General features: G+C 43.2%; 1 protein-coding gene across 1 annotated transcript; it reads right to left on the reverse strand.

Annotated features, from left to right (window-relative positions):
• Positions 1–1,349: 1,349 nt before the first annotated feature.
• Positions 1,350–44,162, reverse strand: STAT1 (signal transducer and activator of transcription 1). The gene is made up of 25 exons (XM_045480549.1): positions 43,946–44,162; positions 43,490–43,642; positions 38,832–38,960; positions 37,411–37,555; positions 36,049–36,147; positions 29,923–30,012; positions 28,835–28,913; positions 27,654–27,745; positions 27,093–27,244; positions 24,731–24,889; positions 23,000–23,092; positions 20,433–20,492; positions 18,204–18,233; positions 18,020–18,113; positions 16,869–16,910; positions 15,556–15,639; positions 15,039–15,137; positions 13,329–13,464; positions 11,882–11,931; positions 11,075–11,169; positions 10,129–10,274; positions 8,127–8,312; positions 7,003–7,078; positions 6,006–6,108; positions 1,350–2,500 (listed from the first exon to the last, which is right to left on the reverse strand). Exons 3-25 carry the CDS (start codon positions 38,957–38,959, stop codon positions 2,486–2,488), a joined length of 2,253 nt encoding a protein of 750 aa, XP_045336505.1. The 5' UTR covers position 38,960; positions 43,490–43,642; positions 43,946–44,162; the 3' UTR covers positions 1,350–2,485.
• Positions 44,163–51,657: the final 7,495 nt, after the last annotated feature.

Genomic DNA, 51,657 nt, shown 5'->3' on the forward strand with positions numbered 1-51,657 from the left:
GCCTTATCTACTGTAGAAATACAGTTCTCTATGTTTATTACGAAGAAACTTTATATTTCCTAGATGTAAATACTGCAGATGCAGAGATGAGAACGGTCCTATTTGTTATGATGCCAGAATTCAAGTCTCCACCACTCTTCCCTGACGACTCTTCAGATAATAGTTAAGTTTAACCTGCCACATTTATGTCTAAGTGGCGATTATGTCTTTCATCACACTATTTTTTTTCCGGCACGCGGTGCCTTTTACTTTGAGAAGGTCATGGCTTTCTAGTTTCCAACATCTTTGGAGAAAAATGGCCCCTTTTGGCGTGGGCGCAGTGACTCCTCAGGAAGAGCTAGCTCCTCCAATCCTGGGATGTGGGGCTGAGATGCGGCTTTGGAGACAAGCCAGAGTCCCACTTTACATGTATTTTTAAGTTAAAAACTTGTATCAGCAGTACCAAAATTCGTTTCAAAATAACTGCCAAATGATTCGTGCGTTTGGAGGCAGCTGTGGTCAGCAAGACTGGAGCACTTTTTTTTGTTTGCTTTTTATGGTACATGCTGCAGCTTATTCCAATAATGCCTCCTGCCTGCTGTCTTCCCCTGTCCCTTCCGCCACCGCGGTTCTGACTGTGAGCAGGCTGGGCAGGGGCAGCGCTCAGGAACGAGCTGTTATTAACCTTGCTTAAAAATAAGAACTCACACATTTTTACGTTTAATCATAAGTAGGAAACTATGAGAAAAACATCAAACCTGTACTTAATGCCAGTAACTTTTAAAATCTTTACACCGAATGCCGTTCATAAGAGACTAACAATCGAATTTCAATACTTGTTAAGAGTAAACAAAACCTCTGGGCTGGCGCAGTAAAATGAAACCGTGCCAGGTTGTTCTCCAAGGGCAAAAATATACCAAATAGTTAAATGCCAACAATTAGAAACAATACCTTTGTTAATGTGCTCTTCTGTGTTCCTTCCTCATTTCAATTTAAAAAGTCCATGCAAAGCCAGCCAGACTCATGTGGGTCTTATGTAAAAACCGAGAGGAGGAAAGCGCCATGTGCATATTGTATTAAACGCAATACGTGAACTTTGGTTTTAATTTTAAAAATAGACTTCAAGAAACTTCGTCCCCCCCCCAGAACAATATGGCATTTTCACACAACAGTGTAACTGTGGTGGTGACAGCAGGGGAAATGAGGGCCCGGCTACAAAGCCAGCAGTGTGTGAGAGTTATCTGGAGGAGCCTGTCAGACCCGCCCTGCTCAACCACTGACCTGTGTCAGTGCAGGTGAAGGAAGACGGTAAATGACAAAACACACTTCACAAAACATCAGAAAGCAGTCTAGAAAAAGCACAGGAGAGATAATGGAACCATTTGCAAATGTATTTGTCAGAGACACACATTTATCAGTGAAAAACATGCAATTCTCAATGCAGTTATACAGGACGAGTTTTCAAATGATTTGATTCTCATATTATCTCTGGTTAATTGTCAATTACTATTTTTTCTTCCAGATTTGAAAAGTTTATGCCCAAGACTAAATACCAACTAATAACAATAAAGACAAATTAACCCATTTAAGAAACATGAATTAAATTTCTGAGTTGGTCTTAACTTCAACTTTTTGCATAAAAACAGGATTTTGCCTTGAGAGAGCTGTTGTTAACAGCCTGGCTCCCTTGAATAGAAGTGGGAAGACAATTTCATTTACTAGGGACCATGATAAAGGCAGGAGACAGGCAGCTCTGGATATCAAGGTTTAAACAGAAAAAAACTACTTATGAATTTGGAAAATATATTTCCTTGTACTGATACTAGCCAGTAACATCATGCCATAACACACAGAAAAGCAAATTCTCCCAAGAGAGAGAATTTGCTTTTAGCTTTAAATGGCTAGTGTGGAAGAACACAGCTTGTATCCCTGCCTCTAGATACAGGATGGCTACCTTTGGTAAACAGTTTATGTACTTCTATTCAACTTAGCTTTGAACTATTCCATAGGTAAACCAATGGAAAGCGTCCAGCCATATTTAAAGCAGAGGGAACAAATAAGAGTTCTCCAGAATAGGAGTGTGCCAATCCTACATCAAGAAGTTCCCTATATGACCATGTGATCTATCCAACAACCTGTAACAGCTGGGCATGGACTTTGTGCACAGCATTTACTAAGTGCTACTAAGCCACCCCCCCACCTTTCCCAAAAGATTCTCATTCTAGCCCTCATGTTTTCAGTGTTATCTGGATATTTTTCATTTCTAAAACCCACTCTATGGGGAGGGCCTTTCAATTTTACCTTTCATAAGATGCATGAAGCCCTTCAGAGTAACAGACGTTTGTGAATTAGGGAAAAATCCACTTGCTATCAACAGGTTGCAGCAAATTTGTTCACCTTTGTTTCATTTCCCTAGAAACACAGGATGTGAAGGAACAGAGTAGCAGGAGGGAATCACAGATGGGAAGGAAAAATGTCGCCAGAGAAGATGAGAAAAATTCATGGTCTATACTGCATTCATCTGTGAAAAGATAAAATGTGGTTAAGTTTATTACACTGCTCTCATGAAATGCAGATTCATTTATTTAACACCCCTTGTCTGTTCTACAGTGGGGTAGCAAGCAGGAAGACACTTTAACAGCAAATAACCACCATGGAATTAGAGGGCCTTCAGCATGTGCTATCCACCCTTTTTCCTGGACTAATCGAGACCTTTTTTATCTAAGCTGATGGATTATTCCTCTGCAGCCTGCCGGCTTAATTCTGTCAGTTCGTCCAGGCCACATAAAGCTTTCTGCTGTTGTGCAAGTCTGGGGGCAGAGCAACGTGGCAAATCTGCTCGTGTAAAAACGGGTGAGGCAACACTGCGCGCTATGCCAGAGGGAGGACGGGATGTGGGGGAGGTGGTGAATCTCCTTAAAGGCCACGCAGTAGGAATGATAAATGAATGTCTTTCAGGCACACACTAGAGAAGCAGAATTATTAGGAGTCCCTTCGCCTCTTCTGGCAGTGCCGCCTGGCCAGCTGCACTGAATGGGGCCCCTGTAGGCAGTATGCTGCTCGCCCAAAGAACACCAGCCTGCCACTGACTTCCATCTCAGCTCCATGCTGGGCTCTCCCCTTAGACCAGGCGCTCTCCGCTGGGGATGACTCTGTCCTCTGGCAATGTCTGAAGACATTCATGATGGTCATGACTGGGTGTGTCACGACCCACAATTAGTGGGTAGAGGCCAGGGATGCTGCTGAACGTTCTACAACAGCCACGCCACCCAACACCAGGAAATCGTGTGGGGCCCAGAATACCGACAGAAACACAGGACTAGGGGCGCCTGGGTGGCTCAGCCGGTTAAGCATCTGACTTCGGCTCAGGTCATGATCTCATGGTTCAAGCCCCATATGGGACTCTGTGCTGACAGCTCAGAGCCCAGAGCCTGCTTTGGATTCTGTGTCTCCCTCTCTCTCCGCCCCTCCCCGACTCTTTCTCTCTCCCTCTCTCTATTCTCTCAAAAATAAACAAACGTTAAAAAAAACCCCACAAGACTAAACTGTTAAGCATAAAGGTACGCTGGGAGGAATAAATCAGGTAACATGTGCAATACCTAGTGTGGTAGATGGGAAATAGCAGATGATTAACCAATGTTCCTGTTGTACTTGTCAGCTTTGACCAGAGGCCTCTAGGAGAGTAGACTGTTTCTCATGTAGTCCCAGAGGAAAAAGTTTATTGTACAGGAAATCCAGACTAAACAAATAAGTCATCCTGCAGAAAACACTGGTGCTCTGTCTCTCTTGGACAATTTCCTCCGGAGCCTGCACCGCTCCTGTTCCTGACCATAGTCCAGAGCTGCCGCCTCCAGACGTGGCGGAAAGAGCCAGCTCTCAGAGAGGGAGCTCCATTTCGGAGCATCTGCCCTCACGCTAGGAGACGCTGAATGGAAATCGTGGCCACGGTTGAGGACAGATGATGTGAGACAAAATTTGGAGAGTAATCCAATTCTTATTTTGTCTAGCCAGTGCCATGCCCATATTATAGCTTCTTCTAGTTCTTTTGGTCTTCTAAAGATTTAGGCTGGAGGTGTGTGTGTGTGTGTGTGTGTGTGTCTGTGTGCGCGCATGTGCACGCGCATAAAATAGGTTTATTTCCCCCTACAAATGGAATGAAGGAAATCATCTGGAATGGCATGGAATGGCCATGGGGGGTCATCCAGAGACCATAAAACCATTTCCTGGCATTTATTGAGAGTATTTAAATTGCTCTGACAGTATCATTCCAAGAGCAGAGAGAAAGCAGTCACACTGCTGGCACAGAGTGGGGCAACTAATCCATCTTATTTTCTCAAGGTCAAGGGGAATAATGGTGATGACAGAGTTGGAGCTCTGACTTCCAAATCCCAAACACAGGCCTCTCACCCAAAACCTACTCAGTCCTGTGCAAACAGCTTCTCTATGGTGGATGTTTTGAATGAAACAAAGCTCTGTTTTTTCTGGGAGGCATTCCAGGAGAGTGGACAAGAGCATGCACGCTAGAGACACATCAGGTGGATTCAAATATTCATGCCATCATTCACTAGCTGTTTGATCTTAGTCAAGTTATACAGTTTTGGGGAGTGGGGTGGCTCTTTACCACACTGTAAAAGTGAGAATAACAATAACACCTAACTCGGAAGGTGGTTGTGAAGACTGAATAAGTTCCTACCTGTGGAGTGCCCGGTACACAGTAAGTGCTTAGTAAGTGTCACCTATTAATGATGGTCACGATGATAATGTAACTTGCATAGGAACAACAAAGAAGGTGCAAAAGAAGATCTGCCATTTTGTGGTGCCACCAACAGATGGTACATCCTTGGAACAGGGCTTTATACATATTGTTCCATTTCTGTGTCAGGCTCATAAGGCACTTTTTAGCAGAGTCGGGGGATACCTTCCAACAGAGGGTGCATCCTCGCACATATAAAAGGTTCATTTTACATATGCCAACAGGAACAGAAGTGACTTTTTGTCATTCTCAACAATCAGGAAGGTGTAAGAAATTACAATCCCTGAAGATTTTATCCCGTGCTTCAGGTGAGAAAAAAGGACCAAGAAAAAAGTTACATTCCAGAAACTTGACTCCAAATAGGTGCTACGGTCACACACACGCATTCCCTGAACACGTGGCTGAATGACCCTGGGCATCTGAACAGCGGCCCCTCTGCCCCGCTCTCCTTTGCCTTCCCTGACCCCCTCCCTCGTTACTGAGCACACGGTCTATGCAGGCCCCAGGTATGCAGTGATGAAGAAATGATAGCAATAACTCAGAGAGGAGTTTTTTAAAGGATTAAACACATGTTTAAAAACACACTGGAATCGCTTCATGTGGGAAAGAGCTTAAAATTAAACACCATCAGCAAAATTCCAGCCAACCGAAAAAAGGCTTTAGGAGGAAGGATTTCAGTCTGACAGGCAAACAATACTATTTGATTTACTGAAACACTCTCCCAGAGGGAGATCCTCTCTATTGTGGACAGCCCTGTTCCTATTGTGGTCATGGCACTCATAACTCTGTCACTCCTGGAACCGTCTACTCCTGGCAGGGGCGAGCCGTACAGATTAGCTCTCAAGTGTGAAGCAGGTGAAGCCGTTTCATCGCTGCTGGTGAGGCGTCTGTCATTATCATAGCCACCAAGGGCCAGTCCTCTCCCTTAAGAAAAACGGCACTTCTTACGGTTTCTTACCAGAGAAGTCATAGCTCCTTAATATATGAAGAACTTTACAAGGACAACTTGGAAGGGCAGAAGGGGAACTTTTAAATATCTGAGATGCCATTTGGTTCTCGGAAGGGCAGAGAGCACCGGGAACAAGGCTCCCGGGGACCACGTGGCCCGTGTAAGCACACCAGGCTCCGACGCGTCACGCGGATCTAGAAAGCGCCCTGGCTGGCAGAGGCTCCTTCCAGCATGCAGCGGACAAGCCGGGGGTCTGCGGGCGCCCTCCCAGCCTCACAGAGCACGCGGTCCGCGAGCGCGGAGAACACCCTCGCGGGTACTCACCATAGTGTCGAATTCTACAGGACCCACTATCCGAGACACCTCGTCAAACTCCTCAGGAGACATGGGGAGAAGATTGTCTGTGGTCTGAAGTCGAGAAGGATGACTAAAACGGGGAGAAAGGAGAAGGAGATGTTAACGTCTAGAGGCACACTGGGACACCTCGTCCTCGGCCTGCGACGGAATCATCACTGGACACTTTCAGTTCAGCTGAGTGCATACACTCGGACGGTACGTCGGGAAAAGCACGGATCACGGGAGGTTCGCGTCCCCAGCCCAGCCCCTTGGGAAACGTACGGGACTCTAGAGATGTGAGTGGGAAATAGCCAGACTGGACCCTGTGCCGCTTCTGCCTGGTTGGACCTGTGTGGGAGCGTGTGCGGGGTGTCACCCTGAGAGGATGATGCCTCGGGGCGGCCAGTGGCCCCAGAGGCACCAGAGAAATGTCTGGGGAGTCCCTCATCCCTACCTTGAGGTTTGTATGCAGATAAAGCTGCTCCAGAGTGTTTTTACATGAAGGCTACATCCATTCACCCCAAGACAGTGCTGCAGGCCAAATAACTGACAATGACTTTTCCAAATTTTTTTCTACCTTTTACAAAATGAAACAACAAAATAAAAGCAAGCGGAAAAAGTGTATCTCAATCATCACTTTGGCCTTTCCTCAATTGAAAAAAACTACTTTCCCACTCTGATCAATTTTTGTTCATTTTATTTATACTTTTTCAAAGTATCAGTTTGGAGGGAATTTATAAACCTTAAAAACAACCTTGGGTGGTTTTCTTTTCTTTTCTTTTTTTGTTTGTTTATAAAGGCAGTTTAATTCTGATAGGCAGTGACACCGGGATCTCTATTTAGGATCTTTCCAACAAGTCCGACCGTGGCGGCAGCAGCAGCAATTACAACGAAAAAGCAAAGTACAAGCATCTTCACCAGGCCCCAGCCAGGAGCAGGGCTGGATTGAGGTGTTTAAACATGGTACTCTTCTGTGTTCACTTACACTTCAGACACAGAAATCAATTCAGTCTTGATGTATCCAGTTCCTTTAGGGCCATCAAGTTCCATTGGTTCTGGAGCTGGAAGCAAACACATCGGGTACAGCTTTCCGTTAGCAGACCTCACACAACAACAGATGGTCAACATTCTTTCATGAAAGTTTTACCATTTTTCTTGACAGTCAGGTTAGAGTGCCGTAACTTTAAGGGGTTGTGACTTCCCTGCCTGAGTCACCTGAAATCCTGGGGGGAATCTAGGAGCAAGTCAAAGGGAAGGGAGGGGAGCTCGGTACAGAAGTCAAGCTGAGAGGTTTCTCCTTCCCAGGCTTGACATCCCGCAGGAGTTGGGATGTCAGACGTGTGAAGTTCTGTCTGGTGTTCTGGTCCTGGCCTGGCTGGTGTGATACACACAGCTGTCAAGGTGAAGCTGGGGGCGTCTTCTTCCCAAAGCAATTGCGCTAATATTGAGATGCCGGCTTCTAAAATGTAATAAAATTTGTTGGCGTGTTCCAAACCAGATCAGTCTAACTTGAACGTTCTGAAATGCAATTCAGTGAAGATGGAGAAGCAGGTGACCTGTGTTCTAAGCCTAGGTGTGCTCTTAACAATAATCACTAGAAATAATACGATCTAATAGATTAACTGGATTACCTTGAATGAACTGTTTTCCCTCTCCTGGGCCTTAGTTCCCTAATTTTACAGGAACAGGCTGGTAATAAACGAGTTGGCCATGGTGTTCCTGCCATTCACCTCTTTCCATGTAGAAAAGGTAACAGTGTAACAAATACACAAGACCAAAATGGACTTTTTCGACACCTCTTAAAATAAGACGTTATTTGTTCATTTCTTACTATCCGTATCAGACCAAATAACATGTTTCAACTATGCTGGGTTTATACCATCTTTGGAAAGCCTGCTTGCAGCGATTCAAGTTCTGGGTTAATGACAGGGCGTGGGTGAAGTCTATACAGGCACCGTGTACTTACAGGAAGGTAAGAGCAGTGTGTGTTATTAAACCCTGTCTCTAGCAAACCTTTGGATTAACAATAAAATGAGAACATAGGCACCAGGAATGACTGAACTGTGCTATTGCTCATCAGGGCAATGATTACACGCTTTCCCCACATACCTTCCTTTGGCCTGGAGTAGTATTTCCCAAAGGCATGGTCCTTATCAATATTTGGATACAGATACTTCAGGGGATTCTCTGGAATATTTTCAGCAGCCATGACTTTGTAATTGCGAATAATATCAGGGAAAGTAACAGCAGAAAGTTCTTTCTTCGTGTAGGGTTCCACTGCATGGAAGTAAGGTTCTGAAAAGAAGAGCTCAGTGAGTCCCACGGACTATCCCAAAACACTAGAGGAGAGAAACAACACATTGCAGAGTTTGTGGATGTGAGTGAACCTGGTTAGAACTAAGCACAGTAGAGGATTTACAATACAGTACGCCCCTCTACTTCTAAATTATAATCCTTTCTTAGAAACAGGAAAAATAAAGGCAGCCATTTACTTGCTAGTAATGCAACAACACTGCATTTGTCATCATTTGCTGCAACTTGTAAACCTGGCAAGGAGAGGATTATTAAACATCTTTAGCAGCCTGAATCTTTCATGATGCATCCAACCACAGGCAGAAAAATAAATACTAATTTGGCCACCTTGGCTCAAGTCACAGAGTAAGTTAATAAAAAACAATTTCACTTTCTGGTTTTTTTTCTTTTCAGACTGGAAAATGAAATTTTTTATTGAAATAAATGATGCCAATACGTGGAAAACAATTTTTTAAACAAATAAAAAAAAGACCCTATTTACTACTTTTTCTTCTAATCCTTACTGTAATAAACCAGTTTAATTCACTCGTGGACTTATTCGCAGACTTCGTTTGAATCCTGCTTCCTAACTGATCCAGAAGCTCGCTTCTGGGTGCACACATTCCAGGGGCTGCTGGTCAGGTGCTATGGGGACTCTGTTCTACAACTTCAGACTACGCAGGCACCCTAAAGCTCGCTAGCTGGTGCTGGCCTGCTTAGGCTTTCTGGTTGCCAAGGATGTCCTCCTCCATGCCTGCTTTGCTAGTTCCATCCCTCAGTCAGCTGAGGAAAGGCACTACCTGCAGACAAGGTGAAAAGGCAGCTTCTAACGTCTACTGCCTACACTGTGCCCTAACCCCAGCTTTCCTGTATTTTTATTTGGAGAAAAAAAAAAAAAAAAAAAACCAGAACAAGAAAAGTATCCCATCTTGTTGCATCCTTCCACCGAAAGCAGAAGAGTCATTGGAACAAATCAGTTTCTCCTCCAGTCCCTCAAATACAGCAAACTATAAGCAACTGAGAAAAGGAACCATTTTGTCTCTGTCATTCTCCATCTCTGGTGTTCAGCCTCCTCCCCAGAAACCTGTTCCATAATGCGAAGGTGTTCGGGGCCTTTTAGCCACAGAAACCCAAGGCAGAGCAAAGACGAACTTGCACTTGCTCTGTTTGAAGGCAGAGTGGAGGGCTGTACCCCAGTCCCCAGGACCCCTCACAGAGCTTGCCTGCAGGTGTGCTCCCACATGGGATCCCCCACAGCGAGTCTGGAAGCATGTGCCTGTACAAAGTGGGTTTCCTCCCAAAACTGGTTGCCAGCCATGCTGACTCACATCCTTCATCTACCGATAACAACTCTGACGAAAAGAGAAGAACCTGGCCCAGTCTTTTATTTATTATTTAAAAAAAAAATGTTTATTCATTTTTGACAGAGAGCAAGCAGGGGAGGGGCAGAGAGAGAGGGAGACACAGAATCCAAAGCAGGCTCCAGGCTGGGAGCTGTTAGCACAGAGCCCAATGCAGGACTCGAACTCACTAGCTACGAGATCATGACCTGAGCCGAAGTCGGACACTTAACCGACTGAGCCACCCAGGCACTCCTGGCCTTGTCTTTTAAAAACCATCATTTCCACAGTACGACCCAGGTAGTGAATCACAAATATTCAAGGCAATGTATTAAATCCTATCTGGGAGGCTCAGTTGGGGGTAAGTGTAGGATCTGTAATTTTATGTCAAAAGCTCATTATTTGTACAAGTTGATTTGCAGCGATGAGGAAGGACTTTCACGCGCATGGTGCTAATGGAGGCACAGGCCCTCACTTACCCCCTCCGTTCTGGGACCGCTCCACCCACGTGAACGTGATGGCCCCTTCCCGGCAGCTCTCACTGAACCGCAGCAGGAACGTCCCTGGCTGCTGATCCTTCAGCAGGGCACGCTCTCGCTCCTTGCTGATAAAGCCCACGATACACCTGGGTGTGCAAACAGATTGAGGAAGTACTCTGAAATTCAGCCAGGTTTTGAATTTTCATGCCAACTTACAAGTGAACTAGATTACTGAAACTTGACAAAAGAACATAGGATAAAAATGTGTATTTTAGATGTTTTAAACCCTATTTAATTGACACTTGGGGATGTATTTCACTTAGATACTTGTATGCTTAAGTCTAAAAAAATCATTAACAGTGCCAATAGGATACTACAGATGATCAATAAATATTTGCTGGATTAATGAGCCTTTTATGTTTATCTGATGACCTTTTTTTCACTTGATGATTTTTACAGGCCATGAAAATGTCTGAATTTCTGCATCTTATATACTGGAAAGAAAAATTCAAACAATATATTTCTATGTTCTAGCACTTCTGACCAAGTTAAAGCCTTTGTTGAAGCATCAACTGATCCTGGAATAAGTTAGATAAAAACAACTCACCAAGTTAAAAAAGTTTTTCTTCTTTCCTAAGGGCAATATAGTACATAGGTACTTAAGAAATTTTGTTAAATGAGTGAACGCATGAATGGCACTAAAACGTTTTTAATTAAATGTTAAAAATACATATGCATAATACTATGCACATGCAGAAGTTTAATCTGATGAGGTTCCACTATCATGAAGCCCTGAAGGGACGGCCTGGAAGCATCCATTTCTGTGAGATGCACACCAGTCTTGTCAAATAATGAGGTCTGTCCAGGTCAGGCCTGTCTCAGCCTTACAGTAAGGAAGTGTGTGCTAAAAATAGGTTTCAAAAATAAATCTATCCGTGGCCCTTACCCATCATTCCAGAGAGAGAGCAGGTGTTTTTTAATGAGTTCAAGGATGCTTTCAATCCAAAGCCAGAAAGGAAAATTTTTGTCATTTATATTTTCCTGCAAGTGTACAAACGCACACATTAGGAACAAGGAAATTCAAAATAGTGACTTACCAGGCCTCTTCCCACCATCAGATTGGATTTTAATTTGCAAAGCCTGCCCAGCTGCCAAAACGAACGCTGTCCCCTCCAGAGCCGCCCCTCCCCTTATCAGCTTGCAGACACCAGGCTATTTCCTGGGCCAGGCTCTGCTTCCCTCTCTAAACTGCAGCGAACCAGCCAGGGAATGACCTCCAGGGTGAACGCAGAACAAAAGCTGCCCTCGTACTAGTAAAATGCAGTAGCCTGAGCTTGTCAGCACCGTCTGGTGACCCCCATGGGGTCTGATTATTCCCTCCAACTGGTCCCTCTGCTTGAGCAGGGTTGGGGAAACTCATCTGGCCCATCAGGCTGTGCAATCCAGCACAGAGCACACATTTCTCATGAACGGGGCTAAAATGCTGCCAGGCAAGGTATCCGTGTGTGTAAACACAAGACTCATTTCAGATATGAAAGAATGTTATCACACACACAGGCCCTTCCTGTCCGACACACACTTGGAGACTGACCTTCTCCACTGAAGGAAAGTAAACAACTTGCCCAAGGGGTTCCATGGGCCAGAGACAAACATGCCAAAATAAGCACACAGTTAAATCACTACCACAGCAAAAACTACAAGAACCTCAACAGGGAGCGAGCACTCAGAGAGGGTACGACCCAAGGGCACCCACCTTACAGAACCTCGTCCACGGAATGAGACCATCGGGGCCAGCATTAGGACCTAGCCAAATAAAAATAAGCTGTTTCAGGAAACAAAACACTGATTCTGAAGCTTTGGTTACACTGATAGCTCTTATATTTCCTTTCAAAGAAAAGAGCCAACACCCCAAAGAGGAAGACTGTATGTACGTGGTTGATATTCTCAGACACATTAATGCTAATCAACTATGCTTTCTGGAGAAGCCTCAGTCATCCCTCTCAGTGCAGTATCCTCTCCCACTGCCTCCTCCTTCCTCAGCAGGCTCCTCTCCCAGTGGTCCTCCAGAGCTCGCTCAAATCTTGATCACCCCTAGGTGATCTATTTAACTGACACTTGGCTTTTCAAGCTTATCTTGGATATCATTTGGCACTTCTCTTGGCCCTCCTCCGGATGGGACATGGACTCGGGAGGGTGACGCAAATCAAAAGTCAAGGGAGAGAAATGAGGGGAAAGGAAGCCTAGAGGTTGCCAGCTACATGAATTAAAGCAGCCAAGGCTGTACAAGGTGGTGAACCCATCACCTCTCTTTGCAGAGAACCACAAATAAGCCTTTATAGGCAGAAATGATATGTCTTAATTCACACCAAATAAGGAAATGGAGCAATGTAATTTCTTACATCTTCTTAAATAGTGTAAGACCCCACTGTGACAGTTACATGGCCACGAGAAGGCACTGCTGAGACCTACGTAGTTAGGAAGTCTACTGGTATTTGCAATACACACAATTCTCCTGTACAGAAAGCAAATCTGGAAAAAAAGCTGCCTATGGATTTTTAAAGAAATAGTTCAGATAGTCCCATTCATCCAAGATTTGACCTTGAGACTAGCAGGTCTCGGATCGCCTTATGTGGAAGACTAATAAATTCATGATATTAGCTCCTGAAAGGGAATTTTCTATCATGGCTGGATCCTGCCAATCACGCAAAACTGCTGCTCAAGGATTTCATCCTGATGTGGACAGTGTCTCCATGTACCTGGGCCACCTGAGGCAAGAGTCTTGGGTGTATGCTATGCGGTGGGTGGCCCCAGGACCTTATTATTCTTACCATGCTGCGTACTTGGCTTTTTTTCTCCCCAAGGTTAATAAGACTTCATCTTTCTTATCAAGGAACTTCTTTTAGCCACAACTAATGTATTTTACGTAATTCAAAAATATTTCCCTTAGGAAACCTGCTCAGAAATGTTAATATTAGATAATCATGAAATGATTCATTTAAGTCTTTTATCAGATCTATACGTCCTTCCAAGGTGAGCTATAGTTCTCATTTAGCTATAATAAGCTGCAGCTGGAAAAGCCCACACATTTTTTTTTTTTTGACACTCTTCTATCTTGAACAAAATAGACAGCAAAGAGGGAAAAAGAACAAATTGAGATATTTTTATAAATTTCAATTTTTATATACATAAAGAGTTCATACCAAGTAGCTTCTCTCCCAGCATGTTCAGCTGGTCCACATTGAGACCTCTTTTGGTGACAGAAGAAAACTGCCAACTCAGCACCTCTGAAAGCTGAGACCATCGTGCACAGGGTGGGTTCAGGAAGAAGGACAGATTCTGGAGAGAAAACACCCAAAAGGTAAGGTCAGTGGTCATAAGCAAGGCACTAAAACATGGATCTGTCTCAAAGTTCAGTTCTGGTTTCTGTGACACACAGTTTTCACAGAAGAGAAACACAGTTGATTCTTGTTATTTGCAGATTCACATTTGTGAATTCAACCTACTCATTCAAAGTTACTTTAACCCCCAAATCATTACTCACGGCACTTCTGGGCTCATTTGTGAATGGGTGGACATATCAATGAGTAGAAAGATTTGAGTCCCCAACACGTATGTTTCCAGGAGAGGTCAGACAAAGCAACACTTATCAAACAGAGCAACTGCCTTCTTGTTTCAGCTCTTATACCATAAGCAAGTGTCCTTTTTGAGGTCTATTTAGTGCCATGTTTTTTGCCTTTTTGTGGGTTTTTTTGGTTTTTAAAAATTTCATTTTTAAAATGGTCCCAAGTATAGTGCTGAAGTGCTGTCTGCTGTTCTAACTGCAAGATGGCCACAATACACCTGTATGGAGAAAACACATGTGCTAGAGGAGCTTTGTTCAGGCATGAGTCAGAGTGCTGTTGGCCGTGAGTTCAATATTAATAAGCCAACAAATACATTAGGAAGGTGTCTTTCAACAGGAAACACACAGCAACAAGGCCATGCGTTGAGCAGCTCAGTAGCAATTGCTCAGTATTTGCTAATTCAGTGTTCACGGTGACTTTAAAGAATGTCAGCGCACACCATAAGAGACTCTTAAATATAGAGAACAGGGGCGCCTGGGTGGCGCAGTCGGTTAGGCGTCCGACTTCAGCCAGGTCACGATCTCGCGGTCCGTGAGTTCGAGCCCCGCATCGGGCTCTGGGCTGATGGCTCAGAGCCTGGAGCCTGTTTCCGATTCTGTGTCTCCCTCTCTCTCTGCCCCTCCCCCGTTCATGCTCTGTCTCTCTCTGTCCCAAAAATGAATAAACGTTGAAAAAAAAAAAATATAGAGAACAAACTGAGGGTTGATGGATCGGGGGAAGAGGGGAAAATGGGTGATGGGCATGGAAGAGGGCACTCTGGGAAGGAGCACTGGGTGTTGTATGTAAGTGATGAATCGTGGGAATCTATCCCCGAAGGCAAAAGCATACTGTATACACTGTATGTTAGCTAACTTGACAATAAATTATATTAAAAAAAAAAGAATGTAAGCGCAAGGAATAATAAGAATCAACCATAATTAATCAACAGTGACTATCCACTTTAGAATGGAGCATGCGTAAAAGAAAAAAAAAATGAATGAAGCATGCTTGTTTAGCAGATGTATACATTTTTAAAAAATAAAAGCAATAAATGAGCTCTTCCCCAGTAAAAGTTGTAAGAAATCTATTGCCTGAGCTTATTCACATAGAAGGAAAACCATAATTCTCATTTCTAATACATATACATGCTTCCCTAATCCAGAATTACTCAAGATCCCTAACGATGTCACTCCAGTTATGTCACTTTTCTCTCAACATCTGGTCTTCAGGGACTCTTTGAGATGCACAGAAGCTAGACCCTGGGGTCTTCGGTTAACATCTATACAAAAGCAGGCGTGTTTTCCATACCCTGGGTTCTGTCACCAACATGTTGTACCACAGGATGGAGGCCCAGCCACTCGGGAGCTGGCTGACATTGGAGATCACCACGATGGGCAGAGAGGTCGTCTAAAAGATGACAAAGACCTTGAAATCGTCAGAATCACAGAAATATCACCTTCAGACTGCTGCATAAGCTCAAAACCAACCAAGGGATTACTTGTAAATTTGCACGTATTTTATATTTGAAAACTAAAAATGTAAAGCTAAGTTCTTTTGTTCATAGTTTATTTTTGTTAGATCTTTCAGTTAAGAAACAAGTCTCCGTGCTTTGTATAAAAAAATCAACACAGGACATCTCAAGGTGAATTCAGCTCTCCAGCTTCCTGAACCATTCAATTAATGTCAAGGTAGTATTAGCTGAAAAAGACCATCTTTTTTTAGCAATTAAGTAAATGTGTCTAAAACAAAAATTGAGAACAAACACTGCATCTAACAGTTAAATGTAAAAATAAAGTTTTCCGTGTCTGAAGCACAGAAGTCTCACCTCGAGGTCAATGACCAAACCAGGCTGGCACAACTGGGTTTCAAAACTAAGGGAGTGAAGCTCTTCTGTAACGATGAGGGGGCCCTTAAAAGAGACAAGGAAGAAAAAAGGAATACAGTGATTCACACACACATCCTGCAGCTTCCAGGAGCCTAATACGCACTGCAACAGGCAGCAGGAAGCCTGAACCCAGCTGGCTGCAATTCAGAAAAAAATTCCCACGTTCAATAATGTATGCCCCAGTTCTAACGATCGTATATCAGTGTTCTCTCAAAGATAAGATTTCTGTAACCATGGCAAGGGTTATAGATTACCAGAAAGAAATGTGGATAGGGAAACAGCAACTTGTGATGGGTTTATTTGTGAGGTGAAGCTTCCTGGCTCTCAGCCCTGCTCTGCCTGCTGCCCTGCTGCAGCCTGAGGCAGACAGGGCTGGAAAGCGTGCGTTCCAGGTGTGATTATTTACTGCAAGGACTGATTTGCAAAAGCCTGGCAGGTCATGAGTCCTTGGTTTAGGTAGAAATACAACAGAATTCTTGAAGTGTTTTGCTACAAACGATCGCATGCAGGCATCATGACTTAGAACCAGAGGGGAGCAGCCGCTATCTGTGCTTGCAGGAGAAACTAAGCCCTCAGAAGGTCACAAAGAGCAGAGATCAAAACCAGGGCTAGATAGCACATCTCTGCGCTGCCCTGGCCGGGGCTTGTCCCACTCTGCCACACGAGCACCACTGGTCACGGCATGGAAGGGTGGCATGCTACGTGGGCATAAAGGCTGAAAACGTCTCAAACTTCTGTCCGTAGTTCATTTCTGAATGTTACATTACAAATATAATTCCTCGAGGATCCGGCTCTAAAAGGGAAACTGACAAAAAGACTATTCCGCCGGGCAGGGAATGCAATGGAGAGAAAACCCTCTCGCCACACTTCATTTTCAGCATGGGAGTCCCCAGACGAGCCTCTAATTCCAGCTCAGACAGTAATTCCCAGGTACCCTTAGCAAAATCTTACAAAGTTCCCATGATTCACTTTCTTCGCCTGTGAAATGTGAGTAGCACAGAAACCCATTATACCTGTTCCACTGTGCTGTGAGGGTCCAGGAGTGGTGTGCAAAATCTTTTGACAACCATAAAGCATGAAAGCAGTGTTTTTACTGCTACCATGGATATACCGTGTCCTAAAGCTCATTCACTGCTCTTCCCTGCTGGGTCTGAATCCCTTTTTGAGGTGACCCCCGGCCACCAGGGGTACTGAGCCAACCTCCCCGGACAGACCTGCTGGTTAGAGACCATTCACAACAGAGAAAGACTCACCTCATTAGTTCTGGTGCCAGCATTTTTCTGTTCTTTCAGTTGCTATAGAACAAGAAACCATCTTAGTAAACAGCATGATAACAGTCACAGTTGCTGTTTTCATCTACAAACAAACCAAAGTCAGGACTTAGAAAGAATAAAGGATGTGAAATTATTTTCAGGGTGCAGAACAAGATATGAAATGACCCTTGTGTGGGCCCAGGAGCCTAAGTGCCTTTTTCCAGCAGCCTGACATGACACTATGTGAACACCAGAGTTTGGAAGGATCCCAGGGAATCATATCCTGCTCCCCTCCCCCATACAAGCTTTTCCAAATGATGCCCCTTAACCTTCATCAGTTGTTTCATGGTCCTCAGGCTAAGGGCACAGCTAAGACTGCCCTCCCACGGACTTCAATCCCTGAGGTTTTAAGGAAGCATTTTGGAGCCCCGAGAGCAGCTCTGGGCATCCTCAGACTCCCGAATCTGGAGTGAGGCTCTCCTATGAGGTCCAGCTTCACTCACCATGGGTTTGCTGGCTTACAAAATGGTTGCCAACGAAAAGGCTGCAGCTTCCAGCCCAGGGAGCGCACAGGGCGCAGTGCCAACACATCTGCACAACAACCGGCAGCCCCTGCTCCCCACGGAAGCACGCAGACAGGCACCGCCTGCTTACAACCCCTGCTGGATCCCTACCCCCTGGAGGAATGCAGTGGAGGTAGTGGTTGTGGGCAAGACTACCAGGAAGAAGGGTGCAAATCCTGGGCCGATGAGAGACTCCTGGGGTCGGTCTCACCGGGAGCCGCCAGGATGTGGGAGCAGTACTAAATCCCGAGGAAACTGCAGGAGTCTTGAGTGAGCAAGGTTGTAGAGCACCGAGAACGGACAAGTTATGCGCACACTGATTTATACGGCGTGTGTTACCGAGAGTGCCACATCCCGAAGAAGTATCTCTGGGGGACAGACTGGCAGAACACAGTAACAGAACAGTCCTGGGGCAAGGAGGAGGAACAAAGGTTCCCCCACATGCTGGGGAAGTCACCAGCCGCAAACTCTAGGAAGCCTCCCAGGGGGTGCCGTCCGCCTCGCACCATGAACCGAGTGCCACTGCACCGGAAATAAAGTCCTAGCAAGCCAGACGCCGCATAAAACACGGAAAACTGGTCTCCCTACCAGGTGTCGAAATTCGGCGGCCAGACTTCCGTTGGTGGATTCCTCCATGTTCATCACTTTTGTATGTGTGCCCAGAATGTTGAATTTTCTAAATCTACAACAGAATATACAGAGTAGAGATACTTAAAAAGCTCAGAACTATTAAACAAAAGTAGTAAAATATAGTACAAAGTACTTGACATACCCTTTTACTGTATTTCTCTCGTTCACATCTCTGAAAAAAAAAAAAGAAACAGTCATATATGTATATTTAAATTTTGAACTGAGCTTTAACAAAAATATGAAAGTATACCTATAAGTAAAAGACCAACACGAAATCTACACCTGTGGGTTTTCTGCCATTTCATTCACTCGCTCTCTCCCTCAATCAACCACCACTAACTCTGCCCAGGGCGGCGGAGGGACTTGCAGCAGATAAACTCTCTGGGCCTCACGTTTATCATCCGTACCATGAGGTGCCAACAGCACCAACCTTACAGGATTTGGCAAGGGGTAAGAGACAACGGGTAAAAGAGCACAGAGCACACCCTCCATAAACGTAAGTCAGCTACAGTTAGGGCTACGTCCTGAGCAATCACATACCCGGTGTGAGGCCCCATGCTAAGCACTGGGGCAGCAGAGAGCAATCTCTGCTCTTAGAAAACTAAGGGAACTTCCAATGTGACAGCAGAAACCTTCTTTTTATTCTCTACTATCTTTAATGCTTTTATGAGAGTGCAAGAATAGTCAATTATTGGGGGGAAACTGCCTAGTTTAAGTTTTCAGTCTGAGGTTAAATCTTGAGCAACTTTGCCTCTTATATAAATTTAGTGGTTACTCAGTCACGTTCCAGACTACCCATGTTATCCGTGAGGAGTAGGCACAGATTACAAAACATCAGCACACTCACAGTTACATGGGTTAGCTTCCTTTCCTATCTCAACTAGAAATTCAACATTTCTGTGAATGACCAAGCTAAGAAGAAAACTCAGAGCTGGAACGAGAGAAAAGACAAAAGAGCTGTAACAAACCAAAAGAGAGACTGAGATAGAGCACAGTGTGGTAACACACATAACAGCCATAAAATCTCTGCCACACTTCACTTCAAGACATTGAGAGTATTTCCCTTGAACTTTAGGCAACTCTGATTTGGTTTTGCCAATAGAATGGATGGGAGGGATGCTGTACAAGCTCCAAGTCTCGCCCCAACAGGCCTCTCATGCTGCTCTTCTTACCCACCTGGGATGCTGTCACTATGCGATAAAGCCCTGGCTCGCCCTTGAGAGCCACATGGAGAAGGGCTCGGTTATCCCAGGTGGGACCTCAGACATGTAACAAGTCTATGCTGGACCACTCAGCAACAAACAAGCTGGTCCAGCCCAGAAAGACCACCTACTGCTCACAGAAAAAGAGAAAGGATAACTTTTTGGGTTTTAAGCCACTAAGTTCAGGGTGATTTGTTATGTAGCAAAAGCTGATACACAGAGAAACCAAAGACGATGGCAGGAAAGACAAGGGCACAGACTATAAGAAAGAATATTGTTACAGGGCGGAAAGCTAGAACACCAGAGGAAACCTGGATTATCATAAATGGTCTTGAAACTTGCTAAATCAGTACGTTACACACAAAAACATTAAATGTATCAAGGGTGGGGCAGAGAGGGGAGACAGTAGCTAGGTCAGTGCTAGTCCAGGTCTAAGGTCTAAGGGCAAAATGGGATGGGACTGCTCCATCTAGACCCCCTCTGAGAGACCCCACCCATTCCCAGGTCCCTACTGCCCAGAAGAGACAAGGGTGGATCCAGCAGGCTCCACACAGTCCCCGCAAAATGCTGTCATCGTCATTCCAGAAACGACCCCACAATTGGCCGCAGAATCACTGCAGCCTCGAGGATCCTCAGCCTGTGTTTGATCATAGGCCTCTCCTCCTCTGGGGCTGGCCTAGGAGGGAGATGGGGTAGTATGCAAGACTTGATCATTACAAACTCATGTGCATAGAATACACTCATTCTTTTGTTCACTTATAGTCTCAAAAGGCACCAGCATGTTATCAGCTCTAAAGGAAGCTCCCAATGTCCAGAATGGGAGCTATCAATTTACATCTCCTAGGATCACTTAGGGGCGCCTTGGTGGCTCGGTTGGTTAAGTGTCTGCCTTTTGATTTCAGCTCAGTCATGATATCATGGTTAGTGAGTTTGAGCCCTATATCAGGCTCTGTGCTGACAGCGCGGAGCCCGTTTGGGATTCTCTCTCTCCCACCCTCTCTGCCCCCACCCTACTAGTGCACTCTCAAAATAAATATATAAACTTAAATTATTTTTTTTAATCTCCTGGGATCACTTATAAATAGCTCTAGTGCATCCATCCATGTTTGGTTAACAAAACCAGAATTTCAATAGTGTATGTATATTAGATAATATTAAAGATAGCTTACTTATCAAATAAGACTTTGACTTTCAAATTATAATTCAGCTCCTGCAATTTCACCAACAGTCTGGAACGAAAAATAAAAGTCATTATTACTTTAAAACATTATTAGAGTTTATTTATTATACCAATTCCTTATTGGAGAAGGTTTCACGAATCCTCACTCCCTCCAGTTATTACAAACAATAGAATCAACATTCATGTATGTCAACTTGGAATATTTTCTAATTGTATTTGCAAAATAAATTCCTAGCGATGGAATTGCTGCGGCAAAAACTGTAACACTAAATTCTGATAGAAAGCATCTCTGATTTTACATTCCCACCAAATGTGAGTGAGGGTACCTTCTTCCCTATACAGACTCGCCAACACTGGGTTTTATCAAGATTTCTACTTTTGGACAATTATATGGGTGAAAAATTGCAAATATACTTTTTACTAAAACTTGTGAGTAATGTTTGTTTTCTTGGGAAAAAATAAGAACTCTTATCCATAATCAGGAAAAACAGGTTAACATCGGAAGGAAGGAACGTAGGGCTAAGATGTGCATGTGTCTTCTCTGATGAGCTACAGACCTCAGGAAGGAGCTCCTCACTGGTCTGCTGCACTTAGTGGGGCAGGCGGATGGGATTAGAGTTTTAGTGTCCCTTCTGGCTGTGAGTTCTGGTCCCCCGAGGGTGCTTGAGTGTGGTGCTATAAGACCAGCAACCAGGAAGCAGCAACTGGGGACCTCGCTCAGCAGCACCCCAGGAAAGAGGACCAAGGCCAACTCTGAAGGCCAATGTAGCTCTTCAGAGTCCAGCTGCTCATCAGTAGAAGACTAGTTAAATAAATCTGCCACTCAAAAAAAGAAAGATAAGCCATGGTCTCACATGGAAACACTTCTACGATTTCTTACTGAAGAGAAAAACAGGCTGAAAAGCATGTATAGCAGAATCCTTATTTTTAAAAATAAAATAATGTATATTATGTACATGCATATGTGTGTATCTATGTATAAAAACATATGTGTGTATGTGTGTGTGTGTACATAGACACACACACACATACACACATAAATGTATATATGTATTTGTATGGACATGGACAGAAATCTGAGAGTACTGACACTAGGCTGTTTACCATGGTGGTCTACAGACAACTTAGATCACACACAACTTTGAAAAACTGATGAAAGCTATGAGCCCATTCACTAAAAAAACATATGTGTCATGAGTCCATATTCACACACACCACATATGGTTGCAGGGGTATGTAAAGCCTAGGTTACAAGCTTATACTCAGGAGAGCATGAGGCTGCTGGGAACTTTTACTCTCTACTATTTCAGCTCTGCAATTCTGAATTCCTTTCTATAGTGAACGTGCATTACATTTATCACGGGGGAAAATATCAGGTGTGTGTACATATGTATCTGTTATAGCTCTAATTTTATTTTATTTTATTTTATTTTATTTTATTTTATTTTATTTTATTTTATTTTTATTTATTTATTTTTTCAATATATGAAATTTATTGTCAAATTTGTTTCCATACAACACCCAGTGCTCATCCCAAAAGGTGCCCTCCTCAATACCCATCACCCACCCTCCCCTCCCTCCCACCCCCCATCAACCCTCAGTTTGTTCTCAGTTTTTAAGAGTCTCTTATGCTTTGGCTCTCTCCCACTCTAATCTCTTTTCTTTTTTTTTCCTTCCCCTCCCCCATGGGTTTCTGTTAAGTTTCTCAGGATCCACATAAGAGTGAAACCATATGGTATCTGTCTTTCTCTGTATGGCTTATTTCACTTAGCATCACACTCTCCAGTTCCATCCACGTTGCTACAAAGGGCCATATCTCGTTCTTTCTCATTGCCCTGTAGTACTCCATTGTGTATATAAACCACAATTTCTTTATCCATTCATCAGTTGATGGACATTTAGGCTCTTTCCATAATTTGGCTATTATTGAGAGTGCTGCTATAAACATTGGGGTACAAGTACCCCTATGCATCAGTACTCCTGTATCCCTTGGGTAAATTCCTAGCTGTGCTATTGCTGGGTCATAGGGTAGGTCTATTTTTAATTTTCTGAGGAACCTCCACACTGTTTTCCAGAGTGGCTGCACCAATTTGCATTCCCACCAACAGTGCAAGAGGGTTCCCATTTCTCCACATCCTCTCCAGCATCTATAGTCTCCTGATTTGTTCATTTTGGCCACTCTGACTGGCGTGAGGTGATATCTGAGTGTGGTTTTGATTTGTATTTCCCTGATGAAGAGCGACGTTGTGTTATAGCTCTAATTTTAATAGGACAGACAGACTCTTAGATACTCTAAATAAGAATTCCCATTGAAATGCCTATTACAGGGGCAGCTGTCTGGCTCAGAGCGTGAGGCTCTTGATTATAAGGTCATGGGTTTGAGCCCCACATTAGGTGTGGAGATTACCTAAATAAATACAACTTAAAAAAAGAAAAAAAAAATGCCTACTGCAAAATTGCTTCCTCTAAAGCACTCTATATGACAGTGTTGTGAAGGAACTGAGGGACGCAAACTTCATGGCAGAAGGCGCAATGATTCCATCTTTTCTCAATTACCTCAACTTCACGGTGAACTGGACCCCAGTCTTCAAGACTAGTGGCCTCTGAGGATGAGTTGGCATGCAAGGCTGTCTTTCCACCACAAATGAGCTGTAAGTTCCAAGCAGAGTGCAGATTAGCATTTCCATTAATGCTGAGGGAGTATGAATTATTTTCCCTAAACAGGAGAGGGGGTTAGAGGGCACAAGCTCAAACTCAGTTTGGAAGATTCGAACGAGTTGATAAATAAAGTGAGGTTTGCTAGTCAGCACGGAAATCCCCACACCAAATTTATACTCAAAAAGATCAGAGTAGTTGCAGTGAACTGTGATACCGTCAATAATGAAAACCTTGAGTTGGGTTATGTTCATTTATGAATTTGCATGAAGAACCAAATTTGCTAACCAGACTTACTGTGGTGATCACTTTGCAACATACACAAATATCAAATCATGATGTTGTACACCGGAACCTAATGTAATGTTGTATGTTAACTGCATCCCAATTTTAAAATAAAAATAAACAAAAAGAATAAATAAAAAGAAATTTTACTACAGTTGAAAATATAAATAATTTTGTAACATATTGTAACATATTGCCTTACTACCATAATTTGAAATGGGTATTTTGGTATCCTTTGGAAAACTGTTCTTCTAGTAAAATTGTCTAGTAATACTTATTATCTATCTACTAAACATTTCCAAGCCTTAATTTTCATTAAAAAAAAGTATCAGATTTGCATTCCAAAACCCTAGTAAATAAATATCCTTGATAATTTCAAAACAATAGCACTGAGGCATTCCTGTTTGGACATTAGCCACATGCCAAGTTAACATGAAGACTAAATTGCAATATGAACTCTATGCTTCTTTCTACTCAATGCCATTTATTCATCTGCTAAGCATATGTGGAACACCTGCCCGTGGGCAAGGCACTGTACAAGGTCCTTATGGGGGACAAAAAGATGACAAAGGCACATGTCTGTCTTCCAAGAACTTCCCAATTTATGTCACAGACAACAGAAATACATACACAATTACATAATAAATCCAGAATGGGACAAGAATGAAGACTGAACCAGGCAGATCTTGAAGGGAGGTAACATATTTGGGAACTCTGGAAAGATTTCATGATTAGATATAAGCTGAAATTTACAATTTTGAGACGAGGTTCAAGAGAGGGGTGGAGGAAATAGTTACGAGAGGCAAGGCAAAGCGACTGTATGTGGTGGGCACGAGGTCTGCCAAAACGACGCATGTGCAGGAGCTCACCCTGGAGTGGCCAGCTGGGACTGTGGACATAGGGTACAAGTGTGTAGTAGGGGGCTCCACCTGGATGAGCAGGTGACAGAGAGACAGGCTGAAGTCTGCTCTGGAAAGCACAGGGTCACGGGGACTAGGGAGGCAGGGGCTGAGAAGGGAAGCACTTGGGAGGTGACCATGTATGAGTCTAGCAGAGAGGATCTGAGAGCTGGAGACAGGATGAGGCCTTGGTGTGGGAAGGAGGGGACACCAGGATAGACTTGACAGGTCTTGGCACACAGTGGCCCAAGGAGTAAAACTGACAAGTTATCAGTCTAGATAGCCACAAGAATGGAAAGCCAATGGCATAGACAGGAATTTGGAAAGAGGTGACTGCCCTAAAAATTTTTACATAACCTATTAAACACTTCTAAATGATCTGAATCACCATAACATTTTCCCGAGTAAAATAACTGCAGAAGATACAAACCAATCCCCCTCAAGTTACCTCTGAATGAGCTGTTGGAACAGGTTGAAGGTGCGGTCCCACAGCCCTTGTTTGTTTTTTGTGATAGGGTCGTGTTCATAGGTGTATTTCTGTTCCAGTTCCTCAAGCTTTTTAAGCTGCTGACGAACCTGCTGCAGACTCTCGGCAACTATGGTGAACCTGGGGAGGGAGAAGACACAAGGGTCTCAATCGCAGGCTGTCATAAAGCAGCCTGGATCACAGGGAATCACAGAGATCAACAAGAGGTTTTTACAGGCAACACACGATGTTATCTGCATGGCCACACACTGCAGGGAGAAACAGAGAACAAGGTTCATCTTGGTGTTCAAAGGCAGTTATTCAGGGAGAAGAAACCAACGGCACTGATTACAGCCCAGATCAAAGACCTCCCTACACTTCGAGACGGACCTGAGGAGATGGGGCGGGGTGGGGTGCGGCCCGCTGGGGATCTGTGATTTCCACTGACCTGTAAGATAATTGAGATTTAAAGGGAGAAGGTAAAGAGGAGGGCAGAGGCGGGGGACACAGCGAGGCAGACTCCATCAGAGGTGATGCGGGAGGCAGCAAGGAGCCCACATATAGGAATGGCAGGCCCTGGGGAAGGAGGAGAAGAGGGAACCAAGGTCATGGTTTCACTGAACTGAAAGGAGAAGGCAAAGCACTCAATCCAGACACTCAAAATATTAGCCAAGGAGGAAACCAGTGATTGCTTCAGTTTCCTTCTTGCCGACTGTAAAGTGCCTCTGAGCCAAGTCAGGTTGTGGGACTGTCACTTGACTAGCTAGAGTAATGACAAAAGAAAATCTTCTCCCAGCGAAATACATTTCCTTCACTTCACAGTTCCATTTCCCGAATGCTGTTCAAGGCACCCAGAGAGCAGCCCCTGACCATGAAAGAAGGTAGGCTAATGGTGGGTGGGCAAGTTCCAGGTGGATTCTAACCCAGGGCTTCCCCACTGTCACAAGAAAATGACAATCTATGGACAGAACAGTGGAGGACACTGGAGGGCATCTGCGGCTCCGGAAGAGGCTCCCCGTGGCCTAAATGACCACAAGGAGGCTCCAGACAGCCCAGGGCCTCCCAGAGCACTAGGAGGACAGGGGGGTGAGTGCCCCTCAAGGCCCACGGAGGCACACTGGGCTAGGAAGCTCTGTGCTAACCAAAAAGAAATTTGGAATATGAGCAGGCAATCTATAGAATAAAAATAAATGACTGAATATTAATTGCGAATTTTTTAAAAAGTAGCATCCAGAGAACCTCCCGAGATCTCTGGTCTTTGGGTCCCTGAGAATTGTTCCAGGCCACCATCCCCTCATCTCCTCTCTGATCCAGTCTCCCACCCATTCTGGTCTGTTGGCCCTCCCCCAAACGACACTAACATGTTCCCAGTCGCCCAACTGGCTTTTCTGTCTCTAGCCTTTCCTCCTGACTGCTGCCAGAGTGACCTTTCGAAGTAAAACAAAAATAAAACAGAGAAGTAAATCTCCACTTAAACAAAAAGCCTGCCTGGCTCACCAGCACCCACTGGACAAAGTCCCGTTCCTAGCACTGTGTGGGAGCCTCCACAACCAGGTTCCAGCATCTTGCCACCTCCGCTTTCTTCCTGTCCTCCCTGGCACCCCACTCTCCCATCATCCAATATGGGGTACTGCAGACCCCCATTCATGCCCAGCCGCTCCTCTTCTCTGCCTCAGTCCATGATGGTCTCCTCCCTGGCCTCCATGAAGTACTCGTCTTCACTCTCAAGAGTCTGTGTAAGATCACTTCCTTTCAGAAACCTGTCCTGCTGACTCCTTCCCTCATCTTCCACAGAACTCAGGACAGACCTTTGTTTGAGCACTGGTAACATTCTACTGCATGGAATGATTACATCTACCTCCCGCCTCCTGAGAGGACCAAGAACCATTCATCACGTGTCACCAGATCCTAGCCCAGTGCCGGGCATATGGCGTTTAATAAGTGTTTACTTGATGATGAGCAAATGAATGGTCCACGACAAACTATGATCTCATGGAAGCCTGGAAAATGTCTCAGACTATTTTGTTTTTAAGAAAACATCAGGGCTCAAGTTGTTAAGTGTGTTTAAGTGACGGCGACGTCACCAATGTTTTGGCACAAATGATGCATCCCACGGTACACGTAGAGTAGGGAGAGGAGTGCTCCAAACCAAGCAGAACTTGGCTGAACTCAGCCACATGCATGACAAACGTGTGCTTTGCAAGTGAGTGCTTCCAGGGCAAGAAGAAGCTGGACTACATCAAACTCTAAACCAAAGTTTTGACAGGGTCCTTTCACTAACAACAACTCAAATGTGCGCTTTAGGAGTTCGTGGGGTTAGCCGGCCAGCTTTGGAGAATCTTACCAGTTTTGCAGCTGATCAAGACAAGCGTTGGGGGGTCCCCCAATACAGGCACTCTGCTGTCTCTGCTTCCACTCCACCAGTTCATCATTAATCAGGGCTTTCTGGGTAAGTTCGGTGATGTTCAACAACTCTATTATTTTGTGAACTACTTCCTAAAGAGAGAGAAAGAAGTAAAGTGAAGTAAGTTCATCTTTAATCACTGAATTTAAAAACATTAATTTTAGGGGTGTGTGGGTGGCTCAGTGAGTTAAGTGTCTGACTTCAGCTCAGGTCACAATCTCATGGTTTGTGAGTCTGAGCCCATAGCACAGAGCCTGCTTCAGAGCCTTTTTCCCCCCTCTCTCTGCCCCAGCCCTGCTCACTCACGCACACACACTCTCCCTCTCTCTCTCAAAAATAAATAAACAATAAAAACATTTTTTAAAAGCAAAAGCAAATATCTCAACTGGGGCTCTAAGCCAAGTGGTTACAAAAATAATTCTTCATCTATTATACACTTCATGTCCATTATTTCCAGCCTGTGACAGAAGCAACATGTTATTCTGGAAAGCGAATCACTACCTTTCTCTTACTGTCAAGCATTAAATACATCTTCTTGATTAACATCTGTTCTTGCTTCTGATCATTCTTTGCCACACCATTGGTTTCATGTTCTGTGAATTGGGAGAGAGAGCAGATAAATATAAATGTAAAAAAACCAAAACCAACTAAATCCAAGATTCACAAACACTTAGAAGAAATATAATCCAAATGCTATCTGGTGATAGATCAAAGTTTGGTCTTCAGTTTGTACTGAACAAAATAAGAAAAATGTCCTAAGAATAAAAACTGACAGGCTGAAACAAAGTACACTTGTTTTCAATGACCCATGGAAACTGGGAACAGTTACCGACTGGTTCTTAAATCACTGCCAGATTACCTAAATGCACATAAGTGACAAAATTCAAAATCTCATATAAAAAATTTACACAAAGCATATCTGTAGCTTTGGAAGAGAAGTATTAGGAAGTCGTAGTTGAGGTTCCTTTCTCTCCTACTATTCCTCAAATTATACTAATCATCTCTCTACATTAACCTTGGTATCCTCCAAATGACAGCCAGGGTTACAGCAGTACCTAACATATTTTACACAATGCATGCTTTTGGGTTCTTTTCAGTCAATGGCCTGCCATCATGAAAAACAAGCAACAAAATAGAGCAAAACCGCTTTATAACATGAAGAGCAATGCTAAACTTCTCTGCAGAGTATACATGTGGAGCTGCAATGTTTGAAGGAGCTTCTGGCATTCGCACAGGGAAACCCCGCACACCTGTCAGTCTACGTCCATCAGTGGCCCAGGTACAAGAAGTACAGTGAATAACACATAACCAGGGGTTATCGACTGGGGGTGGTACTCCCCCGACCCCCACCGCAGAACATTCGGCAAGGTATGGAGGTAGTTTTGGTGGGCACCACTGGGGATTAGGGAAATAGTTCTACTGCCATCTGGTGGGAAGAAGTCAGGGATGCTGCTAAACGTCTCCTGTGTAGGACAGCCCCTCACAACAAAAAAAAATGATCAGGTTCAAAATGTCAACAGTACAGAGGTTAAGACCCTGGCTTGAGTCATCAGGAAGCCAAGACTAGCAATTCAGAGTCATAAAGCGTTTGGCAAATGTGAAGACATACTTGTCTTCTTTATCTAGTGTAAACAGAAAAAAAAAAGACAGCCAATGGGCACTGTTTCGATGTTAACTCTTACCTCTGTTCTGCAAGGTCTTGCATTTAAAGTCATATTCATCTTGTAAGTCTTCTAGTGTCTTGATTTCATGCTCTATACACTACAAACAAAAACATAAACAGGTTTTCACCCATCTGCTTCCAAAGACTTTAGGAAATAGACTGTTTCTATAGGACCCAGAAAACCATGGTAACAATCCAGCTCCCTCAAAGATGGATTCAACTTGCAAAATTCTAATCACATACATAATAATTTCAATGTCCTTAATAAGTATGTAAGAACTTTTTTTAGAAAGGAAAACATATGGCTATTTCCAGACTGGGCTTACTTGATTTCTGCTTTAATGAAGTGTTTCCTTAGAAGGCTGCAGGATAAAGTTGCTTCAAAGAATCTGGAATTCGGAAAGGCACTGTCTGAAGCACAAAGTCAAATCCACACTGGGGTGACCAATATCCAGATGAGATCACACCTCTCAGCTGGAAGGCCTTTCCCACAGATACAGTCCTGGTGTAAAGCAAGTCCCCTTGTCTCTTCCCCCGACTTAGCTCTCACCGTAGAGGGGGGTGAACACAGGCCACCAAGGGCACCAAAGCAGCTCTCTGCTTTCATATGATCTTACAGGTTTTATCTTAAAATTGTTGTGGATATTTTATTCCAATCAGAAATGTATCAGAATTTCTTTCAAGTGAAATGTTTTTGTTCCCTTTTCAAGTTTTAGAGTAAAACAGGTGCTTGAAAAAGATGAGCTATGTTCATGCTGGAGCTCTGTGTAATCCCAGGAACACCCCAGATTTGAGAAGCATAGACGTAAAAGGCTATTTAGAGCAGCAACATCTAGTTTATTGTGTGATGGGGCAAAGTCGACAGTTTCTGCACAATCTCACAAGGAAGAAAGAGATAAACTCAATGTTTGGAAGTTATAAAAGGGGCCATAAAAGTCTATCTGCTCATTGGTTTAACCAATTTGTTTACTTATGGTCTGGAACTTCAGCAAAACTTTTCTCTCAACTACTTGAAAAACAAATTAGTTACCACGTCCACAGTCGAGTAATTGAAAGCTTTTTCCTTTACAAAAAGAGGCTACATGTATATATTTACTCAATACTTACCATAACTTTATCCTTCACATTTCTGACTTTACTGTCAAGCTCCTTCTGTTTGTCTAACATCACAGTACTCTGAATATTCCCCGACTGCGCCTGTAATGGGAGGTGCGTGGTTAACGAGTATCATTTCTTCTAGCATATTTACCCGCTGGTTACTCTCCAAAGTCAAGTCCATACCCTGTGCTCTTACCTACCTCCAGACCTTCCAAAACCTCCTACAAGCTTCCCACATGGGTGTTGACAAGAAATAGCTCAGTTCTCAAGGACCTGGAAAATGCTGATGAACTATTAAAAAGGCTACAGAAAGACTAGGCTCAGTTCACGCCTAATATAAACAGAGTATTTCTGGAGTTTTCCATTAATTCACACAGTTGCATGGTACCACATAAGAAGTTTATTTCACGGTTTCTCAAATTCTGTAGACAAGATTGTTCTTATTAACCCTGTACTTGTTTCAAAGCTTTGTGCTTCATGGTGTGGTCCCCAGACCAGCAGTACCTTACCACCTGGGAGCTTGCTGGAAATGCAGACTCTCGGGTCCTAATCTGATTACTGAATCAGAGGCTCCATTGTGACAAGATCCCAGGTGACTCAGAGGCCTATCAAAATTGAACAGCACTGCCATTGAAGGACTTCAATGAGTAGCTGCTACCCTAAAGCAATAATGACTGTCAACCCAGACACACTGATAGTATTTGGTCCCTTCCTCGATAATCAGGACATGGACATAGCAGTGTCTACGTGTTCATTACATAAGGTGTTCCATGACTCACATAGTATGACTTACAAGAGACTAAGTCAAGGTCAGGCAACGTCCTAGGCCCAAGTGGCAGAGTGGTAAACATGAGACTGTTCTCATATAGATGAGATTCTAGAAAGATGCTATTTTTGTTTAGAGTTAAAGCCCCTCCCATGGCAAAAACTGTGCCCATCAAACTTTCTTACATAGAGTCCTACACAGCACAGATTCTATGTGGGTATTTTTATATATTCAAATCTATCAGTATTTTCTTCTTTCATATCTGGATTTTCCCTATTGGAAAGCCCTTCTGGACTGACAGATTATAAAGGAGTTCACCCATTTTTAACCTAGACCGTGCATAGTTTCTTTTTTTCTTTTTTACTTTTAGATCTCTGATCCATTTGAAGTTTATTCCTGTGTTTACTGCGAAGTATGGCTCCAATTTTAACTTTTTCCCAATTGGTTATCCGTTCATCTTAACAACATTTAGTGAGAAATTCGTATTTTCCCCAGAACTTTCAGTTGCCACTTTTATCACCCAAATTTTATGTACCTGGTTTCAACTCCTAGATTTTCTTTTCTTTCCCATGGGGCTTTTTCTTCATAAGCCTGAGCGCCTGAACAGTGTTTGATTACAGAGGGTTTGGAGTATATCTAATAGGGCTGGTCTCATCTCACTGCTGTACTTTTTTCATGCATTTCCTTGCTATTCTTGCATGTTTATTTTCCTGATGACTTTCATAGCTTCAGAAAGCAACTCGGCATTTCTATTGGGATCACATTAAAATTATGAATAACCTAGGGAGAGCCGATATCTTTATGATGTTGCTTTTGATTCTTATGCTTCTAATGGTTTTCTCTTGCCTAACTGCATTGGTGAAAACCACCAATCTAAATATTAGGGGAAACGGTGAACATCCTTGCCATGGTTCTGACTTACTACTATTTTCCAAACCAAACCAAGTAAGATACTGTTTATAGAACTGAGAGATGTATATTTTAATAGGCTAAAGAGATATCCATCAATTCCTATTTTACTTAATGTCTCTTATCAGGGTGTTGGATTTTGCCAGCCCTTTTCAGCAACTGTAGAGATAAGCACATGCTTTTTCTTCTTTGTCTCTGTTTACATAGTGAGTTGCATTAATGAATTTCCCAGTCACAATAAACTCTGTAATTATTATAATCTGGAATAAATCTTACTTGGTCATATTATTTTCTTTTTTTTTTTTTTTTTTTTTTTTTAAATTTTTTTTTTTTTTTCAACATTTATTTATTTTTGGGACAGAGAGAGACAGAGCATGAACGGGGGAGGGGCAGAGAGAGAGGGAGACACAGAATCGGAAACAGGCTCCAGGCTCTGAGCCATCAGCCCAGAGCCCGACGCGGGGCTCGAACTCACGGACTGCGAGATCGTGACCTGGCTGAAGTCGGACGCTTAACCGACTGCGCCACCCAGGCGCCCCAAGGTCATATTATTTTCTTACTGTATTATTTAACTTTGATCACTAATATATTTTATTTAGGACTTTACATTGATATTCATAAGTGAAATTGGCCTATAATATTCTTTTTCGTTCCACCTCTATTAGGTTTCAGTAATCAAAGTTATTCTTTGTTTACAGAAATCTTTGGAATCCCTCCTTCATTTTATATACTCTGGAATTGCAGAAGTTCAAAACATCTGAATTGTATCTATATAAAGTGTGTATTAAAAATGCCCTAAAATGACTGGTATCCCCAGGTGCCACATGTCACCAAGGAATAAATGGGGCTGCTCTGGCCATTCAGAATGAGGTATCACCATGAGCAGCTCCGTAAGCCTTCCCGTCTCTGCGGAGGAATTTCTGCAGTTGTCTGCTAGAAGTATGGCATGGATGCCATTGTCCTGTGGGCTCTCGTAAGAGCCGGGCTTCTTCACCCAGACAGAGGGGTTGGGCCGTTGGAGGATGCTGACTTCCTGCTCCTTTTTCCTACATTGTCAAAGGTTAGTTTAGTAAATGGGGAAATGATGGTTATAAGAAGGCAGCTGCACTCACAGCTACCCCATTCTCTTCCTGCTGTCACACTAGGAAATGCTTGGCAGAAAAAAATCTGGTGACTGTGGCAAAGGCCCAAGAAAACTCCTGCTTCAAACTTCAGCAGTCTATCCCAGTTTCTAACACACTCTGGTATTCTCTTTCTTATTCCTTGTTCTCCTGCCCCACTTCATCCTTCTACCCTACTCCCAAATATTAGGTGGCTGTTAAGTATTTTACTATCAAGTACTTAAAAAATACCAGCACTATAACTACGACCACCCTACACTTTTGAGTCTGATACTACTTCCAGGGTGAGTCTTTAACTTTTTAAGTTTCTGACAAACCAGGAAAATCAGGAAACCACAGTAACACCAAACATTAAAATTGGGTATGCAAGTGTTGAATCACTGTATTTTATACCTGAAACTAATATTACACTGTATGTTAACTAACTGGAATTTAAATAAAAACTTTTAAAAAATGTTAAAGTTGTCAGAAACCTTCGTGGTCCTTTACTCCTATTTTCTCATTGCACACCTGCACCTTATAGACTTTGTTTGGATGGTTTTAATTGGAACGGAGTTACCTGCACACCCCAGACCAAGGAAAAGTCTGCTTAGGGAGGCTTTCTCTTCAAATGAATGAGCAGCTGTCCAAGTAAAAGGATCTGTGACAGGCACTCGATGGGTGTCAGAAGTCCCAGTCAGAATGCCACCCTATCCCACCTCACATATCCAACACCCGAAGACAGATCAAAAGACTTCTCTAATGAATAGGTTTTGGAGTCAGACAACTAATTCTAGGTTTAAATTCCAAACCTCATTAGCTCTGTGGCCATGAGCAAAGTGCCTGCCCTCTAAACCTTAGTTTTTTCATCTATAAAATGGAGATAAGAATACTTAATTTCAGTGAGAGTTTTGAAAACATTTATTCAAATGAAATAATGTTTATATAAATAAGTAAGCATTCAGTATATGGTAACTCTATTATTACTGAAGATCACAAATACAGAACAGCTACTTTATGTCTGTCCTTCCAACCTGAAAGAAAAGATCACTGCCCACTGTGGCAAACCCTATGAACCTTAATTTTGTCCATACATATACATACAGCTTTTTCAACATTTTGCTGTTCTATAATGGCAGCAAACAAAACATTTGTAGTTTACTAAGAAATATCTACATATGATATCATATTCTCTTAAATGTACTTTCTAAAAGCTCTTCTATTAAATAATGATGGGAACAATATTTTCCTATCTCAACATTTCTAACAGAATTTTGTGCTCTTTAAATGCGCTGAACAGACTGAATTTTGCATGTTTTAAACATGCTAAACTTCTTGAATCTCTGTGTACCTATAAGTTTCCACACCTATCAGTCAATTCATGGACATTCTTGTTTCATCTAGATTCTCTCCATACATCTGGTCCCAAATGGAGTTCCTTTGAATGAAATACAGACATCTTATCATCCCATACATACAGATGTCAGTATGAATAAAAGATATATTATCAAAATGTAATTACTTCAGTAAGGGGAGAAATGGCAAAGAACTGTTTCTCAGTTTCCCAGCCTGTAGTGGCTGGGTAACTTTGGTGACTTCTCCCTTTCCCTGATGTCCTCAGACATCCACATCCTTCCCTCAAACTCCCAAAAGTCTTGCTTCTCTTGTTCTCAGCTAGACAATCAACTAAACCCCCTTAATGGTGTTCACGGATACCTCATGTGTCTTCTGAAAGGCTTAAAAAGAACCTCTCCCCAGATTACCTACATTTTTAAAGGGGAGACAAAAGTTTGCAAGCTTTTAAGACCTAAAGCATACCCAAGAGAGAAGGCTGATCTGGGAGAAGAAAAGTCAGTCCCCTTCTCTGCCTCCCAATGCCAATTCTGGGCCATGGGGCTGAATGTGAGGTGAGAAATGCTTGAGTGCCAAAGTAGTGGAAACTGATTTTCTGCCTGTCTCTGCTCTTGGCGGTCCTCTCAAGTTTATTTAAGACATGGGAGTGGCCAGCCCATCGCACAGTGGTGTTAAGACGAAAGTCACACACAATCAAAATTTCTTGCTTAAAATCTCCCAGGTGCAGAATGCCATGTTGAAGATGGCATAGCTCCTGCAGAGACCAGGCAGCCAGCGCTGATATGCACTTTTGTCACTAGGACAGGTACCAGAGGAACTAGCTTGAGTTGAGAACAAATAAATATTTTTAAATGCTTAGTGCAGCAAGGTGCTTTCAATGTGACGAGGAGGCAGGAACTAAATGCCCAGGAAAGCAGCAGATTCACAAGCACTGGGGTCAAATGCCCAGAAAGTGAATGGAGAATGGCATTCACCACCACTACTTAAATTCTAATACTCTTGCATTCTCCACCGCCACCCCCACCCCCCACCGCCCCGCCCCTCCACCCCAGCCTCACATTGGAAGGGTCTTAACCAGAACAACCCATCCGGTGGTTTCACAACTGTCTGCCTTCTGGGTTGTTCTCACCACATCATCACTCACTCAAGAAAGGAATGAACAGATGCCATGGCAATTTAAAAAATCTGAACCCTGACTGATGGGAAGGTTTGTATTAGTATTAGCAAAACCATGATGAAAAGTCTTGGAACTAAAACAACTCTGACTCGTTTCCTGTTTGGATGTCTTATGTATTTAAGAGGTAACTCAGTCCTATTTAAAACAAAGCTCTTGATTCTCCCATCAAGCTGTTCTTCTCCAATACATACTATGTCCTATAAAAGTCCTACTCCAGTCCTTTCCTTCTTCCCTAACTCAATAAACAGTATCTCCAAGTGACTCAAGTCATAAACCATGAAGTCATCTTTTTTTCACTTTCCCTCACTCCCATATTTGATCCTTCACTGTAAGCCCCGTTGATACCATGTCCAAACCATAATCTGTCCTTTTCTTCCCACCTCTACTGACTGCACCTTTCCCGAGTACACTTCTGCCCTCTCTCCCTTGGACTGCTGCAAGAGCCCTCTGTCTGCCGGCTTCCGTCCCTGCCCCTTGTCTCAGAGAAGCTTCTGGACCCTGATTTAAAGAAACAACTCCATCCTCCAAATACTCCATTATTGTATCACAGTATCTTGCTTTGGTATCTGCATAGTAATTATTATTATCTGAAAGTATTTTGTTTACATATTACCTCTCTCCCTCACCAGAATGACTTCTATTAGATATGGTGCTTTCTTAAAGCCTGGATCTATAAAATCTCTATATCTGGTTTTTCCCATTCTTTGGGGCCATAAAATCAGAGAACTATACAACATTGCCTTGAACAGGGTGTTGATAATATTTGTTGGATAAATGAATGAATTTTTACTTTACTATAATCTTTAGTGTTCAATTAGTAAAACAAGTACCTGATTGAATCTCTGGGCATTTTCCAGGATCTTCCTTTCTTCCTTCAGACAGTTATAGATAATCATAGACATCTGTATTGGGTCTTCCTGAAAATTATCCTAGATATCCGTTGTTAGAATAAAAACAAACTAAATTTCAGAATGTTTAAGCCATTGTATATTATAAATTGAATTCACTCCTATTCACTGAGAAGCCTCATCTTGTATTTAGTAAATTCTATACAAGCTATTTTTGGTAAAGTCTAAATATTCTTTTTACAAATTACGACAAAAACTTCCAATCGGTGCAGACACGTAAATTATTTCTTGATTAAAAAATCAAGTATTTTCATACATGGTTCCTATAATATTTTTACTTTAATTTCTGTTGTTCTTGAGACCAATTATGTTCTGTTAGGATCTTGAGACCATGTAAATGGTACAGAAATTATCCATGGTATTTCTCAATTAATGTATCTACTGGTCTCTGCTTTGAATTAGATTAAAGATACTCTTTTCAGTTTTTGTATTTCCTTGTCAAAGCCAGTTTACAAAATACTGGCAATCACAGCTCTTTGTAACAGGCATGTTCAAGCCAAGTCTATAGGAGATCAAATTTCTATAAACTTAATCTGACTTCCCCCTGTCATTGGTATTATAAAATCATAGATACATTCACACAAAAAAGAAAAAGCTCCTAATTACCTAAGTTGAAGAGTTTGGTGACATGGTCTGAAACAAGAAAATGCTAGCTTTCACCACCATTGAAACAGAAAAGTTCCATTAATATAGAAATAAATATGGTAGCCAGGCTTAGGGGATACTGGGAGTACTTTTGAAAAAATCCTAAAACTTTGTAGCCCATTCTCTCCTGCCTGGGACTCTCTTCGACTTTCTCTTCCCTGGGAAGGTAATTCCTCCAAAAGCAAGGAAAGGTGGACTCCTAGTTCTAATTCACCAACTCAGTATCAGGCCTCAGGGTTATCAAACCTTTCCAAACTTACTCTTCATCTGTATACCAAGGACTCAGACTGGACTCATCACTAAATCTCCTTGGAGCTTTGACATGTTTCTATAGCCCACTGCTTTTAAAATGTAACCCTTTTTCTTGGGCTTAAATTTCAACAATTTCTAGCAAAACAAGCTTATAGCATCACATTTCTCTCAGAATTATTGATGCCTAACAGGTGATACACTTAAACCTGAAAATTCCTTACATGTTTACTAAATGAATTCGTATTTTACTTTGCTTATGCTATAAAATTATTAGCCATATAAAGGTAGTTTATTTACAGTCTCTGTAACTTTTAAAAATACCAACGAGTGCATGCTCAATAAAATGTTATATGAGCCTGGGAACATTTTGACTAAAACACTTCATACCTGAAGATTACGCTTGCTTTTCCTTATGTTATGCTGCAACAAAAAATTATTTTCCAAAGAAAAGCGACTGTACTGATCATCCAGCTGTGATAGGAGGTCATGAAAACGGATGGTGGCAAATGAAACATCATTAGCAGCATGCTCCCTAGGAAATTTGAAATTTATACATTTCATTTTAGAAACTACTTTAAACGTACAAAATAAACACTACTTTCCTTATTAAAATTATTAAAAAAAACAAATTTTAAGTGTGTTCTTAGGTTTTGCTCCTTCTTTTAAGACTGATGTTGTTTTCGAAACAGCAGTTTGTACAATTTTTTTTTTTAATTTTCTTAATGTTTATTTTGAGAGAGAGAGAGCACGTGCATGTGTGCACAAGTGAGGGGGTGCATAGAGAGAGGGAGACAGAAAATCTGAAGCGGGCTCTGCACTGAGCAGAGAGCTTCATGCAGGGCTAGAACTCATGAACTGTGAGATCATGACCTAAGCTGAAGTGAGATGCTTAACTGACTGAGCCACTCAGGCACCTCTAATTTTTCTTTTCTTTCTTTCTTTCTTTCTTTCTTTCTTTCTTTCTTTCTTTCTTTCTTTCTTTCTCTTTCTTTCTTTCTCTCTCTCTCTCTCTTTCTTTCTTTGAGGGAGAGAGACAAAGCATGAGAAGGGAGAGAGAGAAATCATGAGCAGGGAGAGGGGCAAAGGAAGAGAGACTCTCAACGATGCTCCAAGCCCAGTGTGGAGCCTGACGCAGGGCTCGATCTCACCACCAATCTCACACCATGAGAGCATGACCTGAGCAGAAGTCAAGAGTCAGACACTTAACCAAATGAGTCACCCAGGCACCCATATACAATATATTATGCACAATTAGCTTGAAAAATTCTAGGACTCTAGATTGTGCACAAAACTCTTAATCCTAATCTCTGGAGGAAAAAAGACAAAAGGGGCCTTCACTCCATATGGTGAATACTTTTAAAACATTTAAAATTTTTGCAATCGACAAATGGTAAAATTTAAAAAAAAAAACACATATCAGTTTTTAGGGATATCCCCCTAATTTTATTACTTTCTTCATATTTCTAATCAATGTTTTACCATAATTGGGCTATAATTATTTCTTTTAACTTCTTTCTATAGCTTGGATCCTAATGTGGAAAATAATTGGTTTCAGCATTATCTAACTCGTCCAAAGTACTTAGGAGTATGCATCATAATTAAATGGACAAAACAGCATAAAAGTACTTAATGACTAACGAATTTAGCTTTGTAGAGACACATGCCATTTTTCAAACCAATACATTTTTCTGCAACAGACAGTCCCAAAGGTCACAGTGTGATTCATCTTTTAGTCAATGTCTTTCTAAGTCACTTAATCAACAAATTATTTTAAAAGCATAGAAAAACTTCAAGTGGGCTTTTCTTACCAGTCTTGCTTTTCTAGCCACTGTGCTAGGTACTGTCTGATTTCCATGGGAAAACTGTCATCATAGAGCTGGTGAACCTGTTCCAGGAATTTGGAGTCAAGCTGTTGAAGCTCATACCACTGAGACATCCTATAAGGGAACAGAAAACAGGTCGTGAATGGAAGACCATAGTTCCAAAGAAAGCACATCTAGCGTTTTGCTTTCTTAAATATCTTTTTTTTTTAGTTTATTTATTTATTTTGAGAGAGACAGAGACAGTGTGAGTGGGGGAGGATCAGAAAGAGAGGGAGACAGAGACAATCCCAAGCAGGCTCTGCACCCCCGGTACAGAGCCCAACATGGGGCCCGAACTCATGAAACCATGAGATCATGACCTGAGCCAAAACCAAGAGTCAGACGCTCAACTGACTGAGCCACCCAGGCACCTCTGCTTCTTTAAATATCTTAACCCAAAACATAATTTGTCTCTGAAATATATTATTTAAATGGTGCTTATATTCTGAAACCTGTTTTTTACTGAGGTTTGGGAGTTCATATTTTTTTTCTTCTCCAGAAAACACATCTTCAGGCCTTTGCTCAAATGTCAACATAAAAGGGAAACCTTTTCTGGACACCTTTTTTAAACTGACATCACCTCTCACTTCGTAGAATACTATCCCTCTGCCCTGATGCATTTTTCTCCATAGAACTTACCACCATCTAACCTACCATAGGCATACATATTTTTTTAATGTTTATTTGAGAGAGAAAGAGAGAGCATGCGTATGTGTGAGCAAGCGGGAGAGGGGTAGAGAGAGATGGAAAGGAAAGGGAGAGAGAATCCCAAGCAGGCTCTGCACTCTCAGTGCAGAGCGCAACCCCAGGGCTCAGTCTCACAAACCGTGAGATCATGACCTGAGCTCAAATCAAGAGTCAGATGCTTAACCGACAGAGCCACCCAGGTGCCCCTATTGTCTTTTTTATTTTGATTACTGTCTGTTTTCCCCACACAAAGGGAAGAAATTGGAAGGTGGGTGGATTGTTCACCACTATATCTCCAGAATAGTGCTGGGTATATAATATGCCTTCAAAATGAATCTGCACTTTTATCAAATAAAACATGGAAAACATTATTTAATTCCATTTGCTTTAGGACAAATCATAAGAACTTTCCACAAGCTGTCCTCTTAAAAATACAGTACATTTATAATTGAACTCAAAGAGTTTTAAACTGGTATTTTATATTTTGTGATTCATATGGTAAAATGAATTATTTTTGTCTTCTACCTTTTAAATAAGATGTATTTTCCTTTTGGCCTACTACAAACAATAAAACTGGCACAACTCTTAATCTCAGTAATAATTTTTATTTTTATTTATTTTTTATTGTTTTTAATCAAAGGGCTTTATCCTTATGCTTTTTTTTAAATTAATTTTTAAAAATATTTATTTATATTGAGAGAGAGACACAGATTGTAAGCGTGGGATGGGCAGACACAGAGGGAGACACAGAATCTGAAGCAGGCTTCAGGCTTCGAGCTGTCAGCACAGAGCCTGACACGGGGTTCAAACTCACAAACTGTGAGATCATGACCTGAGCCAAAGTCAGACCCTTAACCACTGAGCCACCCAGGCGCCGCTCAGTAATAATTTTTAAAGACTGAAACATTATGAAATATAATTTCAAACGATAAAGTAATACTATCTATTTGGATAACTGTAAGTTATTGCACAGCAGTTCTAAGGAAATGAAAACAAAGACCTGATTTAAGGAAGTCCTCACATCTATGAGGAAAACAAAGAGCCTCTCATTACCACAGCATAATTTAGCATTAGTGCACAGCTGGCAATATGCAGAGTGGATATATATGAATCTTCCCAGGCCTTCCCAGGCCTCTGAGGAAGGGTCTGGATTTTTAAGCAGGGTATGGAAGAGTCACGAGTCCTGGCTGGCCAGCACCAATGTGCAGGCATGAAGTCATGTCTACTCCACGAATTTCCTTCCAAAGAAAAGTAAGGATATGGTGGGACTATAAAGCTAGTTACCTTCACAAATCCCAGTAGAAATGGACACAAACTCACCCTTTTGGCACACCTGCTATAGGAATCTGATTTTTCACTTCAAATTAATTTTACCTGAGTGGAAGATTCCAAATCTGTGGCTCTCTCCCATCCTGCAAGGTGTTTAATAAGTATATGACTAAAGTAAATAGGCTGGCCAGAGCGTCAGCCAGAGGGGGTACAGCACCTCTTATTACATGCATGACCTCAGGAAACTCACTTCCCTATCAACGGTGTGGTTGTTAAGACTGGATGGACTCATACAGACACAGCACCTGGCATGGAACAGGCAATTAACAAATTCACATTAACCAATCTAGAAGCCATATCATCTTCTCACAAAACCTGTAACCAACGAAAGGAGTGACATGATCAACCCCCAGGTACCTGGCTAAAATTCCAATGTTAGGCTGACTCCCCCTCTATAGTCTCAAGACCTTGGGTTGATTTCTGTGGCCTAGAAAGGGTTGTTTGGCTAGGGTCAGCCCACGGTGATCCCTGCAGTCTCCGAAGGCCTGCAACCCACACAATGGCTAAAATATGGTATATTATGTGAACTATTCACTTTGGGTTGGGCTGGGCCCTGTTAGGCCATCCAACCTGGCTAATCACTGTGGGGGGGGGGGGATGTGGGGGGGGAGACTGAGGCAGGAGGCAGATACCTGGGTTTTCAGAGGGATAAGTTTAGCCCAGTCCCCAAACACCCCTACCCCAAGCTGTCAAGCTGTGTAGTGGGCAGGAGCTAGGCTACCAGGGTGTGGGACATAGCCCATGCCTCTTCTGGGGTGTTGTTCCCTTCCCGTGTTCTGTGAGGAACCTCCTGTCTAGGAGCTTGTTCTTTGAAGGGTGCTGGACCCAAAGTGGTCACAGTCAAGTGCTCCCAGACCATTGGCCTGATTATAGGGTCCTCACTTGGACAAAGGGGAACCATGACCCACCTCCTTTCCCATCCCTTTGGATTTGTCACCATTTTGCACTCTCAATTTTTTTAATGTTTATTTTATTTTTGAGAGCGCAAGCAGGAGAGGGGCAGAGAGGGAAACACAGCATCTGAAGCAGGCTCCAGGCTCTGAGTTGTCAGCACACAGCCCGACGCAGGTCTCGAACTCACAAACTGTGAGATCATGACCTGAGCTGAAGTTGGACGCTTAACTGACTGAGCCACCCAGATGCCCCACCATTTTGCACTCTTAACATCTGCCAATAAAGATTGTCTATGCTAAAACAAAACAAAACAAAACATTCCAACATTATCTTTCAATCCAGCCTCCTGCTGTACACATAGACCACATCCCCGTCTTGCTCAAAACTTCTAGTTTGCCCATTCCTAGGCTGATTTGCACCCTTACCCTATTTTCATCCATTAACAGAGCAAATCATTCACCAAATTCTCTACAGTGTTTTGGCTATGCCCACCATTTTTGCTTTGCTCCAGCTGTCACTCACCCTTGAAAACAGCCTCCCCACAAAGTTCTGCCTCTCTAAATCCTACCGGCATTCAAAGGTAGATATGGTGCCCCCTCTTCCTAAAGCGAAGACTCATCCAGAGACAGCTTTCTTTGACTTGTGCCTCACTGCATTCTGTACCCTCTATTAGACCATCAGTTCCTTATTAACCTCTATGATTTCTCCCCTGCATGATGTAAGTTTCAGAGTTGCTGGGACCATGTCTTCTTACTCTCTTTTTGTTTAAGCATTCTCTGTACACTGGACAGTGTCCTGCACACAGTATGTACTAAGTTTGAATTAAAATCTGGTATATTTCATAGTGAATTAGAAAGTAAAGGGCCAACCATATTATACTTCACCAAGTTTGAGTTCTGCATCCTCATTAAGCAGCGGTCGCATACTGGATTGTGCTGGAGGCTCATCTTATTTCTGTCCCATAAAAACAACCTCTCCAACTTACACAAACAATATCCAATGCAGTCAACCATATATATATGCACACATATATACACACACACATATACACACAAACTCTTCAGTATCAGACACAATTTTTTCAAAGACTAATATGGGGGTTTGCAGGAACTTTTATATTCCTGAAAGACATTAAGTTCCTTCATCTTTTTTAAAAATATTTTTTTAAGTTTATTTATTTTTGAGAGTGAGATGAAGACAGAGTGCGAGCAGGGGAGGGACAGAGAAGAGAGGGAGACACAGAATCTGAAGCACGCTCCAGGCTCTGAGCTGTCAGCACAGAGCCTAACGCAGGGCCCGAACTCACAAACCAGGAGACTGTGACCTAAGCTGAAGTCCAAAACTTAACTAACGCTTAACCGATTAAGCCTCTGGCGTCCCTACACTCCTTCATCTTCAAACACAGATGCAGGGATGCCTGGGTGCCTCAGTCCCTTGGGCGACTGACTTGGGCTCAGGTCTGATCTCACCGTTAGTGAGTTGGAGCCTGCGTCGGGCTCTGTGCTGACAGCTCAGAGCCTGGAGCCTGCTTCAGATTCTGTGTTTCCCTCTCCCTCTGATCCTCTCCCACTCCCACTCTGTGTGTGTTAGTCTCTCTCCCAAAAATAAACATTAAAAAAAAATTAAACATAGAATCAGAATTAAATTTCCAAAATTATGCACTCATTCATTTGCTTCCGTGAACAATTACTGACCTGTCACCTTGTGTCCCAGCAAGGGGCTAAGGATCCAACCCAAACAGCAGCTATTCACGTCAGGTGCCAAGACTGTTGGGTTTGCATGCACAGGATGTGAGCGTCTAACCTAGACAGCTCTCCAAGGATGGCACGCGGCAAATGAAAACTTTTCTGTGAAAAGAAGAAAAGATGACTGTGGTGGAAGGGGGCGGGAAGGAGGAAAAGGTGGAGGTAAACGGGGAAATGTAGTGTTTTATGTGGGAAAATTCTATTTCAGAAGACATCTTTACTGCCAGAGCACGACTGCCAGGAACAATCGAGTTGTCACCAAGAACACCTGTGATATTGGGTACGCATTCTTTCCGGGATGACGGATTCACCTGCAAAGCCCGTCCTCTCCCTCCGGCTACCAGGCCCCGACAGGGCGGTCCTGGCATATCACACCCCGGCACCCGGAACCTCATGCCTACTCACTCTGAGCGCTGGGTCGGGCAGCAGTGGGCGGAGGCGCAGCAGTGCTGCCTTTCCCGGGCACCCGGGTCACCTCTACTGGGTCTGGGGTCTAACGGGCGTCGTCCCGGGTCCGGCGGAGCCACTCCGCAGACTCCGTGCAGGAAAACGAAAGTACCAGCTGGGAGAAAAGACTGCACCGGCGCCCCGCCTTCTTCCGCTTCCGCCAATCACCGAGAGGCTGCTGCAATCCGCCAATCGGACGTGGCTGTTCCGCGGGCGGGCTCTCTCCCCTCCGGAACCGCCGCTCTGCCAGCCGGGGAGGTCTTTCCCTAGTCTTTGAGCCGAGCCCCGCGGTGGGGGTTGGTTGACGTGAAGCTTCCCCTGTGTGTTGCAACTCTGCCGACTGCCGGTTACCTCTAAACATTTTAGAGAACAAGTAAAAGGAAGTCTGTATTTGCAGAGGCCCAAACTTGAACCCAAGACAAAGGACACAGGTGGGGACGTTGTCTTTCTAGAAGCAAAGTTTAGCAACTGACCTGCGTGTTGTTGAGCCCGGGCGGGGGCGCTTTTTCTGTCCTCACCTTACTGGACCACTCAGAAACAGTTGGCGCCTCCATTTCTCAACATTTCCTCCATGGCCATGCAACGACATCCTGCTTGTTTCTTCCCACCTCTCAGGCACACTTCATCTCTGCTTCACTCCACTGCCAAACCGTTCAGTGTTAAATGTTGTCAGGGTCCAGATGTTGGTTAGCTTTACCTACATTTCTCACACTGTCAGTGATGATCTCACCCACAACTTCAATTTCCCTCTAGATGTGAAGGGCTTCTACATGTGGATTCTGTCCACACCTCTCCTGTAAGTTTCACGCATGTGTATAGTCTTCCCTGGACTTAACACATGGATGTCTGGTAAACTCTGCAAACTAGTTCTATTCAGAACCAACTCATCATCTTTCTCTTCAAAACTGCTACCCCCCCCCCCTTTTTTTCTTTTTTACCTAGAGTTAGCATGTGTCAGAGAGCTAGGAGTCATCTTTGATACTGCCTTCTTCTAGGAGTCATCTTTGATATTGACCCACCACACCTTGTTCTCAAGCCTTGCTGATTCTTCCTGTTAAACATTCCTCAAGTCTCATCGACTTCTTTACAACTCTTATACCATCTGCACTTTTTTCTCATTTGGATTATTTTTTTTTTTTATTTTTTTTTTTTTCAACGTTTATTTATTTTTGGGACAGAGAGAAACAGAGCATGAACGGGGGAGGGGCAGAGAGAGAGGGAGACACAGAATCGGAAACAGGCTCCAGGCTCTGAGCCATCAGCCCAGAGCCCGACGCGGGGCTCGAACTCACGGACCGCGAGATCGTGACCTGGCTGAAGTCGGACGCTTAACCGACTGCGCCACCCAGGCGCCCCTCTCATTTGGATTATTGCGGTAGATTCCCAAATGGCTGCTTCACTTAAGCTCTTAATTCCACCCTTTTTTAAAAGTTCATTTTTTTTTTTTTAGTAATCTCTATACCCAACCTGGGGCTTGAACTCACGACACTGAGATCAAGAGTCACATGCCCTACCACCTGAGCCAGCCAGGCACCCTGCTCTTAATTCCCTTTTAATCCATTCTTCTAGAACAGTTTGAGTGATTTTCTTTTGGATTTCAAAGCAGAGCATGTTTGCCAACTTGAAAAATCCCATGATGACTTCTTTTTAACGTCTATTTATTTTGAGAAGGAGAAAGTGCATACGTGCATGTGTGCCTGCACCTATGAGGTGGAGGGAGGAGCAGAGAGAGAGGGAGAGGGAGAAAGAATCTTAAGCAGGTTCCACACCCAGCGCAGAGCCCAATGCAGGGTTCAATCTCATGAATCATGAGACTATGACCTGAGCCAAAATCAAGAGTCAGACGCTGAGCCCACTGAGCGACCCAGGTGCCCCTTATAAATTCAAAATTCTTAATAGAGCGTACAAAGCCCTGGTTTCACTGTCACTTTCTCTAACCCCATCTTGTGCCACTCTTTCCTTTCCATACTTCAGCATTTTTGTTTTTCAAATATGCCGAGCTCTTTCCCCAAACTCAGGACCTTCTCACCAGCAGTTCTCCATTTGGAAAGTTACTTGGGGCAACATCCCCTTCCCCCATCCTCTTTTCTGGCTAACTCATCTTTTATGTTCTAGCTAAAAACTCAGCTTAAATGGCACTCCCCCAGGTAGGCCTCCCTGAGTCCAGCCTAGATTAGATCTTGGAAGGTATGCCCATATGATAAATTGACTCCTTGAAGCAGAGGGAACTGGAATAATAAGGCAACTTCAGGTAGGAAAAGGATCTAAATAATTTTCCAGGGATGTGTTTATACATGTGTCTATTATTTTTCTCTTCCCACATCTATATACTTCTTGTCACATAATCACTCACCTGTGATAACAATGTCCCTTGTTACCAAAGTAGCAGCCTTCTGTAAAAAGAGATGCCAGTCCACTGTAAAAAAGCTTTCCCCTCCTACTCACCTGCAGAAGGGCCCAGACCATGTTTGAGTAAATGTGACTCTAGGAAGTCAGCACTTATTATCAAGTTCTGTGGGTGTCTCCTTCCTGTGCCTTTATCCTCCTTTGTTTTACCATCATTGACCATACTCTGTAGCTCTTATCACTTCAGCACTGGAATGTTACCATAAGTAGCAGGTACACCACCTTCTTCCCATCCCTTTCTTCTCCACTATATTTGCCAAATTAAGTTCTCTAAAACTTTAACCATACTGATACCCTCAATCCATGCTCAAAGGCCTTGACGACTCTTACTGCATTTATGATAAACACAAACTTTGTCTACTAGTCTGGATCTTCCACAGAATGTCCTCACTTTTCTTTCCAGTCTTGTCCCCCACTGTCCCATGTACCCAACTAAACTCTATTCCCTGTTTCCCCCCCCCCATCCAAGGTTTTAATTTTCCTGTTTCTGTCCCTTTGCCCATACCATTGACGAGTACTGCACAAAGTAAATGGCATGTCCTGCCCCTTAGTCACTTTACTTATGAAATCTTTACCCAACTTTTAAAACTAAGCCAAAATCCTGTATTCTCCTTCTGGAACCACCTCAGCCTGTGCTGATTAATCTTGTCTCTGAAATAACCTGATATGTAAGTGTCTCTATTTATGTTGACAATCACCACACATTCCCTATATAATGGTTTTGGAAGTGTCCAAGTCTTATTCCCTCTAAGATTCTAAGTTCCTGGAGGGCAAACTATATGTATTTTGTAAGTGTGATTATTTAATATGCCGACTGATGAAAAAGCAGCCAAATAAACCAAACCAACCAACCAACCAAACAAACAAAAACTAGAGAGTCAGAAATACAAGACCCAAATGTGTGATGGCCCCCTTAGAACAGTCAGTTTAGGAAACTCTATCTCTATATCAACAGTGTCAACTTTGCAAAAGACACAAATCTGGGGAAAAAAAAAAAAAGCTAATACCATGTTCGGTAGATTGCCTTATTTTCATTTTTTTTTTCTTTCCCTTCCCACTCCTTGCCTCAGTTCACTTTGGCCTTGACATGCTGAGTAGTTGAATATAAGCAGATGTGAGGCACACTCCAACCAACCTGAGACTTTGAATGGTCCATGTGATTGACTTGTCCTTATATGCTCCTTCTCTGCTCTAGGAGATGGCAGGCTCAAGCAGCCACTGCTCCTCCGGGTTGAGTCCTAGAAGAAACGCTGCGTGGAGCCCCCTCACCCACCCCCGAAGGTACCAGAACTGGTCTAGCCTAACCACATACCCATGAGTAAGACGTGTTTGTTTGTTGTCATTGTTGTAAGCCCCTGAGATTCCCCCTCCCCCCACTGAAATAACTGACTAACTCACAGATGACAGAATCAAAAGTCTAAATTATCTTGGGGTAGAATGTTGCTGTGCTGAAACCAACTGGATAAAACTTGAAACAGTAAATGCAAAAACCTGTATTTGAGTTTAAAAAAAAAGGCAATGAATGACAGGGTACTCTTTGCTGCCAGTGCCCAGCTTCTGAATACCTTTCCATATTGTATCTGGTAAGTCACAGCAATCAATCAGAAATGGCAGGTAAGATAAAACTTATTATTTGCCATCCCTCAACTGGCGTTTATTTAAAGGACAAAGATGGTGAGGAGTCCAGATGCCAGATTTTATTATTTATTATTTTTTTATTTTTAAATGTTTATTTGTTTTTGAGATTGAGAGAAAGAGACAAAGCGTGAAGAGGGGACGGGCAGAGAGAGAGGAAGACACAGAATCTGAAGTAGGCTCCAGGCTACATGTACTCCCAGTAATTCTCTGGATTTTTGATACTCATATGCTAGAATATGAAAGTTATGCTTTCAAAGATTATTTAGTTACATTGGAAAATACCCACGTATAAAATTAAATTAAAATGCAGTATAGAGGGACGCCTGGGTGGCTAGTCGGTTGGGTGTCCGACCTAGGCTCGGGTCATGATCTCACCGTTCAGAGTTAGATCCCTCCATTGGCTCTGTACTGACAGCTCAGAGCCTGGATGGAGCCTTTTTCGGATTCTGTGTCTCCCTCTCTGTCTCTGCTCCGCCCCCACTCGTGCTCTATCTCTCTCTCAAAAATAAATAAACATAAAAAAAATTTTTTTTTAATGCAGGATAGAAAACATAGAAGGTATTATCCTATTGCTATAAGAACATATAGAAATGTAAACACATGGAAATAGAAAGGGAAAAAAGGAGAGAAGGAAGGAGGGAAAATATTTGAAAGTGTTTAAGTTTCTGGGTGGTGGGTTACTATACAATTTTTTCTTTTTTTCCCCCTACAAATGTCTATAGTGAGCATTCATCATGCAAACACCGTCGTGAACAGCTTTTCAAGTCCTGTGCTTTCTGGAGAGCAGCCCATGCCTGCCCAGGATGCGGTACACTGGGAGGTGCAAGTAGTCCGGCTCTTTGAAATGTTTCCAAAACAGCCGGCCCGGCGCGCGGCGGGAGGGACTCGGCTGCTCGGAAGAGCCGCCCCACGTGCTTTCGGGGAAACGGCCCGGGAGCGAGAAGGAGCAGAATTGGGAGGAAACCGAAAAGCGAAAGTCTAGAGACTCAGGGAGTAGTGCGCAGGCGCGGCCCGGGGTTTTCCCACAGTCTGGTCGCCTGGTCAGCGGTTCTTTCCCACAGCCTCCCGGAGGTAGGAGGCGGGATCCGCACGCTAGTGCCAGCACCAGCCCTGCCACTTGCCCTACGCCATTCCCTTCGGCAAAGTCCTTACAGTAGTGGTCCTGGACTAGATGAAAGGCCGAGGCGGGGGGGGGGGGGGGGGGGTGCCCGTCAACTTGGGAAGGAAGGAGGGGAATGTTTTCTAACTCCTGAAGGTGCTGGAAACCTTACTCTTCCCACTTGCATCTTTTCATTCTTCCCTTGGCCTGGAGACGACCCGTTTTCCTCCCTGTCTTCTTTCTACACAGTCTGCACGCGTGCTAACTCACACCCTGTTTTCCAAGCTCTGACCTTCACCCAGCTGGTGTGAAGGTGAAGTTGAAGGGCTGGCTGCCTCTTCAGGTGTCCCTTTGCAGTTATCTGCAAAAGGGGCTTTTCTTTTTCTCCTGGGATTTTCTTGCACCCCCCCCCCCCCGCCCTTTCCCTTATGGTGATTATACCAGAAGGAGTGGGGGAGAAGTATAATGGAAGAGCTCCAGCACCAGCACCAGCAAAGAGCCATAACTACGTAGGGTGATATAGGGACCAACCCAGGACCTCCAGTGTGTGAGGGGATCCATCTTACCGTACCATAGACTCCAGTCTCATGGGAGAGTGAGCACCGGTCCCCATGGGGACCAGTAAGTGTTCCTTACATAATTCCCACAACACTAATGAACGTTTATCTTCCCGTTAGAAGGACAGGACAGGCTGGGAGCCTGGGTGGCTCAGTGGGTTAGTGACCGACTTCAGCTCAGGTCATGATCTCCCCATTCTTGAGTTCAAGCCCCACCCACATTGGGCTCTGTGCTGACAGCTCAGAGCCTGGAGCCTGCTTCAGATTCTGTGTCTCCCTCTCCCTCTCTACCCCTACCCTGCTGGCCGTCTGTATTTTTCTCTCTTAAAAATAAACATTAACAAAAAATTAAAAAAAAAAAAAAAAGGACAGGGCAGGCTGTACAATTTGCAGGACCCAACAGTAGGGCATTAAATCAAGCATGGAGCCCTTGCGAGTGCTGGCCCTGTGCAACTGCTCAGGTTGTACCACCACGAAGCTCCTAGTCCAGGAATTGAAGCTGAGTTTTTCTGTAGAAACCTTGTTATATATTTACTTGAAACAAATGAAAACTTCAGTATAATGAAGAAACAAAAATAATACCACCACTCTTTCCTATAGCACTTGTAATAAAATCCACAGCCTTCAGCTTTCCCTCCAGACTCCTACATGATCTGGTCTTAACCCTCTCTCCTACCCATGTTGCCCCAGTCACTCCATGTCTCCCCATGCTCCACTCCTTGTGGCCTCCCTCTTTTACTCAAGCACTCAAGATTTTATTAGCAGGGGTCTTATTTAGGTACTGTTCTTTTAGGATGCTGTGTTCCTGGCTGCGTCTATGAACTTGCTCCTTCTCATTCTTTAGGTCTCAGATCAAATAGCTCTCCAGAGAGACCTTCATTGACCACTTCTTTCAGTTACTGTAGTCTTCATAGCACTTATTAAATCTCTCATTTATTATTTGTCTGTTTTCATCTCTCCTCACAACAGGAGGGACTTTGTACTGTGACAGTCTGCCTGCTCCCAGGTTCCGTGGAAGAATTAAGCCTAATGCTCTGAGGCATCTGTGTATGAACTACTGTCTCTCCTATATACCTCAAATGGCACTGCGTACCATCCTTGGGTCAACTGAGAAAATAGTCAAGCTAATTACTTACTGTGTCTTATGGTTCAGATGGGATACTCTAGTTGAGAAAGGCAGTCCCTGGTACACAATCTCAGTATTTTTATAATATACATTTTTTAACGAGTGCATAATACCATCAACCAACACCGGAATCAGGAATCACAGGTTAATTCAACCATTCAGATCTCAACACTGGCTCTAGACTTCTTGAGCTAGAATTGAGGGGAGGAGAATAAAGGACATGTGTACTCTGAAAAACTCCCCAAAGGATTTTAATGAGAGCACCACTGTTCTACATCCTTATCAACCTCTTCCTCATCTCCACCCTGTCTAGACAGCCTCTAGGGTTCTTCCCATTGACAGCAGTCTGTGAGACATCTAGCTGGATGACTGTCAAGCCTAATGTAAGAGTGTTGTGTAGGGCTTTCCCCAGGAGTAGTAAAGGCAATGAGTTTGATGAAGGCAGAGTTAAGGGGAAATTTCAAGAGCACTTGGTTCATCTATGGATGAACAGAAGTCTGGGATGTTAGGCACGTACGTATAAGGTTTCTAAATTAAAGAGAAGTTAGAATAAGCAGATAATCAGACAATCTCATCCAGAGCATTTCTACAGAGTTTGGAAGTTATGAGTGAGGTGAAGTAGAGGGAAGCAATGGCAAGCATGTTTTGGTTACTAAATTTGAAGTATAATATTAGTGACTATCCCATAATTTTAGAATTTGGAAGGTTGTATGGAAAATTCTAGCTTAGTCTTGCAGGCAGGTCAAGGGGCAATATAAAGAAAGGAACTAATTACTGTCTTCTATGTGTTCAAATATTAAATCATTAACAAATATTTATTAAGAGGCAGAGATTACACTAGATT

This window comes from Leopardus geoffroyi, chromosome C1, assembly GCF_018350155.1.
Source record: "Leopardus geoffroyi isolate Oge1 chromosome C1, O.geoffroyi_Oge1_pat1.0, whole genome shotgun sequence".
Taxonomy (NCBI): Eukaryota; Metazoa; Chordata; class Mammalia; order Carnivora; family Felidae; genus Leopardus; species Leopardus geoffroyi.

Bases quoted from the DNA above. Each gene is read 5' to 3' on its own strand.
- STAT1 (XM_045480549.1), bottom strand. From the start codon at position 38,959: ATGTCTCAGTGGTATGAGCTTCAACAGCTTGACTCCAAATTCCTGGAA. The intron at 37,556-38,831 runs GTAAGAAAAGCC...CAAATTTCCTAG, and splicing joins TGGCTAGAAAAGCAAGACTG to GGAGCATGCTGCTAATGATG. The intron at 27,746-28,834 runs GTAAGAGTTAAC...CCCAATTCACAG, and splicing joins CAAGACCTTGCAGAACAGAG to AACATGAAACCAATGGTGTG.